This window comes from Eutrigla gurnardus (assembly GCF_963514095.1).
Source record: "Eutrigla gurnardus genome assembly, chromosome: 14".
Classification (NCBI taxonomy): Eukaryota; Metazoa; Chordata; class Actinopteri; order Perciformes; family Triglidae; genus Eutrigla; species Eutrigla gurnardus.
The window spans coordinates 24,297,197-24,363,058 of record NC_139937.1 but is presented as its reverse complement, the minus strand read 5'-3'; the positions used below and the strand labels follow the sequence as shown (position 1 = coordinate 24,363,058).

Below are 65,862 nucleotides of genomic sequence, written 5' to 3'. Positions count from 1 at the left end.
GACAGTCTGTGAGACGATCAGGGAGGTTTGAGAGAACATGAAGTGATTTGCTCCGGTACAGAGGTTGTCAGACAGCAGACCAAAAGGTAAAAGACCAAAAACTAGCCCTTAAAGGATCCGCATGACATTAAGACATTTATATAGCAGCAAACAACGATTTGCTATGAAGAGATAGTGGAGTAAAAGTACAGATATGTTTAAAATGTAGGGAGTAACAGTAAAACGTTGTCCATGAAATAAATGCTAAAGTACAGATACCTGAAAATTCTACTTAAGTTTACTTCCCACCTCTGATTAAGGACCTAATGATTCAAACAAAGACTATTCAGGTGTTCGTACTGGGAGGTTGATTTAATCTAATAATTAAAAAAGATTATTATAAAGAGTTAGAAGTCTCAGTCTGAATGTAAATCTATAGGAAGAATTAAGTGCAGCGAGAGCATTTGAGACGTTTATCAGGTGAAACCGGTAATTGATCTTTATGATATTAATAAGGAGATTTTCAGTGTATTTTGCATTGACATGTAACATTCTAATTCTTCTATTCTGACAGTGATTATGTGATCATTTTACAGTTCCTCTCTCTTCAGAGCGACACTGTGTGGATGAACATTGTCCTGTGCTGATCCAGAAGGTGAGTGATGTAACGTCTGACTTGGATTCTAAAACAATGGATTCGTCTACATTGATTGATCTTTTCTCTGTTTTAGATCATTAACTGCATCTCTTTGGGTTTTGGGCTGTTGGTCAGACAAAACATTCGAAGATATCAATGTAGATGTAAGGGAATTGTGATGGGTACCTTTAACCATTTTCTGAAATATTATAGACCAAATTATATAACTAAAGTTAATAAATGAAGGGAAGAATCGACAGATTCATCAATAATAGAACTGGTACTGTATATAATAAAGGTTCTGGTACTGTTGTCAATCACAACAGAGCAAAGACAGCCGTTGGGCTGAACGTTATTACGCCTGGGAAAATAGTTCCTTACAAGAACTGAATTTAAAGCTAGAAGGAGGATTTTAACTACGAGGTGGGTTTTAACTAAACTTGACATTTTCAGGTAAATTCTGTAAAGTTTATTGAATATGAACAAAATGTAAACAAACTGTAAACAGATGATCGATGTTGTTGATGGACAGTTACATGTAGTAACACTGGTATGATCCTTTAAGCAGGTAATAAAATAAAAGTCAGGAACCCGTTAACAGAAATACAGTAGTTATAAAAGAGAAGTTGCCAAAGAAATATGTACATCTACATCAGTAACCAGTCAAGTGGACAAACATCAGTTGTTTCACTATCTTGTGAAGTTTGGATGATGTTCTCCACATCCATGTTTCTAAAACAGACATTGATGATATTTAAAGAGTAAAATCTATAATCATCCCAGCAGAGAAATTTAACTTTTGCTTCATGAACATTTCCTTTGAATTTTCCAGGTGGAGACGGCGGCGTCTTTTATAGAGCTGCTTTTGGAAACGCTGGCTGATTTGAGTGACGGGGAGCTTGGGGATTTCAAGAAGGTCCTCTCGTCTCAAACTGACTTCCATCAGTTTGGGCTCCCATTCATGCTTTTTGAGATAACAGGACATCAGGACATGGTGTTTCTAACGGTGTTGCGCTACAACGAAGAGGCTGTGAATAAGACCAAGGAGGTTTTGGAGGAGATGAACAGGACTGATCTGGTGCAGAGGCTGTCAGACAGCAGCTCAGGACCCAAAAGTAATAACAATAAAGACAAAAACATGTCAAAATCCCCAAAATGTTGAATCAATGACTTTTACCACTTTTCCCCTCAGAGCAAGACTCAGGTGAACACCGGTCTGGATTGATCAGGAAAGTGAGTAATGTTACATCTGTCTGACTGAGTACAACACAGCTTTCATTCACCTAATGCAGGTTCATTCATGGACTACATATTTATTTAATGAACGTATTATTTTTCAGGTAGCGACAAGAGTAGCTGTTCAACAGCTGATTTTGGAAACCCTGAATGATTTGGATGATCTGATGTTTAAGAGATTCAGGAGTTTCCTGATGTCGATTGTCCATCAGAAGAACCTCCAATCCTCCCCATTTATGATGAGAGACAGTTTTAATGAAGACAGAAGGATGACCGTGTATCTGATGATAGAGACCTACAGCCAACACTCTGTGGAGTTAACCACGGAGGCTTTTAAACAAATGAACAGGACAGATCTGATACAGAGGTTACCAAAGCCCAGTTCAGGACTCACAGGTAAGACATAAGCCCCTTTACTCCGCCTTCTCGTTGCAGGATGATCACTCCTTCTTTCTTTTTGGTGTCAAAGGTACAGAGACAGAATGGAGGCGTGGTGGCGGCGTTATGCCACAAAGTCCAGTATAAATGGTGCGATTGTAAAGATTAAAACAAAAACAACATAATCATGTGTCTAATAAATACTTTACATAATTCATAATAAAAAAAGGTCAATCTTATTGAGTTCTGTGTTTTGTACTGAAATTGTTTTCTTTCTTTTGAAGCAACTGTGTCTCATTAAAAGTGATTATTAGTGATTCAATTAGATTTGAATTGTCCGAGTTATTTAATGTCTTTTCTCCTCAGAGCAACACTTTGTGGATGAACATCAACCTACACTGTTGCTGAACGTGAGTGTGACTATATTTTACATTTTAAATCATCATAAATGATAAAACGAACCAAACAGTGAGTTTCTTAAATTGCCTCTCACTGTTAATGTTGAGCTCTTAAGTAATAATGTTATGATGAAAAAGAGAAAAAAACGTTTCTTTGAGCTTCTGTTACAGAAACATAATGCGTTGAGATCAGAAAGGAGTTATTCATTAATATGAATTAAAGGATGGAGGGACTCATATTTGACTTTGATGTTAAGAAATAAAAACACTTAATACTTCAAAAGAAAATGAAATCAGTAGAAAAGATATTAGTGTTTCATTGTCTTGAGTGATCATGCAGAAAAAACTAATCTCATAACATTTACACTTGACTTCTATAACACTGACAAAATGCAAATAAATTAATCTTTAACCGTCCCAATTGGGAAATTACACGTTTACACAGGATTTGAAACGGATTCTTTTGGAAACAGTGGAGACTTTGAGTGAGGAGGAGCTGAAGAAATTCAAGTGGTTGCTGAAGCTAACACTCTTCATGAAGAGGGTCCGACACATGAACTGGAAAAAACGGTACAGCGCAAACCTACTGGTGAAACTGATGGTGGAGACCTGTGGTTTGCAGTCTTGGGAGGTGACCATCGACATTTTAAGGGACATGAACAGGACTGATCTGGTGACGGGAATGTCCAACTCAGGATTCAAAGGTCAGAGAGAAAAATAGAAATATATTTTAAAGAAAGTGGTTAAAACTTTATTTTACCGCCCATGAAAAATGTTATAAAATAAATAAAAAGGGCAGCAAAGCAATAACATGCAGCATCAGTCAATTGAATCCAGCCTCTTTGATTTTTGTGATGTCACTGGAATTAATTTGGTGTAATTCTTTTTAAATGTACAATTTACAGTAAAATACAGTACATGTAGGCCAAATAATCACATTTTGCCAATGGGGGAGGGTGCCTTTTTTCAAATCTGTCTCAGAGGCTCAACTGATTTCCAGAATGTAGACCATAGTTTTAAACTATATATTTGATTTACAGCCACAAACTGAGGCGGAGGTCAAGTGTTGAGTGAGACACACGAGCACGTTGTTGGTTTTGCTCTTTTCATTATGATTTTTTTGACCGTAAGAAGAAAAAAAAGAATAGAATTTAAATGATTAAATGATTATGTGATCATTTTACAGTTCCTCTCTCTTCAGAGCGATACTGTGTGGATGAACATTGTCCTGTGCTGATCCAGAAGGTGAGTGATGTAACGTCTGACTTGGATTCTAAAACAATGGATTCGTCTACATTGATTGATCTTTTCTCTGTTTTAGATCATTAACTGCATCTCTTTGGGTTTTGGGCTGTTGGTCAGACAAAACATTTGAAGATATCAATGTAGATGTAAGGGAATTGTGATGGGTACCTTTAACCATTTTCTGAAATATTATAGACAGAATTATATAACTAAAGTTAATAAATGAAGGGAAGAATCGACAGATTCATCAATAATAGAACTGGTACTGTATATAATGAAGGTTCTGGTACTGTTGTCAATCACAACAGAGCAAAGACAGCCGTTGGGCTGAATGTTATTACGCCTGGGAAAATAGTTCCTTACAAGAAGTGAATTTAAAGCTAGAAGGAGGATTTTAACTACGAGGTGGGTTTTAACTAAACTTGACATTTTCAGGTAAATTCTGTAAAGTTTATTGAATATGAACAAAATTTAAATAAACTGTAAACAGATGACCGATGTTGTTGATGGACAGTGACATGTAGTAACACTGGTATGATCCTTTAAGCAGGTAATAAAATAAAAGTCAGGAACCCGTTAACAGAAATACAGTAGTTATAAAAGAGAAGTTGCCAAAGAAATATGTACATCTACATCAGTAACCAGTCAAGTGGACAAACATCAGTTGTTTCACTATCTTGTGAAGTTTGGATGATGTTCTCCACATCCATGTTTCTAAAACAGACATTGATGATATTTAAAGAGTAAAATCTATAATCATCCCAGCAGAGAAATTTAACTTTTGCTTCATGAACATTTCCTTTGAATTTTCCAGGTGGAGACGGTGGCGTCTATTATAGAGCTGCTTTTGGAAACGCTGGCTGATTTGAGTGACGGGGAGCTTGGGGATTTCAAGAAGGTCCTCTCGTCTCAAACTGACTTGCATCAGTTTGAGCTCCCATCCATGCTTTTTGAGATAACAGGACATCAGGACATGGTGTTTCTAATGGTGTTGCACTACAACGAAGAGGCTGTGAATAAGACCAAGGAGGTTTTGGAGGAGATCAGCAGGACTGATCTGGTGCAGAGGCTGTCAGACAGCAGCTCAGGACCCAAAAGTAATAACAATAAAAGACAAAAACATGTAAAAATCCCCAAAATGTTGAATCAATGACTTTTACCACTTTTACCCTCAGAGCAAGACTCAGGTGAACACCGGTCTGGATTGATCAGGAAAGTGAGTAATGTTACATCTGTCTGACTGAGTACAACACAGCTTTCATTCACCTAATGCAGGTTCATTCATGGACTACATATTTATTTAATGAATGTATCATTTTTTTTAAGGTAGCGACAAGAGTAGCTGTTCAACAGCTGATTTTGGAAACCCTGAATGATTTGGATGATCTGAGGTTTGAGAGATTCAGGAGGTTCCTGATGTTGATTGTCCATCAGAAGAACCTCTCATTCTTCCCATTTATGTGGCGACACAGTTATGTGAAAGACAGAAGGATGACCGTGTATCTGATGACGGAGACCTACGGCCAACAGTCTGTGGAGTTAACCACGGAGGCTTTTAAACAAATGAACAGGACAGATCTGATACAGAGGTTACCAAAGCTCAGTTCAGGACTCACAGGTAAGACATAAGCCCCTTTACTCCGCCTTCTCGTTGCAGGATGATCACTCCTTCTTTCTTTTTGGTGTCAAAGGTACAGAGACAGAATGGAGGCGTGGTGGCGGCGTTATGCCACAAAGTCCAGTATAAATGGTGCGATTGTAAAGATTAAAACAAAAACAACATAAACATGTGTCTAATAAATACTTTTTATAGTTCATAATAACAAAAAGGTAAATCTGATTGAGTTCTGTGTTTTGTACTGAAATTGTTTTCTTTCTTTTGAAGCAACTGTGTCTCATTAAAAGTGATTCTTAGTGATTCAATTAGATTTGAATTGTCTGAGTTATTTAATGTCTTTTCTCCTCAGAGCAACACTTTGTGGATGAACATCAACCTACACTGTTGCTGAACGTGAGTGTGACTATATTTTACATTTTAAATCATCATAAATGATAAAACGAACCAAACAGTGAGTTTCTTAAATTGCCTCTCACTGTTAATGTTGAGCTCTTAAGTAATAATGTTATGATGGAAAAGAGAGAAAACCGTTTCTTTGAGCTCCTGTTACAGAAACATAATGCGTTGAGATCAGAAAGGAGTTGTTAATTAACATGAATTAAAGGATGGAGGGACTCATATTTGACTTTGATGTTAAGAAATTAAAACACTTAATACTTCAAAAGAAAATGAAATCAGTAGAAAATATATTAGTGTATCATTGTCTTGAGTGATCATGCAGAAAAAACTAATCTCATAACATTTACACTCGACGTCTATAACACTGACAAAATGCAAATAAATGAATCTTTAACCGTCCCAATTGGGAAATTACACGTTTACACAGGATTTGAAACAGATTCTTTTGGAAACAGTGAAGACTTTGAGTGAGGAGGAGCTGAAGAAATTCAAGTGGTTGCTGAAGCTAACGCTCTTCATGAAGAGGGTCCGACACATAAACTGGGAAAAACGGTACAGCACAGACCTACTGGTGAAACTGATGGTGGAGACCTGTGGTTTGCTGTCTTGGGAGGTGACCATCGACATTTTAAGGGACATGAACAGGACTGATCTGGTGACGGGAATGTCCAACTCAGGATTCAAAGGTCAGAGAGAAAAATAGAAATATATTTTAAAGAAAGTGGTTAAAACTTTATTTTACCGCCCATGAAAAATGTTATAGAATAAATAAAAAGGGCAGCAAAGCAATAACATGCAGCATCAGCCAATTGAATCCAGACTCTTTGATTTTTGTGATGTCACTGGAATTAATTTGGTGTAATTATTTTTAAATGTACAATTTATAGTAAAATACAGTACATGTAGGCCAAATAATCACATTTTGCTGTTGACTTTAATCAGCACCTCTGTTACGATAAGATAAACCTTTTTTAGTCCCACGGCGGGACATTTACAGGATTACAGCAGCAAAGAGGATAGTGCAACAACAAGAGGCAAAACAGAATGTAATAAATAACAGATATTAACAAAATACTACTATTTAAAAATGTAATCAAGGACAGACTGAGTAGTTGAGTTCACATTATTGTATAATAGAATATATGACATTTTGATTGACTGTCAATTGAGGACAGTTATTGGTATGATCAGGCTACTGGGTGCCATGTTTTTCATGCAATATTATTGTGGATTTGTACACAATGAATATTCAATTAAATAGTTTGACACAATTTTCACATTATAATCTTATCAAAGGAAGTATTTGTTGCATGGCTTCTGCATTGAGTGAGTAGAGTGTTCTGAAGCAGAATATGTTATTTTCTAATTATTTATTTATATTTTGTTCAAAAGCAACTAAGTCTTTTAAAGTCTGATTTGGAATCGGTCAGTAATTTTCTCTTTTCTTCCTCCTCAGAGAAAATGTCAGTCCAGTTGAAGCTTTTGGAAACGCTGGAAGATTTCAACTACGATGAGCTTGAGAAATTCAAGCATGTCTTGCAGGACAGTAAAATGGAGAAAGGCCTCCCAAGAATCTCCAGACAGATAATGGAGCTGGCAGGCGAAGCCGAGATAGTGGAGCTGATGATGGAGACCTATGGCCAACAGGCTTTGGAGGTGACCAGGGAGGTTTTAACGCAGATGAACAGGAGTGATCTGGTGCAGAGGTTGTTGGACGTTAGGTCAGGATCCAAAGGCAAGTTGGTTTTTGTTTATTACACTTTAATGCCTTTTTTTTCTTAAATCAAATTGCATGTGGACGGTCAAACAGTCATTTAAATTTGTGGTTTGAATAACGTCCGTTGAAGCACATGCTTTCGATTAGATCAGATCAGTCAGTGTTTCAGCCATGCAAGGGGCTCCATGGTAACGTCGGTGTTTGTCTTTCGGTGTGACGGACACACTGCACCATTATTGGATGCATCACAATTACATTTTGTCCAGAGATCTTTGATGATCCTGGACATTTCCCTCAAGTACCAGTGAACTCTTGGAGTGCCAAGAAATGTTGTTTCTACATTCATTGTACCTTGAGGATGCATCGTTATCACTTTGGTGATCCTCAGACTTTTCCTTGAATTATTATCCTCCAGGACTTTAATTGCAACACAAAAAGGCTGCCGAACTAACTACATAATGATGACGATTTGTAAACACTGTAGCTGCTCCATCAACACTTAAAATAACATAATTTAGACAAAAATACAGCAGCGACCTTGTTGATGGACCGTAGACACTCTCTGGTTCCTCCACATAGAACCTCACATTAGACCCAACAGGACTATCATAGACCTCTGCGAGACCACAGACCACTACGGTTTTGTCTCCATTTCTGATTCGGTGACGACGGAGGAGAATCTCAGTGCTGACAGGCTTTCCCCCTCATGCTAATTATTCACTTGAAATATTTCAGGTTAAAATACCACATTAATCACATGACCTTATATATCAAAATAACAATTTGAAACAAATTCAGACATGTCCTCACAAGGGCCTCCGGGACGCATGGAGCCTGAGGGTGGTGGAAGCGTTATGGTAATCCTCACATCAGTTCATCACTTTCATTTGTTCATTTATATGATGTTGCAAAAAGCCCCATCTCCACTTATTTCCAAACATCTTTGTCCTCTGCAGCAGGACTGCAGCGACTGGACTAAAGTTGAACCTGACGTGAACAGTGCAGATGCAGATGAGGCTCCGACGTACAGGTGAAAAAAGAATAAGGTCCTAAATCCTGCATCACAGCAAACTGGATCTAAATTCTAGGGATATATGCTCATCTTTTTTAATACCACTAATGCAGTATTTTTGTGCACAATCACTATGAATAATTTATTTTTCTACGGCTTGCTGTAGTCTACAGTCTGACGCGGGAAACTTTGAATGCAGCGTCTCTGGCTTGCGCTGGGTCTGCAAGGAAAAGGTCAGCTTAAAGTATCAGTTCTGCTCTTGGGAAGGACATATGCAGAGGATGGAGTCGATGCAATACATGCCTGCAGGTCCCCTAATGGACATCACAGTCATCGCCGGGAAGCTATCTGAAGTACAGCTGCCACACTGGATCTGCATAGGTAAGTGGAGAGAACGTGTGCTTTTAAATTACAGACAGCATGAGTACAACAGCTGATGCAATCCTTATGTTATGTGCTCTTATGTTGTGCAGACGACAACCCTGAAATATGGGACAAGTTTGCAGTCCTGTACATAGAGGACTCTGGAGATGTCGTGGAGAAAGCGTCCGAGGTCACATCGCACCACGTCAAACTGTCCGAACCAGTTTTCTCTCCGAGAGCGATCCTGATGAAAGTTGGCTTCCCAGTGAAGATACTGTGTGATGTTTTAATATACAAGATCAACACAGCATTCCTCACACTCCATGTTTATCTGATCCCACGTGATCCTGGTCTAAAACAGGTTATTTCATATCTTACTGTCACTAATGCCATAAATCACGTGATGAAAACACAGCACAGGCAACTCGTGTTTTTGTCCCAACAGCAACTGGACAAGAGCTACGGATACAAAATCATCAAAAAGCCGCCGCCAGATGAGTCCCTGAAAATGCAAGATCGTTTTGTCCTCACAGCAGATTTCCACGGTGCAGAAGTTAAACCTAAAGTATGTTTGATTGAAATAAGATTATTTCAGTGCGTCAAACCTAAAATCAACCTTTTTATTTAAATATCTATGAACAATGTGAGCGTTTTGTTATTATGAATATTTAAATAACATTCAAATATCTGAAATCATGACATTTTACCAATTTTTGGCAGTTATATTCATAATTTTTCTGTTCATTGATTTAGATGAGAAAACGAAAAAACGTACTAATCGCTGTTGCAAACTTCGGATGCTGAAAGTCTAACTTCCTTTTCCCATATTTTATTTTTTTTCTTCAGAACATAAAGCTCAGATATAAAAGCAGTATCCCAAGTTTCTTCGGAGTGTTCATAAGAAATCCAGACGCAGACTTTACACTCAAGCTCGAACACAGTAAGGAGCTTAAAGCAGTATGGGACGATACGATTCGAAAAGGTCAGATTTAAATAATATCACCAGAATTCATCTGCACAACCTATTAAACACTTTTCACTTTCACCGTCACTCAAATATGTATCATGAGTGAAGCCAAAATATGTCCATTTTCTTTTCCTCCCTTTTTCATTTTCAGAAGAATACCAAAACACCGGTCACATACAAGGTAAGACACGGCTCAACGGTCTGACCGAAGAGTTGGTTTGGTCCTGGAGTGGGTTGATAAAACCCAGCAGAATATTAAATATTCATAAACGGTGTTTTGGTCAGAGTGTTATCAGGATGTAACCGTGCTTCCTATATGACAGTTGCAGACATCGCTGGACTGACGTCCTCCACACCTGCTTCCGGTGACCGTGAGTTGTTTTTAACACGAGACATTATATTAATATTGGAAATATTGGAACCAACATTTGTATGTTTTTTAAGCATTGAGGACGAGGTGTTTCTATGTGTAATATTATGTTTGTATATTATGTGTCTTCATAATAATAAAAATAATATATATTATTACAATTTAATTATAACATTTATATAAATATTAATTGTAATAAGAATAATTACAGATTTAGCTTAACGTGTTGTATTGAGTTGTCGTATTGCATATTGAACAAACCCCTTAACAAAATAATCAATAGTGCAAGAGAGAGAAATGTCTCTTAAAAGACAAATAAATAAAATTCAATAAAATTTGCTCATAAAATTTTTCAGACAGACCTAACAAACCCTACAAAACCATTTTTTTTTTTTACAAATCGTCATTATGTCTTATTTCGGCATCCTTTTCATGCGCGCGCACGACACTGTTTGTTTACGTCGACGTTTTGAAGATGCGTTACTATGGCGACGTGCCAGACGTTTAACAGCTGAGAACGTAAATCCGATAGATGAAGATAAAAAGGCTAGTTGCTCTACGAGGGCGCCAACATAAGCAGCAACACGTATATGATGAACAGCAACTTCACTTGTTGAAGAGTAAATATGCAAAACGAGCTAAAGTTCACCTTTCATAATTGCTTTTAAGCCACAAGCTCAAATTCCGACGCTCTTTGAATACGTCTCTCGGAAAGCAAAGTGAACGTTAGATCGCGGCATATTTTTGACTCTCCTATAAACTATGGACTGACTGACTGACGTCCTCCACACCTGCTTCCGGTTGTTTTTAACACGAGACATTTTAATATTTGAAATTGTTGCAGGCTGGAGGGGGGTTGGACCCGGAAGCACAGATGAGCAGGCTGAGTATAGTTTACAGAGTTTATTAAACAGCGAAAGTTGAAAAAACAAGAACAAATATATAGGCCGTCGGTCCGACAGCGCGGCGTCCTCTGGACCAACCAAAAATCTCAGGCACCAAGGCGAAAAAACGAAACTCAGGAACTCAGGCACGAAGGCGAAAAAACCAAACTCAGGAATCTCAACCGAGGCAGGCAGGCGAGGGAGAACAAACTGAAAACAAGAAAAAGGAGCACGTCAAACTCACGAAGGAATAACCACTGAGATGCTGCTACGAAAAGCGGGAAGTGTCAGCTCTACCGATGAGACGGAATTATCTGGCCGAGTAGTAGTGGGTGAGCCAGAGGTTATATGTGAAGCGGTGATGAGAGATTGAGAACCGGTGTGCCTCGTCAGCCCCGCCTGCCGCGCCCTGTAGGGGAGAAAAAGAGGCGGGGAAGGAGAAACAGCAGGCACACACACAAACAACCCTCACAGTACCCCCCCCTCAAGGAACGCCACCTGGCGGTCTACCAGGCTTCCCAGGGAACAGAGAGTAAAAGTCAACAAGCAGAGTAGGGTCCAGGATGAGAGAACGCTTAACCCAGGAGCGCTCCTCCGGACCATATCCCTCCCAGTCCACCAGATACTGGTAACCACGACCCCGCCTCCGTACATCCAACAGCCGCCGGACAGTGTAGACAGGATGGTCATCGATAATCCGGGGGGGTGGAGGGGTCTCGGCCGGAGGGGACAGAGGGCTGGTGACTACTGGCTTCAGGAGAGAGACATGGAAAGAAGGGTGCACCTTCAAGGCAGGTGGAAGCCTCAGTCTCACCACCGCGGGATTAATCACCCGGTCGACCTCAAAGGGGCCGATGTATCTGGGCGCTAGTTTCCGGGATTCAGTCTGCAGCGGGAGATCCCGAGAAGATAACCAAACCCTTTGTCCGGGCTGGTAGACAGGTGCAGAAGCCCGGTGGAGGTCCGCCAGCCTCTTGTTCCGAGCCGCAGTGCGGGAAAGGGCTGCCCGAGTCTCCCGCCAGACCCGGCGGGCGCGCCGGAGATGACCCTGCACCGAGGGAACCGCCGACTCCGTCTCCTGAGAGGGAAATAATGGAGGCTGGAAACCGTTAGCGGCCATAAAAGGAGACACACCTGTGGCGGAGCAGACCAGGGAGTTGTGGGCATATTCCACCCAGGGGAGGTGGGTGGACCAGGAGGCCGGGTGGCGGGCGGTAACACAACGAAGAGCCGTCTCAAGGTCCTGGTTAGCCCGCTCCGTCTGGCCGTTGGTCTGTGGATGGTATCCCGAGGAGAGGCTGGCCGAAGCCCCCATCGCTCGGCAAAAGGCTCGCCAAACCTGCGACGAGAACTGGGGTCCACGGTCCGAGACAATATCCTGGGGAATGCCGTGCAGCCGGAACACGTGTAGGACCAGCAGGTTGGCAGTCTCCAGGGCTGAGGGGAGCTTGGGTAGAGGAACAAAGTGCACCGCTTTAGAAAATCGATCCACAACAGTCAATATGGCAGAGTTACCTTCGGACGGGGGCAGGCCAGTGACGAAGTCCACCGCGATGTGGGACCAAGGTCTGTGAGGGATGGGGAGAGGACGGAGAAGTCCAGCGGGCGGGCGGTGAGAAGCCTTACTGCGGGCACAGACGGAGCAGGCGGCGACGAACCTCTTAGTGTCAGCGGACATGGAGGGCCACCAAAAACGCTGCTGTAAAAGGGTCAGAGTGCGGTGGAAACCGGGGTGGCAAGCCACCTTGGAGGCGTGTCCCCACTGAAGCACTGGGCCCCGGACGGGCGCAGGCACAAACAACCGTCCTGGTGGACAGCACTCAGGATCCGGACGGTCCTCCCTAGCCTCCTGGACCAACCTTTCGACCTCCCACCTGGCAGCTCCAACCACACACGTCGAGGGTAAGATGGTCTCCCCACTCGGCTCCTTCTCCAGAGAGTCAAACTGACGGGACAGGGCATCCGGCTTGGTGTTCTTGGACCCAGGCCGGTAGGTGAGGGTGAAATTAAACCGGCCCAGGAACAAGGCCCACCGGGCCTGGCGAGGGTTCAACCTGCGAGCAGAGCGGAGATAAGAGAGGTTTTTATGGTCCGTCCAAACAACAAAAGGAAAAGTAGTTCCTTCCAGCAGGTGTCTCCACTCCTGAAGAGCCAGAATGACTGCCAGAAGCTCACGGTTACCAACGTCATAATTTCTCTCTGCAGAAGAAAGTCGGCGGGAGAAGTAGGCACAGGGATGCAGCTTCTGGTCCGAGGTGGGTCGTTGAGAGAGGACCGCTCCTACACCTGTGTCCGAGGCGTCGACCTCCACCACAAACTGAGCGGAGTGATCTGGGTGTATGAGCACAGGAGCAGAGGAAAACAACATCTTCAATTTACTGAAGGCAGCTTCTGCTGCAGGGGACCACAAAAAGGGAGTCTTAACAGAGGTCAACTTGGTTAGAGGGGAGGCGACAGAACTATAACCCCTGATGAACCTGCGGTAAAAGTTAGCGAATCCCAGAAACCTCTGTAACTGCTTCCGGGATGCGGGAATGGGCCAGTTGGCCACTGCCTGTACCTTGGCTGGGTCAGTTCGGATCTGGCCCTTCTCCACCACAAAGCCCAGAAACTGTACGGAGGAAACATGAAAATTGCATTTCTCAGCCTTCACGTACAGCCTGTTCTCCAAGAGCCTCTGTAACACGATCTTGACGTGCTGAACATGGTCCTCCAAAGACTGTGAAAAAATGAGAATGTCATCGATGTACACAAACACAAATTTGTTCAACATGTCACGTAATACATCATTCACAAGAGCCTGGAATACAGCAGGAGCATTAGTTAGTCCAAAAGGCATAACACAATATTCAAAATGTCCCAGTGGCGTGTTGAAGGCAGTCTTCCATTCGTCCCCCTCCCTAATGCGTACCAGGTGGTACGCGTTCCTTAGGTCCAGCTTGGTAAAGATGGTAGCTTCGTGTAGGGAGCTGAAAGCAGAGTCAATGAGTGGCAGAGGGTACTTATTGCGGACAGTAATTTCATTTAAACCCCTGTAATCAATACAGGGACGTAGAGACTTGTCCTTCTTGGCCACAAAGAAAAACCCCGCCCCCACCGGAGAGGATGAGGGGCGAATAAGACCTGCTGCCAGGGAGTCCGAGATGTAGGTCTCCATGGCTGTTCTCTCCGGTCTGGAGAGATTATATAGCTTGCTGGAAGGTAAAGGGGCACCAGGAAGTAGATCAATGCCGCAGTCATAGGGTCTGTGGGGCGGCAAGGACTTGGCGCGGTCCTTATTAAAAACCTCCTGGAGGTCGTGGTAATGACTGGGGACACCAGTAAGGTCAACAGGTTGAGGAGGAGGTGGCGCAGGTGAACCAGTGGCTGGAATAGCGGAGTGTAGGCAATGAGAGTGACAAAAAATGCTCCAGTTAGTGATAGAGGAGGTGGTCCAATCAATGTGAGGATTGTGCAAACTCAACCAGGGGAGACCTAACACTAGCGGAGCACTGGGTGAGGAGATAATAAAAAAAGAAATGGACTCATGGTGGTTACCGGAGAGGAGCAGAGACAGATTAGCTGTACGGTGAGTGACCCGGCCCAGCAGTCTCCCGTCGAGGGCAACCACGTCCTTAGCTGAAGGTAAGAGCTCAGAGGGGAGACTCAACCGGGAGACAATATCAGCGTCAATAAAGTTCTCATCAGAACCAGAATCCACTAGAACTTGCAGAGGGTAAGACATACAATGCCAGGAAACAGTACCTTTAAGCTGAAGGCGGCGAGGTGAGGAGGACGGGATAGATGTATGGCTCACCAGTGCCCCTCCTGAGACTGGTGAGCCTGCCCTTTTGGCAGGATCAGGCACTGGAGGAGAAGGTGACCGGACTGGCCACAGTAGCCACACAACCCCAGGCGCCGACGTCGAAGACGCTCGACCTGGGATAGCCTGGTCCCGCCCAGCTGCATGGGTTCCTCGGTGCTGGAGAGCGGAGGCGCCGTGGAGGAAGGGTCTCCGGTAGCCGGCGGAGCAGGAGGAGGAGATGAAGGCGACACAGGTGGCCGCGCAGACCAGGGACGGGCTGGGGGAAAAGGGAAACTGTGCCTGGCTGTCTTCTCCCTGCGCCTCTCACGGAGGCGATTGTCTAAACGGGTGGCTAGTGCTATGAGCTCGTCTAGGGAAGATGTTTCGTCCCTAGCTGCTAACTCGTCCTTAATTTCGTCACTAAGCCCCCTGCGAAAAGCCCCCTGTAACGCTGTCTCATCCCACCCGCTCTCCGTCGCAAGAATGCGGAAGTCAATCGAGTAATGAGCGACGGTACCGGAGCCCTGCTGTAAGGCGAGAAGCCGGCTACTAGCTTCCCTGCCCTTAACAGGATGATCAAAAATCTTCCTCAACTCAGCAGTAAAAGAGGAAAACGAGTCACATACGGGAGAACTGCTCTCAGACACGGCCAAAGCCCAGGCCGCAGCCTTATCAGTTAGTAGGCTCATGATAAAGGCTATCTTAGCTTGATCAGTAGCGTAAGTGAGTGGCTGTTGATTAAAAACTAAAGAGCACTGATGCAAAAACTGGCTACATGTCCCTAACACCCCTGAGTACCTGGCTGGTGTGGGTATGAATGGCTCACGGGGATGGTTGGATGGTGGAGAGGAAGCGGAGTGAGGAGCCGGGGTCGGAGCCGCAGTAGGAGCCGGAGCAGGCGCAGAGAGCAGGTGAGAGGCCATCTGGTCCAAACGAGCCTCGAATTGGGTAAATCCGGAAGATAGGCGTTTGAGGGTGTCCGTGATTTGTTTGAGGGCCTCCTCGTGTTGCCCCATTAGTGTTCCTTGACTCATCAAAGCTTGTCGGAGCGCCGAAGACTCTCCGGAGTCCATCTTGGCCAGATAATTCTGTTGCAGGCTGGAGGGGGGTTGGACCCGGAAGCACAGATGAGCAGGCTGAGTATAGTTTACAGAGTTTATTAAACAGCGAAAGTTGAAAAAACAAGAACAAATATATAGGCCGTCGGTCCGACAGCGCGGCGTCCTCTGGACCAACCAAAAATCTCAGGCACCAAGGCGAAAAAACGAAACTCAGGAACTCAGGCACGAAGGCGAAAAAACCAAACTCAGGAATCTCAACCGAGGCAGGCAGGCGAGGGAGAACAAACTGAAAACAAGAAAAAGGAGCACGTCAAACTCACGAAGGAATAACCACTGAGATGCTGCTACGAAAAGCGGGAAGTGTCAGCTCTACCGATGAGACGGAATTATCTGGCCGAGTAGTAGTGGGTGAGCCAGAGGTTATATGTGAAGCGGTGATGAGAGATTGAGAACCGGTGTGCCTCGTCAGCCCCGCCTGCCGCGCCCTGTAGGGGAGAAAAAGAGGCGGGGAAGGAGAAACAGCAGGCACACACACAAACAACCCTCACAGAAATATTGGAACCAACATTTGTGTGTTTTTTAAGCATTGAGGACATGAGGTATTTCTATGTGTAATATTATGTTTGTATATTATATGTCTTCATAATAATAAAAATAAAATATATTATTACAATTTAATTATACCATTTATATAAATAATAATAGTAATAATAATTATTAATAATTATTGATTAATTACACTCCACAGTGCACCCGAGGCAAATCCATTGTAACGGCAGTCTATCGATGTACATATTTGTGTTGATAGAATGTTTGACATAAAACCAACCTTGCATTTTTAAGGATTTATGTCTCAGCAGCGTGTCATACTTCCTAGTAGGCTATGGCAGCGGCGGACTGATATTACCTAGCACTTATAAGTTACCGGTTCTATAATAGTTTGTTTACCTGCTGTCATTGCTACAGACGCAGAGTAGCCTGCAGTGCTAGTTTCTTCAATCTCACAGAAATGGACACTTTTGGAGATTAAACTGAAACTTTTGAAGACTCTGATGAGGAGTTTTTTTCCACCCAAACCCAACCGTACCTGTACGAGCCTGAATATACAGAGGAAGAATTGTGTGAGAGGGATGCTCAAAGGGCAGAACACGAGCGAGCTGAGAACCGAACAAACGGAGACTGGTGGTGCCAGGAGGGAATCCCCAGCAATGCGTCCGAGGGTTTACGGGTCTACGGACGGAGCAGAGGTTCGGGTTCGCGGTGCGTAATTGTGGGTTCGCGTGGCCGTGGGCTGGCTGGTGTTTGTGTGAGCTCCAAGGGCTTTTCAGACAGCCTTGGGGGCATAAGTGCCGACAAATCGGCGATGTTCAGGTGTGTATTTACCGGCTGGATTCTGAGCAGCGTGTCTTAGAGTTTTGAGTCCAACAGAGCAAAGTAAAATTCCGCTGCTGCTGAAAAACTAGTCCCTCAAAAAATGGATGATTTATGTGATGCGAGGTTAGTTTTGTTTCAAATATTATTCTATCAACACAGATATGTACATCGACAGTCTAGTGTTTTAATTGATTTGCCTCGGGTGCACTCTGGAGTCGGTATGAGTGTTTTTAATGCCATGCTAGCTAGAACCATTGACTTGTGCTAGCAATAGCACAAGCGAACTCGGCAACTAGAAGAACTGAATGAAATTTCTTGAAAACGTCCCCAGACGTCTCGAACACACCGGCTCACTTGGAAAATAGGTCTTATGTCCAAAATTCCGAACTATCTACCTTTAATCTGGCATCCAAAAGGGCACTTCATAAAAAAGAGGCGAGGACAAATTAAGGAGTAAAAGCATTTTAATCGTCTATCTTTACCATGAAAGACAGCCTTTTTTGTTTGCTGTGTGTCTGAAAAAACACGCATTAACACTCTTTCATGAAGCAATTTTGAATTTGTTTCAGACGGGAGACGGTCAGCTGGAGCGGCTGCTGTGAACACCGTGGCAGGAGGTGGATGCACAGGTAAGGTGATGTCTTCACAGTGAACACCTTCAACGCTGCCTGCGACACCGATCAGATTGAGACTGTTGAATTCAAATGAATTAGTTTGACACTTATTCTGTTATTTCTTAGAGTTTGCACATTGAGGATAGAGCCAGGAGACATTTAGCTTAGCTTAGCATAAAGACTGGAAGCAAAGGGAAACAGTTAGCCTGGTTCAGTCCAGAACTCCTAAAAACCACAACATTGGGACGAGCTCGCTGTTCTCCAGTTCCTGCTGTCTCTGTGCTAAACTAAGCTAAATGTCTCCTAGATTTGTGTGTGTGTGTGTGTAGAGTACAGACATGAGGGCTGTATCTATTCAATTCAATTTTATTTATAGTGTCATATCACAACAGAAGTCATCTCAGGACACATTGAAAATGTAATAAATCATGAGCATATTCTAGTCCTGTTCAGAGTCCCAACATCACCAGGAGCGTTGCAGCGACAGTGGCGAGAAAAAACTGCCTTAAAGCAACACTTAAAGTGATGGTTCGGAGTGAAATGCACCCTAGGTAATTTCCACCATGACATCCAGCCAAACACCCCCTCAGAAGCATTTTTAGCGATGGTCAGCAGTGGTCAAGATAGGGCGATTAGCCGAATTACTTAGTACTAGCGCTATGGTACTGGGGATATATCTCGTAAATTACCCCACTAATAATGCATGGAATGTTACCAAACTTCTGCAGTAGTACACATAGGGTATGATCTGACAAAACGAGGCATTTGAAAGTTTGTAAGTACACCAGGGGCCCTATTTTAACGGTCTGAAACGGAAGTGGGAAAGCGCATTGCGCAAGTAGCTTTGTGGGCGGTTCTACGGCGCTATCGCTATTTTACAGGCGGATAAATGACACTTCCGCCGCGGCGCAAGTGTCAAAAGGGTTGGTCTGAAGCAGCCTAATTACCCGTAGGTGTGGTTTGGGCGTAACGTGCAATGAACCAATCAGAGCGTTTTCTCGCATCCCCTTTAAGAACGATCGGCGCATGTTCCATGGCGGATTGCTATTATGATGGCGGGTTTGCCAGGCGCACGCAATGATAAGTTCACCAAAGAAGATACGGATGTGCTTGTCAGAGCAGTCAAAGAACGTGAGTTGGTTTTATATGGGGATGGGAGAAACCCACCCAAAATTGCTTCAGTGAAAGCGGCTTGGGAGGAAATCGCCGTAATTGTCTCAGCAGCTGGACAAAATAGGACATCTCTCCATTGCCGTAAGCGATACAACGACGTCAGGAGAAGAGGAAAGGCCAAGCTTGCGGCCAACTTGAAAGCGCGTCAAAAGACTGGAGGAGGATCTGGCAGTTACCAGGACCTCACGCCAGCAGAGGATATCGCTGCGTCAACACTGACCGCTGAAAGTGTTGAGGGTTTTGGGGGCTTAGAGGTCGGCACCCAACCCGATGCACCAGCTGTCCAACCCCAAGGTACATAAATAAAGTTCACATAAATAGAGATGTCGTGAAAATCTTTTTAATCATTTTTGATGACATTTATTAAATGTAACACAGCCATAAAATAAATCAAAACAATGTCACGTAGCTTCTCAGGAAGAAGACCCTGGCCTCGGGACCAGCGCGCACGGGGCAGCTGAGGGAGCCGCGCGGCGCCCTCAAGCACGACGCCGTGGCAGCAGCAGCAGCATGAGGCCGCAGGACCACCCGTTCCTGCAGCACCAGCAAACCGGGTTCGACATGCTGGAGCGGGAGCTGGCCGGGATGCGGCGAAGCACCAACACCCGCCTGGACCGGGTGGCGATGTTGCTGCGGCCTCTCGGGCGCATCGCCTCAAGTTTGGACCGGATTGCGACAGCAATGGAACGTGCATGGCCCCCAAACGACCCACCTCCTCCCCCTGTTGTGCCCCTTCCTCCCCCTGTTGTGCCCCTTCCTCCCCCCATTCCATCTCGGTCCACCTGCTCCTGCAGGAGCACATCCAGCGTCGCCACTCCCGGACCCTCATTGGTTGGATCCCGCCGAGGCAGGCCGCGTAAAAGGCCTTACAGAGGGAGAAAACATTTTTTTTTTCCTTCAAATCTTTGCAACTTTTCATTTTTCGTTTTGTATTATTTTTTTTCATTTACGCCTAATATTTGGACAAGCCGTATAAAAAATGTCTCAAGGACATTCTGTCAGGCTTGGCAGAAACGGAGGACTCAGATGCAGGGCAGTAGTACAGACAGGCTTTATTTTTAAATACAGTTTCCCTGTAGACAGCGACAACAGAACAGGCTGTAAAACACTATAGGTCCAACGGACCACACTAACAAAACAACAAGAACAAAGGAAGCCCCCGTAGGAGAAAAAAGGAGAAGACTACACTGGTCTTATGAATCTAGGAGTTTATGTAAGTTACTCAAACTGAAAATCGCTCCCGGAGGAGGAAGGCACACAGGCTATGAAAATAAATCTACTCTTATACAGCTGAAAACATTTAACGAACAGAAATCTCTCCAACAGGAGGAAAAGCAAACGCTATGAATCTTATCTAACAATGAAACAGAAATTACTAACCAAAAGGTATCCAAATCAAAATCACTCTACCACAGAGGAAAACTATATGCAAAAATAAAACTTGGCAATACTTATCTAAATCGAAATATGCAAGGCAAGGTCAAGACTGTGGAATTGGCTGGACGTAATCGACGAGACGAACGAAATACTCTGGCAGCGAAGACAGGGGAAGACACAGACTATATACACATGAGGGAGGGAGCACAGGTGGAAACAATCGGGGATCAGGGAAGACGCCAGACCGGTGACACAAGAGGAAGGGCAAGTGACCTGAAACGAGAGGAGCGTTACTTTTCAAAATAAAACATGAAATTCACAAGACAGAAAAAAACCAAGACAAGACATCCCTCACCGCGGTGTGACAGTACCCCCCCCTCTACGGCCGACACCTGACGGCCCAGGCTGCCCAGGGTTATTTTTATGAAAGTCATCGATGAGGGTGGGGTCCACGATGTGGTGGGAAGGGATCCACTGTCTCTCCTCAGGTCCGTATCCCTCCCAGTCCACTAGATACTGTCTGCCCCGGCCCCGGTTGCGTACTGCCAACAGCTGCTTTACCTTGTACACCGGACCCCCTTCAATTACTTCGGGTGGTGGAGGGGCCGTGGTGGTCGGGACCATTTGACTTTCCTTGACAGGTTTGATCTGGCTGACATGGAATGTGGGATGCACACGAAGGGACCGGGGCAGACGAAGACGCACAGCTGCAGGTCCGATGATCTGGGCGACCGGGAATGGTCCCACGAACCGAGGAGCTAGCTTCCTGGAGGGAACCTTAAGGTGGAGGTCCTTGGCCGAGAGCCACACTTTCTGGCCCACCTGGTAAGCTGGAGCAGGACGCCTCTTGCGGTCTGCCGCCTTCTTCACCCGATCCCCCTGGCGGATTAGCACCTGGCGGGCGGCTGCCCAGACACGGTGGCAGCGTCGAATCATGGCGTGGGCAGAGGGGACCGAAACCTCCCGTTCGTTCTCTGGAAAAACTGGGGGTTGATAACCGTAAGCACATTTGAATGGTGAGAATCCTGTAGCAGATGTGGGTAAAGAATTATGGGCATACTCAACCCAGACCAGGTTCTTGCTCCATGTCGAGGGATTCTGGGAGAGTAGGCACCGGAGGCCGGTTTCCAATTGTTGGTTGAGGCGCTCGGTCTGGCCGTTGGCCTCCGGGTGGTATCCTGAGGTCAGGCTGGCCTTGGCGCCGATGAGCCTACAGAACTCCCTCCAGAACCGTGACACGAACTGGGGCCCCCGGTCGGAAACAATGTCTTTGGGGAATCCATGGACCCTGAAAACCTGATTCATCATGACCTCCGCCAACTCTTTGGCGGAGGGTAGCTTGGGCAAGGCAATAAATTTGACCATTTTAGAGAAACGGTCTACCACGGTGAGGACAGTGGTGTTACCTTGGGATACCGGGAGCCCCGTGACGAAGTCCATGGAGATGTCCGACCACGGTCTGGAGGGGATGGGGAGTGGTTGCAGGAGACCCATTCGAGGCCGGGAGGATGTCTTGTTGCGGGCGCAGACCGAGCATGCCTCCACGTACTCCCGAACCTCCGGCTCCATGGACGGCCACCAGAACCGTCGGGAGATGACGAACATTGTTCTCTGAACTCCCGGGTGGCATGAAAGCAGTGAGGTATGGGCCCAATGAATCACCTGTGGGCGCAGCCCGGCCGGCACAAACAACCGATTATCTGGGCACCCACGAGGTGATGGAACCCCACCATTAGCCTGCTTCACCTCTTCTTCTATCTGCCAGGAGACCGCTCCTACCACACAGGTTAGTGGAAGGATGGTTTCAGGTTCCTTGGCAACAGGCTCGGGGTCGAATAGCCGGGATAGCGCGTCTGGCTTGACGTTCCGGGACCCCGGCCTGTAGGAAAGAGAGAAAGAGAAGCGGTTAAAAAAGAGCGCCCACCTGGCCTGGCGAGAGTTTAGCCTCTTAGCTTTTCTGATGTACTCAAGATTTCGGTGATCAGTCCAGACTATGAACGGTTGTTCGGCCCCCTCTAGCCAATGCCTCCACTCTTCGAGGGCCAGTTTGACCGCCAGTAGTTCTCGGTTGCCCACATCATAGTTCCTTTCAGCTCTGGACAGCCGCCGCGACAGGAAGGCGCATGGGTGTATCTTGCCATCCTTTTCCGATCGTTGGGAGAGGATGGCGCCCACCCCTTCGTTCGATGCGTCTACTTCGACCACAAACTGCCGCTGAGGGTCCGGCATGGTGAGGATGGGGGCTGACGTGAAGCGGAGCTTGAGATCCTGGAATGCTTTCTCTGCTGCGGGCGACCAGTGGAACTGCACCTGAGTGGAGGTAAGAGCATGAAGAGGAGCCGCTATTGCGCTAAAGCCTCTGATAAACCGCCTGTAAAAGTTAGCAAACCCCAAAAATTGCTGAACCTTCTTGCGGCTATCAGGCGTGGGCCATTTGGCTACAGCGCTAACTTTAGCCGGGTCCATCTGAACTCTTCCAGGGGCTACGATGAAGCCCAGAAAGGAGACGGTGTCGGCATGAAATACACTCTTCTCGGCCTTCACATACAAGTGATTGTCTAGGAGTCTTTTAAGAACTTTGGTCACATGGTCTTGGTGAGTGTCAATGTCAGGTGAGTAAATCAAAATATCGTCTAAATATACATAGACAAAATGATCCAAGAAGTCCCTCAACACATCATTAATCATGGCCTGAAACACGGCGGGGGCATTGGTGAGACCGAATGGCATGACCAGATACTCGTAATGGCCACTCGAAGTGTTGAACCCGGTCTTCCACTCATCGCCCTCTCTTATTCGGACCAAGTGGTAGGCGTTGCGTAGGTCGAGTTTTGTGAACACTTTGGCCTGTTGGATTTGGTCAAAGACCGATGACATGAGAGGGAGTGGATAGCGATTTTTTATTGTAATGTCATTAAGTGGGCTATAGTCTATGCAAGGTCTCAGGGACCCATCTTTCTTATCCACAAAGAAGAAGCCCGCCCCAGCTGGCGATGATGAAGGGCGGATGAGACCAGCTTTTAGTGACGTGGTGAGGTACTCTCTCATGGCCTCTTTTTCTGGTCCAGAGACAGAGTACAGGCGGCCCTTAGGTATGGTGGATCCAGGAATCAGGTCGATGGCGCAGTCGTATGGGCGGTGTGGGGGGAGAGACAGAGCTTTGGATTTACTAAAAACTTCCCGAAGCTGATGGTAGCAGGGGGGTACCAGGTTCAGGTCCGGGGATTCTGGTTCTGTATTAGGGTTGACAGAGAACAGGTTAATCTCAGCTTCTTTGCCCATACAATGTCTTAAACAGTCCTCTCCCCATCTGATGATGTCTCCGGACCTCCAGTCTACCTGGGGGTTATGGCGAAACAGCCAAGGTTGGCCCAGAATGAGTGTATGAGAGGTGGACTTAAATAAGAAAAAACGAATTTCCTCTTCATGATCCTTAATGTGCAGGTGGACGGGTTCGCTGATGTGAGTGATAGTAAAGAGTTCTTTACCGTTGAGAGATCGGGCCCTGACTGGATTAACCAGGGGTTCGGATTTAATCCCCAATCTCTCCGCTAACCCCCAGTCCATCAAACTCTCATCTGCCCCAGAGTCAATAAGTGCCTTAAGGTTCGTGTCTGTGTGGTGCATTACCTTTACTTTGGTCAAGGCGCGTGAAACAGAGCTTGCAGTCGCGGATACATTCACCGTCGGGGTTCGTTTAGTTGGACAGGTGGTTACAAGGTGCCCCGTTTCCCCACAGTAAAAACACCTTCCCTCCGACAGCCGTCTCCGCCTCTCCTCCTCCGACAGCCGCGCTCTGCCCAGCTGCATGGGTTCGCTCTCTCCCTCAGTCGCGGACTGATGACGTGGGGTTGGCGAGGTGTGGTGAGTGAACGGGTGGCTTGGGATGGTAGTGAACGGTGCTCCTCCCACCGTGTCCGTACTACCTTCCCGGTGTCGTCTGAGCTGACGAAGTCGATTATCCGTCCGAATGGCGAGTGCGACGAGGTCGTCCAATCCTGCGGGCAAATCGAGGGGAACAAGCAGATCCTGGATCGGGGCTGCCAGCCCCTTAAAAAACACATCATACAACGCTGTGGAGTTCCACCCACTCTCAGCTGATAGTGTGCGAAAACGAATAGCATAATCACACACGGAGTCCTTGCCTTGTCTTAATCCACTTAGCTCTTGAGCCTTTTCCCGGTCGTCTGCCACCGGATCGAATGTTTTCTTTAGCGCCGTCTCGAAGTCTCCAAGAGTGTTACAGATGGCTGACTTCCTGCTCCATTCAGCGGACGCCCAGGCTTTGGCTCTCCCGGTTAGGTGCGAGATCATGAAGGCGATCTTTACTCGGTCAGAGGGGAATGCGTGGGGGGTTAATTCAAAGTGAATGGAACAGTCTATAATGAATGTCTTACATAGTCCTGGTTCCCCGGAGTATTGAGCTGGTGGAGCCAATCTGCTACCCGCCCCAAAGTAAGGGGTGGGCGGAGTAGGTGGAGTCGGTGGTACGGGAGCCGGTGGTACGGGAGCCGGTGCGATGGGTCGAGGGGGCTGCGCGAGCAGTCCCTGTAGTTGAGCCGAGATCTGACCCATCTGCGCCGCCATGGCACTCTGGAACTCCTCCTGGCGTGAGATGCGGGATTCTTGGTCACGCAGGACTCCCGACAGCTGTTCTGCCTCTGCTGGGTCCATTTCTGGCCAGAGTATTCTGTCAGGCTTGGCAGAAACGGAGGACTCAGATGCAGGGCAGTAGTACAGACAGGCTTTATTTTTAAATACAGTTTCCCTGTAGACAGCGACAACAGAACAGGCTGTAAAACACTATAGGTCCAACGGACCACACTAACAAAACAACAAGAACAAAGGAAGCCCCCGTAGGAGAAAAAAGGAGAAGACTACACTGGTCTTATGAATCTAGGAGTTTATGTAAGTTACTCAAACTGAAAATCGCTCCCGGAGGAGGAAGGCACACAGGCTATGAAAATAAATCTACTCTTATACAGCTGAAAACATTTAACGAACAGAAATCTCTCCAACAGGAGGAAAAGCAAACGCTATGAATCTTATCTAACAATGAAACAGAAATTACTAACCAAAAGGTATCCAAATCAAAATCACTCTACCACAGAGGAAAACTATATGCAAAAATAAAACTTGGCAATACTTATCTAAATCGAAATATGCAAGGCAAGGTCAAGACTGTGGAATTGGCTGGACGTAATCGACGAGACGAACGAAATACTCTGGCAGCGAAGACAGGGGAAGACACAGACTATATACACATGAGGGAGGGAGCACAGGTGGAAACAATCAGGGATCAGGGAAGACGCCAGACCGGTGACACAAGAGGAAGGGCAAGTGACCTGAAACGAGAGGAGCGTTACTTTTCAAAATAAAACATGAAATTCACAAGACAGAAAAAAACCAAGACAAGACATCCCTCACCGCGGTGTGACACATACTATACTTTCCGATGTTTTGGGCTCACTTTCTCTGACTCACAAGGTTATGAATGCATGGTAATATTTGTACAATGCTAAACAATAGAGCGGAGATGTCATTAGTTTGCTTACCTCACTATATACGATGCAGCTCCTCTGACAGATGAGCTCTCCTCTCCCGTGCTGCTGCAGGGGCATTTGGACGTAATGGCATCGGCACATGCAGTTCAGCATCACGTCTCATTAAGTCCTCTAATCTATCCTCATTAATGTCAATAATTATGCCTATTTATTTTATCTTTATGGACACCACAATGATTTTCCTTGTGTGGTAATATTTTATTGTCCTTGTAATTATGTATGGTTTGCAAAAATGGGAACTGCTGTCCGTGTAGATGAGAGAAGCAAAGTGTATGCGCGAGGTGCACAAGCAATCCGTATGCATCGCATGCGCATGTATGCATGCGCCCTTAAAATAGCATCTGAACAACGCGCCACTGACTTTAAACCAGGTATTTCCTGGCCAGTAGCGCAATGGTTTTTAGAAACGTCAAAATACCGTTTGCGCCAGAACACGCCTCCTCCTTCCGCCGAACCGCCCCTTGGGGCGCAAGATCATTCCCTAATTTAGCGGCGAGTGGCGCTGGTGGCAAAAGAACGCTCTGCGCCAGTTGTAAACTAGCAACAACACATGCGCCAGTGACTAAAGTCACTTGCGCCGGATGCAAGATAGGGCCCCAGGAGTTTATTTAAAAGAACACTTGCCTGATAGCTTCTATCCTCGGCTGCTATGCTACCGCATCATAGACGCCACTTCCGTGTTTACCAAGCCGATGCCGTGACACGAGTTTCACGCAAGAGTATGAAAACGTTTCGCTGAGTTTTTATAAATGCTTGTATAATAGCGAAACTTTTTCGCGTGAAACTCGTGTCACGGCATCGGCTGGGTAAACACGGAAGTGGCGTCTACGCTGCTGTAGCATAGCAGCCGAGGATAGAAGCTATCAGGCAAGTGTTCTTTTAAATAAACTCCTGGTGTACTTACAAACTTTCAAATGCCTCGTTTTGTGACTACAGACCCTATGTGTACTGCTGCAGAAGGTTGGTAACATTCCATGCATTATTAGTGGGGTCATTTACAAGATATACTCTATGTACCATAGCGCTAGTACTAAGCCATTCGGCTGATAGCTGTTATCTTGACCAATGCTGACCATCGCTAAAAATGCTTCCGAGGAGGTGTTTGGCTAGATGTCATGGTGGAAATGACCTAGGGTGCATTTCAACCATCACTTTAAGAACTTTTCCTCTTCGGTCCCCCTACAGGTTGGAAGGGAATTGTCCATTACTGCCATTGTAAATAATTTAGCCTACCCCAGCCTACCGTCGCACGCACGTTATTTGTTTGTATGCAGAACCGGCTCTGGAAACGATGAACGATTTGAACGATGTCCAGTGACAAGGTAGAGTAGCTAACGCCTTAGCTAAGATTAGCTTACATGATCCATAGTGATAGTTACATATATATATATATATTAGCACAATAGCTAACGCCTTAGATAACATGAGCCAATAAAATAATCGACAATGTATTGTACACAGATGCACACTGTTGAAAAAAAAAATTATTACCGGTATTATTTACAAGTCCAACAGCAACAAAGCCAAGTCACCATCCGTCTTGCAATTTGAAGCCTCCTTCAGCTCTCGAGTGTGAGCCGGTCCGATATTCACTCTTGTATGAGCTCTTTATTTGTCATGCTCCTGTTTTCTTTTCTTCGCCTCATCGGACATTATACTCCTCCTTGTCTTTGCAGGCTCTGCCATGACACCAATTTAAAAACTGCCTAGCTGTGTGTGTATCTACATCAATGACAGCTGGTGCCGAAACCTTGCAGTGAGGGACAGAATATGCACCCCTGATTTAGAGCTTTTGTGTGTCACCTTGCGGCCACACTATCTCCCCCGGGAATTTACCAATTTGTTTGTGTGCATTGTCTATGTCCCACCCAGCGGTAATGCGGGCAGGGCAGCAAATCTAATTGCAGATTGTGTTCACCGTCATCTAGAAAGCAAGCCTGATGCCCCAATGATGATACTTGGGGATTTCAATCATTGCAGCTTAAATAAAACGCTGCCAGGATTTGACCAATATGTGAAGTGCAGCACCAGGAATAATAATATACTGGACAAATGTTATGGGAATATTAAAGATGCATATACTGCTAGAGCCAGACCTCCACTTAAAAACTCAGACCATAACGTAATCTGCTTCCCACATATCGGTCTGTTTTTAAATCTACCAAACCGGTCACTCAGACGGTGAAGGTATGGACTAATGATAAATTGGAGGAGCTGAAGGGATGCTTCCTTTGTACGGATTGGGATATCTTTCTCAAGGATATGGGCATAGACAGTGCTACAGAAGCAACTACTGACTACATACATTTTTGCATTGAGTCTGTCATACCCACAAAGACAATTAAACGGTATCCCAACAATAAATCTTATTTTACCCCTGACATTATGGACTGTATTAAAAGGAAAAAAGGCGCTTTCAAGTTGGGGGATAAAGCGGCGGTCCGAGCGGCCCAAAAGAACCTAAATCTGAAGATAACATCAGCGCGCCATCAACATAAAGAACGGGCAGATCAATTCACAGTAAAATTTTCTGATGACACTGTCATACTTAGCCTGCTTACCAAACATACTAATTTGAGTGTTCATCAACTTGCGGTTGACAAGTTTGTCAACTGGTGTGATGCCCACTCGCTGCTTATTAATACAACTAAAACTGTTGAGATGTTGTTGGATCCGAGATCAATGGGAGACCAGAGCCCTGTGGCCGTCCATGGCCAGGACGTTGTGCAGGTCAAAACATTTAAGAGATATAGGCTTCCCTTGTGCAGGCACAATCGATACAAACATTCCTTTGTGCCTGTATCAACCAAGCTTCTCAACAGCAGGAAATGATTGCGATGTTTCTTTATGTGTATACGAACATAGGCTATGTGTATATGGAAATGAATGTATTGTGAGTCAAACTATGGATATATGTGAGTGAATGGATTAATGTATGCTTGAGGTTATGTGATGCTGATATGAATGTATATTTATGATTACAGTTAGAGTAGCGGTGTGGATGCATGTGAATGACGTTCACGTCGGCTTGCTGCATGTGCAGGATTGTCCAGTGTGGTCTGTTTACTCCACCAGTCTTTTAACTTGATGTTCTTTTTGTACTGTATGTGTTTTTTATGTATGCAACATGTTCTCTACATGTCTCCCTGTGATAGACTGGTTACCTGTCTGTCTCTACATGTCTCCCTGTGATAGACTGGTTACCTGTCTGTCTCTACATGTCTCCCTGTGATAGATTGGTTACCTGTCTGTCTCTACATGTCTCCCTGTGATAGATTGGTTACCTGTCTGTCTCTACATGTCTCCCTGTGATAGATTGGTTACCTGTCTGTCTCTACATGTCTCCCTGTGATAGACTGGTTACCTGTCTGTCTCTACATGTCTCCCTATGATAGATTGGTTACCTGTCTGTCTCTACATGTCTCCCTGTGATAGACTGGTTACCTGTCTGTCTCTACATGTCTCCCTGTGATAGACTGGTTACCTGTCTGTCTCTACTTGTCAGCCCTGTGATAGACTGTTTACCTGTCTGTCTCTACATGTCAGCCCTGTTATAGACTGGTTACCTGTCTGTCTCTACATGTCTCCCTGTGATAGACTGGTTACCTGTCTGTCTCTACATGTCAGCCCTGTTATAGACTGGTTACCTGTCTGTCTCTACATGTCTCCCTGTGATAGACTGGTTACCTGTCTGTCTCTACATGTCTCCCTGTGATAGACTGGTTACCTGTCTGTCTCTACATGTCTCCCTGTGATAGACTGGTTACCTGTCTGTCTCTACATGTCTCCCTGTGATAGACTGGTTACCTGTCTGTCTCTACATGTCTCCCTGTGATAGATTGGTTACCTGTCCGTCTCTACATGTCTCCCTGTGATAGACTGGTTACCTGTCTGTCTCTACATGTCTCCCTGTGATAGACTGGTTACCTGTCTGTCTCTACATGTCTCCCTGTGATAGACTGGTTACCTGTCTGTCTCTACATGTCTCCCTGTGATAGACTGGTTACCTGTCTGTCTCTACATGTCTCCCTGTGATAGATTGGTTACCTGTCTGTCTCTACATGTCTCCCTGTGATAGACTGGTTACCTGTCTGTCTCTACATGTCTCCCTGTGATAGACTGGTTACCTGTCTGTCTCTACATGTCTCCCTGTGATAGACTGGTTACCTGTCTGTCTCTACATGTCTCCCTGTGATAGACTGGTTACCTGTCTGTCTCTACATGTCTCCCTGTGATAGACTGGTTACCTGTCTGTCTCTATATATCAGCCCTGTGATAGACTTGTTACCTGTCTGTCTCTACATGTCTCCCTGTGATAGACTGGTTACCTGTCTGTCTCTACATGTCTCCCTGTGATAGACTGGTTACCTGTCTGTCTCTACATGTCTCCCTGTGATAGACTGGTTACCTGTCTGTCTCTACATGTCTCCCTGTGATAGACTGGTTACCTGTTACCACCCCCGACCCTGGAAACAGGATAAGCGGTGGACGATGGATGGATAGATTTCTTAAATGTTATAGAAAGTGATGTCACCAGGTAGGCTGTTGACCTGAATCCAATTATTTTTCTTTCCCTCTAGCTTCAGGCGATCACTTCGTGGATAAACACCAGTGTGATCTGATCGACAGAGTGAACAACATTGAACCAATCTTGGATCATCTCCTGAGAGAAGTTGTAATCCAGCAAGAATTTTATGACAGAATGTCTGCCATTCCAACCACTCGGGAGAAGATGAGAAAACTCTTCGGAGGTCCCCTGAATGCAGCCGGACGCGACGCAAAAGACATCTTCTTCAAAATCCTCGAGGAGAAAGAGCCGTTTCTTGTTGCCAGCCTCAAGAAGAAGAACTCATAAATACTGTGTTGAATTCTCCTGTTTTCTGCATCGCAAAGCAAATGTCAGGCCAGACCCCCTACAAAGGTTCAGTTTGTCACCTTTTCCACCCTCATGAGTTTGCAGGTATGGGTATAGTAGTGTATCTGCTGCTGAGGTAGGAGTATCATAGAATATATCAGTATTATTGCACTGTCACTGTCTCAACGTGTCATATAAAGCTTTTGCTAATGGAAATATCTACAAGCAAGAAATTAGCTCAAATTGTTAACACAACCTTGAATGTCGATATCAGCACAGGAACTACAGGAAGCCTTCACATGCACATCCTGGGGCAATAAAAGCCTACACACAGGTCCAGCAACAGGTATCGTTTACTGGTAGGAACCATGAGGAATTCCTAGTTTTACACCGTCAGGCTGATTAAAGCTACTAAAACATTGCATCTATGTTTGTTGTTGTGAGTTTGTCTCTTTTTGTTGGGTGAACCAGGGTCTAATGCAGGACTTTAACGCCAAAATGGACTATCCCATCCATAGTCATGGCAGGCCTCTATTCTGTTACCAACTGGTATGGAGTGTTTCTTCTTCTTTGAGGTTTATTGCTGGTTAGCAACAGTAAATTCACCCATTAGTGCCACCAACTGGTATGGAGTGTTTCTTCTTCTTCGTCTCTGTAGCTGTGTGTACCATTACCGCCCTCTGGCGGCCGTCCAGCATAGCAACACTGATACCGCCCGGTCTGCACATCACAGCCAAGTAAACGGAGAAGAAGGCTCGAAGGGGAAGACACACTTCAAACACTTTTTCACTTTTCCAGAGAGCAACAGAGTGCTGTCAACTTAGCGATCAATGATTTGCCGCAATCATAAAAAGTGGACGGACTCTGACAGCTGAAGTTACGAGCTGTTTAAAAAGGTTTGTAAAACGACATTTAAGCTTCTTCTTTTTGTTCTTTTCTTACTTTCACTTTCGTAGTTCGAACTTCCTGTCGGATTTTAACGTTAAAACGGTGTGAGAACGCTTTCCTGATGACATCACCGTTGTTACTAATGATGCATTAACTAAACTGAGATGTTTTCACCAAACCGTTTGACAGTTTGACAGTTCGGTAAAGTTGGAGATATATTCAGAGAGTCGAACTTCCGGGATCAATAAATCAGAAGTGAAACGTTTTTCAAACACAAATGATGGCTCTGACCGTAATATCATAGACTATGAGCTACAAGCACCAAAACCCCGATTTATTATACAAAAATAAACCGTCTGATAAACCGAGCTGAACGAAGAACATTGATCTCTATGCGCAGCCGGGCGAGTGTGCAGGGACCGTCTGCAAATTGCAAGACAAGAGCAAGACTGCAAACAAAAATCAATAACTCCACTGTTATACAGTACAGAGACTCCAAAATCACTACACACATCAAGGGGCTCCTTATGGTCATACTACAACAGCTATTTTGAAAATATGTGCCTTTTTATCATTTTGGTGGTTTTTAATGGTATTAATCATTAATATCTTCCTATATTAATCAATAACTCCACTGTTACACAAGACAAGATATTCATGATTAATACCAATGAAAGAATGACCATAACGAGACCCTTGATGTATGTAGTGATTTTGGAGTCTCTGTACTTGTTGCCACAGAGCCAAGGTCCAGCCAATAATCTTAATCTAATATGATCTAATAATCTTAAATACTGTGTCAGGCTGAATTAGTACAACATTGTAGTTTTAAAAACAACCACCCACTGCTTTGTACCTTTACGGAGCATCACAAGCTCGTTATGTGCCATGCACTCCTGTAAGTTTACATTTTGGCTGTGCCTCTATAATCAGACACTTTTTTTAATGATTTAATTTTGTTTCGGCGTTGTCATGTAACTGAGCCTTAATGTGTTTACCTGTTGAAATGATTGCTTTTCTTGGTGTTCTGATTGTTATAGTAAGACAGCATTCTGTGAATGATGTAAGTGTTCATGAGACAACAGAGGTTTGCATGAAGCCTGCGAATAAGAAGTGTTAATATTCCCTCATTTTATTTTACAGCTACTTGATCCTCAGTGGCAGCGACTGGTAGAAAAACAATGGCCAAAGGTAGGAGCGCCGGTATTCTCTCACACAGCTGTTACTCAAAAAAGCAAGAACATGCAACATGTTGTACAAATGTAGTGACAAATACATATATTTGATATATAATATGATGATATTATGATGTAATATATATAATGGAGTGTAAGAGAAAGAGTTAAATAGCTAAAAACAAAGCAAACTGAGAATAGACACGCAGTGTTTACTTCACTCACTAGTGCATGATTGTGTCTGAAAGTAGTCCATAGTACATAACGCAGTATTCACTCATGATATTTCACAACAGTCGACCACACATCACAGAGCCCTGCTGGTTTTTAGGATTTCTTTAGCCTTTTTGAAGAATTAAAGCTATATATTTGATTTACAGCCACAAACTTAGGATAACATCAGTCTTATCCTTGAAGGTCTTTTTCACTTAAAACAAAAAAAATCTGTTTTAAAGCCAGGAAGATGTATTCGAATACATTAAGTGCAGCAAGAGCATTTGAGAAGTCTTAACCTATGTAATTCTATTTGTGTGTGTGTGTGTGTGTGTGTGTGTGTGTGTAGACATAAGCTATTTTAATTTTCCATGAATTTGTTTCAGCTACGGGACCCTCGACAGCAGTTCCTGGTGTTGATACCGAGGGGGAAGATGAACGTGGAGGTAATATGACGTCTTCACACCAAATGCCTTTCAGTCTGTCTGTGATCAGTCGCTGATCAGATTGTCTGGAAACCCAGTATCTGAATAGTATTTGTACTTCGTTACTTCCCACCTCTGATTAAGGACTTCATGATTTATGAATTTTAAACTGAGTTACAGACGTCTCTGTCCGAATGTAAACCTAGAGGACAAATTAAGTGCAGCAAGGGCATTTGAGAGCTCTGTGTGTGTGTGTGTGTGTGTGTGTGTGTGTGTGTGTGTGTGTGTGTGTGTGTGTGTGTGTGTGTGTGTGTGTGTGTGTGTGTGTTGTGTTTAAAAAAGTATTAGGCATAAACACTAGACTGATCCATCATTGTGCAATTTTAATTTTCCAAAAATGTGTTTTTAGGTGCGGGACCCTCGACTGGAGTTCATGCTGGTGGTTTCATGAGGAATAGAAGACGGAGGAGAGGTAATATGACGTCTTTTCACCAAATGCCTTTCAGTTTGTCTGTGATCAGTCGCTGATCAGATTGTCTGGAAACCCAGAATCTGAATATTTGTACTTCGTTACTTCCCACCTCTGATTAAGGACCTCATGATTTATGAATTTTAAACTGAGTTACAGACGTCTCTGTCCGAATGTAAACCTAGAGGACAAATTAAGTGCAGCAAGGGCATTTGAGAGATCTGTGTGTGTGTGTGTGTGTGTGTGTGTGTGTGTGTGTGTGTGTGTGTGTGTGTGTGTGTGTGTGCGTGTGTGTGTGTGTGTGTGTGTGTGTGTGTGTGTGTGTGTGTTTAAAAAAGTAGTAGGCATAAACACTAGACTGATCCATCATTGTGCAATTTTAATTTTCCAAAAATGTGTTTTTAGTTTTGGGATCCTCGACTGGAGTTCATGCTGGTGTTGTCAGCTGGCTCAGTGGACTGACGGGAGGTAATATGACGTCTTTTCACCAAATGCCTTTCAGTTTGTCTGTGATCAGTCGCTGATCAGATTGTCTGGAAACCCAGGATCTTAATTTGAAAAAACTCCTAATTTAACCGTTCGCCTGGCTCAGTCCAAAGTTTAAAAACCTTCCAACCTAAGTAAGACGCTAAATCTTGTTGAATTGTAACAATAAAAACAAACTTTGGAGGGACGAGTTGTTCTCCTGTGCCTCCAGTCTTTATGCTAAGCTAAGCTAAATGTCTCCTGGCTTTGTGTTTCGTACGGGGAAGTTGATTTAATCAAATATTTAAAACCTGAGTTACAGACGTTTCTGTCTGAATATAAATCTACAGGACAAATGAAGTGCAGCGAAAGCATTTGAGAGCTCTGTATGTAAGTCTTCTGTGTGTGTGTGTGTTTGTGTTGAAAATACTAGCAGACATAAACACTACGATCGTTTGAAATTGTGCAATTTTAATTTTCCTGAATTTGTTTCAGCTCGACCCAAGACTCCTCGCGTTGATGCCAAAGGTTCAGTGACGGAAGGTAATATGACGTCTTCTAAGCAAATACCTTTCAGGGTGCCGCTCTTCCCCTCTTCAGATCCACCCGTCCCTCTGCCTCAGTCCAAATATGGTCACGTCCGTTCACTGGTTGCAAAACCTCCAAGATGGCGACAGCCAAAATGACGTCACCACGACAACGTCCGCAGGAAATCACACAAGCCAGGAAGTGAAGTGATCTGAACCGAGGGGAGAGAGGAGTGACAAAATAAAACAGGAAAGACTAAACATGAATGAGTGATTTGAAGCTCCGAACCGAATGTCAGGGCGGAACTATGCAAACATATCTCGTTGATATTGTACAGTGTTACGTAAGAAAAGGGAAAGTACGTCGGCTAAAATAGACTCACGTTGTTCCTGCACAGTAAAAGTCCCATAAGGACGGATCAGATAAGCCTGATTGGTCTATTCGTCTCTGGGGGCGTGTACCAACGTTTGATTGACACTTGTCTGGCCTTGCACGTTTGGCCCATGAAAGTTCCCTTTGAATTGACCAGGTGGAGACGATGGCGTCTGTTATAGAGCTTGGAAACGCTGGCTGATTTGAGTCAGAAAATCAAGAGCTTCCAGAAGATTCTCAGTGAAACCGACCTCCACAAACGTTCCACAGACATTCCATAGATGGAGACAACAGAAATACAGGACACGGGCTTTTTATGGTGTTAACCTGCAGCCGACAGTCTGTGAGACGATCAGGGAGGTTTGAGAGAATATGAAGTGATTTGCTCCGGTACAGAGGTTGTCAGACAGCAGACCAAAAGGTAAAAGACCAAAAACTAGCCCTTAAAGGATCCGCATGACATTAAGACATTTATATAGCAGCAAACGACGATTTGCTATGAAGAGATAGTGGAGTAAAAGTACAGATATGTTTAAAATGTAGGGAGTAACAGTAAAACGTTGTCCATGAAATAATTACTAAAGTACAGATACCTGAAAATTCTACTTAAGTTTACTTCCCACCTCTGATTAAGGACCTAATGATTCAAACAAAGACTATTCAGGTGTTCGTACTGGGAGGTTGATTTAATCTAATGATTAAAAAAGATTATTATAAAGAGTTAGAAGTCTCAGTCTGAATGTAAATCTATAGGAAGAATTAAGTGCAGCGAGAGCATTTGAGACGTTTATCAGGTGAAACCGGTAATTGATCTTTATGATATTAATAAGGAGATTTTCAGTTTATTTTGCATTGACATGTAACATTCTAATTCTTCTATTCTGACAGTGATTATGTGATCATTTTACATTTCCTCTCTCTTCAGAGCGATACTGTGTGGATGAACATTGTCCTGTGCTGATCCAGAAGGTGAGTGATGTAACGTCTGACTTGGATTCTAAAACAATGGATTCGTCTACATTGATTGATCTTTTCTCTGTTTTAGATCATTAACTGCATCTCTTTGGGTTTTGGGCTGTTGGTCAGACAAAACATTTGAAGATATCAATGTAGATGTAAGGGAATTGTGATGGGTACCTTTAACCATTTTCTGAAATATTATAGACCAAATTATATAACTAAAGTTAATAAATGAAGGGAAGAATCGACAGATTCATCAATAATAGAACTGGTACTGTATATAATAAAGGTTCTGGTACTGTTGTCAATCACAACAGAGCAAAGACAACCGTTGGGCTGAATGTTATTACGCCTGGGAAAATAGTTCCTTACAAGAACTGAATTTCAAGGTAGAAAGAGGATTTTAATTACGAGGTGGGTTTTAACTAAACTTGACATTTTCAGGTAAATTCTGTTAAGTTTATTGAATATGAACAAAATGTAAACAAACTGTAAACAGATGACCGATGTTGTTGATGGACAGTGACATGTAGTAACACTGGTATGATCCTTTAAGCAGGTAATAAAATAAAAGTCAGGAACCCGTTAACAGAAATACAGTAGTTATAAAAGAGAAGTTGCCAAAGAAATATGTACATCTACATCAGTAACCAGTCAAGTGGACAAACATCAGTTGTTTCACTATCTTGTGAAGTTTGGATGATGTTCTCCACATCCATGTTTCTAAAACAGACATTGATGATATTTAAAGAGTAAAATCTATAATCATCCCAGCAGAGAAATTTAACTTTTGCTTCATGAACATTTCCTTTGAATTTTCCAGGTGGAGACGGTGGCGTCTTTTATAGAGCTGCTTTTTGAAACGCTGGCTGATTTGAGTGACGGGGAGCTTGGGGATTTCAAGAAGGTCCTCTTGTCTCGCACTGACTTCCGTCAGTTTGAGCTCCCATCCATGCTGTTTAAGATAACAGGACATCAGGACATGGTGTTTTTAATGGTGTTGCACTACAACGAAGAGGCTGTGAATAAGACCAAGGAGGTTTTGGAGAAGATCAACAGGACTGATCTGGTGCAGAGGCTGTCAGACAGCAGCTCAGGACCCAAAAGTAATAACAATAAAGAAAAAACATGTCAAAATCCCCAAAATGTTGAATCAATGACTTTTGCCACTTTTCCCCTCAGAGCAAGACTCAGGTGAACACCGGTCTGGAGTGATCAGGAAAGTGAGTAATGTTACATCTGTCTGACTGAGTACAACACAGCTTTCATTCACCTAATGCAGGTTCATTCATGGACTACATATTTATTTAATGAACGTATTATTTTTCAGGTAGCGACAAGAGTAGCTGTTCAACAGCTGATTTTGGAAACCCTGAATGATTTGGATGATCTGAGGTTTGAGAGATTCAGGAGTTTCCTGAGGTCGATTGTCCGTCAGAAGAAACTCTCATCCTTCCCATTTATGGGGCGACACAGTTATAAGAAAGGCAGAAGGATGACCGTGTATCTGATGATGGAGACCTACGGCCAACAGTCTGTGGAGTTAACCACGGAGGCTCTTAAACAAATGAACAGGACAGATCTGATACAGAGGTTACCAAAGCCCAGTTCAGGACTCACAGGTAAGACATAAGCCCCTTTACTCCGCCTTCTCGTTGCAGGATGATCACTCCTTCTTTCTTTTTGGTGTCAAAGGTACAGAGACAGAATGGAGGCGTGGTGGCGGCGTTATGCCACAAAGTCCAGTATAAATGGTGCGATTGTAAAGATTAAAACAAAAACACAACATAATCATGTGTCTAATAATTAATTTATATAATTCATAATAATAAAAAGGTAAATCTGATTGAGTTCTGTGTTTTGTACTGAAATTCTTTTATTTTCTTTTGAAGCAACTGTGTCTCATTAAAAGTGATTATTAGTGATTCAATTAGATTTGAATTGTCTGAGTTATTTAATGTCTTTTCTCCTCAGAGCAACACTTTGTGGATGAACATCAACCTACACTGTTGCTGAACGTGAGTATGACTATATTTTACATTTTAAATCATCATAAATGATAAAACAAACCAAACAGTGAGTTTCTTAAATTGCCTCTCACTGTTAATGTTGAGCTCTTAAGTAATAATGTTATGATGGAAAAGAGAGAAAACCATTTCTTTGAGCTCCTGTTACAGAAACATGATGCGTTGAGATCAGAAAGGAGTTATTAATTAATATGAATTAAAGGATGGAGGGACTCATATTTGGCTTTGATGTTAAGAAATAAAAACACTTAATACTTTTAAAAGAAAATGAAATCAGTAGAAAAGATATTAGTGTTTCATTGTCTTGAGTGATCATGCAGAAAAAACTAATCTTATAACATTTACACTCGACGTCTATAACACTGACAAAATGCAGATAAATTCATCTTTAACCGTCCCAATTGGGAAATTACACATTTACACAGGATTTGAAACGGATTCTTTTGGAAACAGTGAAGACTTTGAGTGAGGAGGAGCTGAAGAAATTCAAGTGGTTGCTGAAGCTCACACTCTTCATGAAGAGGGTCCGACACATGAACTGGGAAACATCGCACAGTAGTGCAGACCTACTGGTGGAACTGATGGTGGAGACCTGTGGTTTGCAGTCTTGGGAGGTGACCATCGACATTTTAAGGGACATGAACAGGACTGATCTGGTGACGGGAATGTCCAACTCAGGATTCAAAGGTCAGAGAGAAAAATAGAAATATATTTTAAAGAAAGTGGTTAAAACTTTATTCAACCGCCCATGAAAAATGTTATAAAATAAATAAAAAGGGCAGCAAAGCAATAACATGCAGCATCAGCCAATTGAATCCAGCCTCTTTGATTTTTGTGATGTCACTGGAATTAATTTGGTGTAATTCTTTTTTAAATATAAGTACAATGTACAGTTAAATACAGTACATGTAGGCCAAATAATCACTTTGCTGTTGACTTTAATCAGCACCTCTGTTACGATAAGATAAACCTTTATTAGTCCCACGGCGGGGACATTTACAGGATTACAGCAGCAAAGAGGATAGTGCAACAACAAGAGGCAAAACAGAATGTAATAAATAACAGATATTAACAAAATACTACTATTTAAAAATGTAATCAAGTACAGACTGAGTAGTTGAGTTCACATTATTGTATAATAGAATACATGACATTTTGATATTGTTATTGCACATGAATGACCGTCAATTGAGGAATGGTTGAATAATTGACAGTTATTGGTATGACCAGGCTACTGGGTGCCGTGTTTATCATGCAATATTATTGTGGATTGATACACAATGAATATTAAATTAAATAGTTTGACACAATTTTCACATGATAATTTTATCAAAGGAAGTATTTGTTGCATGGCTTCTGCATTGAGTGAGTAGAGTGTTCTGAAGCAGAATATGTTATTTTCTAATTATTTATTTATATTTTGTTCAAAAGCAACTAAGTCTTTTAAAGTCTGATTTGGAATCGGTCAGTTATTTTCTCTTTTCTTCCTCCTCAGAGAAAATGTCAGTCCAGTTGAAGCTTTTGGAAACGCTGGAAGATTTCAACTACGATGAGCTCGAGAAATTCAAGCATGTCTTGCAGGACAGTAAAATGGAGAAAGGCCTCCCAAGAATCTCCAGACAGAGAATGGTGCTGGCAGGCAAAGCTGGAATAGTGGAGCTGATGATGGAGACCTACAGCCAACAGGCTTTGGAGGTGACCAGGGAGGTTTTAACGCAGATGAACAGGAGTGATCTGGTGCAGAGGTTGTTGGACGTTAGGTCAGGATCCAAAGGCAAGTTTGTTTTTGTTTATTTCACTTTAATGCCTTTTTTTTCTTAAATCAAATTGCATGTGGACGGTCAAACAGCCATTTAAATTTGTGGTTTGAATAACGTCCGTTGAAGCACATGCTTCAATTAGATCAGATCAGTCAGTGTTTCAGCCATGCAAGGGGCTCCATGGTAATGTTGGTGTTTGTCCTTCGGTGTGACGGACACACTGGACCATTATTGGATGCATCACAATTACATTTTGTCCAGAGATCTTTGATGATCCTGGACTTTTCCCTCAAGTACCAGTGAACTCTTGCATGGAGTGCCAAGAAATGTTGTTTCTACATTCATTGTGCTTTGAGGATGCATCGTAATCCCTTTGGTGATCCTCAGACTTTTCCTTGAATTATTATTCTCCAGGACTTTAATTGCAACACAAAAAGGCTGCTGAACTAACTACATAATGATGATTGTAAACACTGTAGCTGCTCCATCAACACTTAGAATAACATAATTTAGACATAAATACAGCAGCGACCTTGTTGATGGACCGTAGACAGTCTCTGGTTCCTCCACATAGAACCTCACATTAGACCCAACCAGACTATCGTAGACCTCTGTGAAACCACTACGATCTCAGTGAGAATCTCAGTGCTGACAGGCTTTCCCCCTCATGCTAATTATTCACTTGAAATATTTCAAGTTAAATACCACATTAATCACATGACCTTATATATCAAAATAACAATTTGAAACAAATTCAGACATGTCTTCACAAGTGCCTCCGGGACGCATGGAGCCTGAGGGTGGTGGAAGCGTTATGGTAATCCTCACATCAGTTCATCACTTTCATTTGTTCATTTATGTTATGTTGCAAAAAGCCCCATCTCCACTTATTTCCAAACATCTGGTCCTCTGCAGCAGGACTGCAGCGACTGGACTAAAGTTGAACCTGACGTGAACAGTGCAGATGCAGATGAGGCTCCGACGTACAGGTGAAAAAAGAATAAGGTCCTAAATCCTGCATCACAGCAAACTGGAACTATATTCTAGGGATATATGCTCATCTTTTTTATTTCATTTGTTATTTTTCCATGGCTTGCTGTAGCCTACAGTCTGACGCGGGAAACTTTGAATGCAGCGTCTCTGGCTTGCGCTGGGTCTGCAAGGAAAAGGTCAGCTTAAAGTATCAGTTCTGCTCTTGGGAAGGACATATGAAGAGGATGGAGTCGATGCAATACATGCCTGCAGGTCCCCTAATGGACATCACAGTCATCGCCGGGAAGCTATTTGAAGTACAGCTGCCACACTGGATCTGCATAGGTAAGTGGACAGAACGTGCCCCTTGGCACCTTACTGTTAAATCAGATGCCCACATTACGAGCCAAAAACCTCCCATTACAGCTTAGTTTCGATGTGCATATACTTTTAAAACGACAGTACTGAGCTAGCTTAGTCAGCTAAGCAAAGTAGATAACTTGGATGTTAACGGAAACTAACTCCAGAAGAAACTAAAAAGTATTCCTTCAGACTTCGTTGGCTCTGATGAAATAAGAGGTCCGGGCGGACTTTCTTTTCATCTGCGGCTTTTTGGTGGATGCAGTCATTTCCGACGTAACTACTGTATGTCCGTTTGCTCTTTTTCGGCAGCTAAAGAATCCATCCGTATGCTGTACATAAGCTCTTGAGAAAGTTTGTCGCTACATGAATGTCTTCCAAGGAGAGAGTTCTCCTTTCTTCTTCTGTAGCATTTGCAGTCAAAGTTACAGATTTCCTCCATTTCGCTGTCTTTATCCCGTTGAAATGTAACCGTAGATATAGCGTCTGATATCTTCCGCTCCAGCGCCGCTGCGGCCGACGTGGACGCTGTATCAGTAGCCATGTGTTTCGCTTCTAACATAACAGCGCGTGAATGGCCAACGGTAATCAGTATGGAAATGAACTGCATCGCCGTCATGTTTTTCGATTTTTTCAGAAACTACAAATACAAAATGTATACTTTTACGACAACCAATACTGTTATCTGAAACATGGAGTGGCTTCTTCATGATCTCAACTTGCATATTCTGCAAAAAAAAACGAAAATCACTCATTTTGAAAAAAAAAAACTTATTTTGTCATTTACGCGAATTCGCTGGTTTTGCCATGGCGGGTCACATTTGAGCAACTTTTAGACAGCTGAAACTCAGGACCACAGATGGGTTTGGGGCAATGCATATCGAATACAGTGTTGTTGAACCTCTGACAGCTGTGTGGAATTGATGAAAAACAGTATAATATGGGATCTTTAAATTCCAGACAGCATGAGTACAACAGCTGATGCAATCCTTATGTTATGTGCTCTTATGTTGTGCAGACGACAACCCTGAAATATGGGACAAGTTTGCAGTCCTGCACATAGAGGACTGTGGAGATGTCGTGGAGAAAGCATCCGAGGTCACATCGCACCACGTCAAACTGTCCGAACCAGTTTTCTCTATCAGAGCATTCCTGGTGAAACTTGGCATCCCATTCAAGATACGGTGTGATGTTTTAATATACAAGATCAACACAGCATTCCTCACACTCCTATCTGATCCCACGTGATCCTGGTCTAAAACAGGTTATTTCATATCTTATTGTCACTAATTCCACAAATCACATGATGAAAACGCAGCACAGGCAACTCATGTTTTTGTCCCAACAGCAACTGGACAAGAGCTACGGATACAAAATCATCAAAAAGCCGCCGCCACAGGAGTACCTGAAAATGGAAGATCGTTTCATCCTCACAGCAGATTTCCACGGTGCAGAAGTTCGTCCTGAAGTATGTTTGACTGAAATAAGATTATTTCAGTGCTTCAAACCTAAAATCAACCTTTTTATTTAAAGCAACACTTAAGAACTTTTCCTCTTCGGTCCCCCTACAGGTTGGAAGGGAATTGTCCATTACTGCTGTCGTAAATAATTTAGCCTGGACGATGTCCAGTGACAAGGTAGAGTAGCTAACGCCTTAGCTAAGATTAGCTAACATGAGCCATAGCGATAGTTACATATATATATATTAGCACAATAGCTAACACCTTAGCTAACATGAGCCAATAAAATAATCGACAATGTATTGTACACAGATGCACACTGATGGAAAAAAAATGATTACCGGTATTATTTACAAGTCCAGCAGCAACAAAACCAAGTCACCATCCGTCTTGCATTTTGTAGCCTCCTTCAGCTCTCGAGTGTGAGCCGGTCCGATGTTCACTCTCATACAAGCTCTTTATTTGTCATGCTCCCGTTTTCTTTCCTTCGCCTCATCAGACATTATACTCCTCCTTTTCTTTGCAGGCTCTGCCATGATACCAATTTTAGCTGCAATGTCTCTTCTACGCACCTGCCGGGTGTTCTCCCACTGATCTCCACGCAGAGCCTCCACCTACCGGCTTTTGAAACGCTTGCCGTAAAGCAGGTCAAATTGTAGTCTCATTACAATTGTAGAACTACAAAACCACTACCCTACGAGGCAAAGTTACATAGTGCGGTTACAGCTGATAGAGGGCTGCAGAGCGAATGCTTTTTTGAGGTGATGAATCACTGAAACTATTTTGGAAACATTATTTTAAGGCACTTAATACTCTTTAGTGTTGCTTTAAATATCTATGAACAATGTGAGCGTTATGTTATTATGAATATTTAAATAATACATTTAAATATCTGAAATCATGACATTTTACCAATATTTGGCAGTTATCATTTTTGCCCCCTTCTGTTCATGTCTTTGATTTAGATGAGAAAAAAAACGTACTAATCGCTGTTGCAAACTCCGGATGCTGAGAGTCTAACTTCCTTTTCCCATAATTTATTTTTTTTCCTCAGTACATACAGCTCATATATGAAAGCATGCCAAATTACTCCGAAGTGTTCATAAGAAATCCAGACGCAGACTTTGCACTCAAGCTCAAACACAGTAAAGAGCTTCAAACAGTATGGAACCATATGATTCGAAAAGGTCAGATTTAAATAATATCACCAGAATTCATCTGAATAGCCTATTAAACACTTTTAACTTCCACTGTCACTCAAATATGTATCATGAGTGAAGCCAAAATATGTCTCTTTTCTTTTCCTCCTTTTTCTTTTTCAGAAGAATACCAAAACACCGGTCACATACAAGGTAAGACATGGCTCAACGGTCTGACCGAAGAGTCGGTTTGGTCTAGGAGTGGGTTGATAAAACCCAGCAGCATATTAAATATTCATAAACGGTGTTTTAGTCAGAGTGTTATCAGGATGTAACCGTGCTTCCTATATGACAGTTGCAGACATCGCTGGACTGACGTCCTCCACACCTGCTTCCGGTGACCGTGAGTTGTTTTTAACACGAGACATTATATTAATATTGGAAATATTGGAACCAACATTTGTATGTTTTTTAAGCATTGAGGACGAGGTGTTTCTATGTGTAATATTATGTTTGTATATTATGTGTCTTCATAATAATAAAAATAATATATATTATTACAATTTAATTATAACATTTATATAAATATTAATTGTAATAAGAATAATTACAGATTTAGCTTAACGTGTTGTATTGAGTTGTCGTATTGCATATTGAACAAACCCCTTAACAAAATAATCAATAGTGCAAGAGAGAGAAATGTCTCTTAAAAGACAAATAAATAAAATTCAATAAAATTTGCTCATAAAATCTTTCAGACAGACCTAACAAACCCTACAAAACCATTTTTTTTTTTTACAAATCGTCATTATGTCTTATTTCGGCATCCTTTTTATACGTGCGCACGACACTGTTTACGTCGACGTTTTGAAGACGCGTTACTATGGCAACGTGCCAGACGTTTAACAGCTGAGAACGTAGATCCGATAGATGAAGATAAAAAGGCTAGTTGCTCTACGAGGGCGCCAACATAAGCAGCAACACGTATATGATGAACAGCAACTTCACTTGTTGAAGAGTAAATATGCAAAACGAGCTAAAGTTCACCTTTCATAATTATTTTTAAGCCACAAGCTCAAATTCCGACGCTCTTTGAATACGTCACACGGAAAGCAAAGTGAACGTTAGATCGCGGCATATTTTTGACTCTCCTATAAGCTATCACTCTGGGGGGTCTGCTATGGCAAGTGCGACACCTAGTGGTAAAGGTCGGTATAACCGGTTCTCGCTTTGGCCCAGACCGGTTTGAAAACGTTTAAACCGGCTGAGCATGTATCTGGGATTTCCACGTTCAAAGCAGCAATAGTGGTTATTATGGAGCTCACGCAAATATATACACATAAATGACGGGCAAACATTCCTATGAAATATTATTATCTTAATCTGGCATCCAAGAGGACACTTCATAAAAAAGAGTTGAGGACAAATTCAGGAGGAAATGCATTTTAATCGTCTATCTTTACCTTGAAAGACAGCCTTTTGTTTGCTGTGTGTCTGAAAAAACACGCATTAACACTCTTTCATGAAGCAATTTTGAATTTGTTTCAGACGGGAGAGGGTCAGCTGAAGCGGCTGCTGTGAACACCGTGGCAGGAGGTGGATGCACAGGTAAGGTGATGTCTTCATCGTGAACGCTGCCTGCCATCGGACACCGATCAGATTGAGACTGTTGAATTCAAATGAATTAGTTTGACACTTATTGTGTTATTTCTCAGAGTTTGCACATTGAGGATAGAGCCAGGAGACATTTAGCTTAGCTTAGCATACAGACTGGAAGCAAAGGGTAAGCCTGGTTCAGTCCAGAACTCCTAAAAACCACAACATTGGGACGAGCTCGCTGTTCTCCAGTTCCTCCTGTCTCTGTGCTAAACTAAGCTAAATGTCTCCTAGATTTGTGTGTGTGTGTGTGTGTGTGTGTGTGTGTGTGTGTGTGTGTGTAGAGTACAGACACGAGGGCTGTATCTATTCAATTAAATTGTATTTATAGTGTCATATCACAACAGCAGTCATCTCAGGACACATTGAAAATGTAATAAATCATGAGCATATTCTAGTCCTGTTCAGAGTCCCAACATCCCCAGGAGCGTTGCAGCGACAGAGGCGAGAAAAAACTGCCTTAAAGCAACACTTAAGAACCATTCCTCTTCGGTCCCCCTACAGGTTGGAAGGGAATTGTCCATTACTGCCGTTGTAAATAATTTAGCCTACCCCAGCCTACCGTCGCACGCACGTTATTTGTTTGTATGCAGAACCGGCTCTGGAAACGATGAACGATTTGAACGATGTCCAGTGACAAGGTAGAGTAGCTAACGTCTTAGCTAAGATTAGCTAACATGAGCCATAGCGATAGTTACATATATATTAGCACAATAGCTAACGCCTTAGCTAAGATTAGCTAACATGAGCCATAGCGATAGTTACATATATATTAGCACAATAGCTAACGCCTTAGCTAACATGAGCCAATAAAATAATCAATGTATTGTACACAGATGCACACTGTTGGGAAAAAAATGATTACCGGTATTATTTACAAGTCCAGCAGCAACAAAACCAAGTCACCATCCGTCTTGCATTTTGTAGCCTCCTTCAGCTCTCGAGTGTGAGCCGGTCCGATATTCACTCTCATACAAGCTCTTTATTTGTCATACTCCCGTTTTCTTTCCTTCGCCTCATCGGACATTATACTCCTCCTTTTCTTTGCAGGTTCTGCCATGATACCAATTTGAAAACTACCTAGCTGCAAAGTATCTTCTACACACCTGCCGGGTGTTCTCCCACTGATCTCCACGCAAAGCCTCCACCTACCGGCTTTTGTAACGCTTGCCGTAAAGCAGGTCAAATTTGTAGTCTCATTAGAACTACAAAAACACTACCCGACAAGGCAAAGTTACATAGTGCGGTTACAGCCAATAGAGGGCTGCAGAGCGAATGCTGAAGTCCCGTTGACCCGGTTTTGAGCTGATGAACCACTGAAACTATTTTGGAAACATTATTTTAAGGCACTAAATACTCTTTAGTGTTGCTTTAAAAGGCTTTTAGGCAGAAATCTGGTGCAGCCCAGGCCCTCGGGTTTCAACTGCATTTGGTGTTGGTAGTACTATAGTAGAAGTATAGTATATAGTATCTATCTTCTCATCTTACTCTTGGCATGAAAGTGCGTCTCCCAAAAATGTCGTATCGTAGAAACTTTAGATGCAAGAGCTTTACAGAATTTGGAGAACACGTAACTTCGTAGCTGTAAACTGAACCCTTATTCTTTCAGATGTAGTTTAATGCCAGAGTTAGAAATCCACTATTTGATCATCAAAATGAACCTTTTCCTCTGAAGAAAATGTACAAAGTTGTAATCAGGCATTCCTCCTTCTTTCCTCAGGGGCTCAGTTCGTGGATAAACATAGACTCCAGCTGATCAAAAGAGTGAAAAACATTGAACCCATTTTTGATGAGCTCCTCGACAAAGGCATCATCCAACAAGAGAGTTACGATGAAATCTTGGCGAGCCGCACTGATCAGGAGAAGATGAGGAAGCTCTACTCCGGTCCCCTGACTGCTGCCGGACCTGACGGCAAAGACGTCTTCTACGCAATCCTCGAGGAAAGGGAGACATATCTCATTGCTGACCTCAAGAAGAAGAAGTGAAATTCATCATCAGACCAAAAATACATTCTACCTGAACACAAACAGTTTTTATATAATCAAAGTGGGGGAGATATTCATTTTAATGCTACGCGAAATGTTTAAACAGAGCCGTTTCCTCTTAAATCCAATGAAATGTATACTTATGTGGTCCAGCCCCGATCAATCAATGAATTATCAGACAATCATGTAAGAAACGAACAAGTTATCATCAGACATGTTTTTATCCAACAAATGACAAATGGAATGAAAGTCTAGTTTAAGTAAATGAAAACATAACATAAGCTTCATTTATACCAAATGTGCTTTTTTTAAATCACTTTTATCACAAAATGGTTTATATTTTTAAATGTATATACATTTATAATAAAATCTTCATGAGTGAAGTCAAAAGATGTCTATTTTCTTTTCCTCCTTTTTCATTTTCACAAGAAAAGACAGGTCACATACAAGGTAAGACCTGTCTGTCTCTACATGTCTCCCTGTGATAGACTGGTTACCTGTCTGTCTCTACATGTCTCCCTGTGATAGACTGGTTACCTGTCTGTCTCTTCATGTCTCCCTGTGATAGACTGGTTACCTGTCTGTCTCTACATGTCTCCCTGTGATAGACTGGTTACCTGTCTGTCTCTACATGTCTCCCTGTGATAGACTGGTTACCTGTCTGTCTCTACATGTCTCCCTGTGATAGACTGGTTACCTGTCTGTCTCTACATGTCAGCCCTGTGATAGACTGGTTACCTGTCTGTCTCAACATGTCAGCCCTGTGATAGACTGGTTACCTGTCTGTCTCAACATGTCAGCCCTGTGATAGACTGGTTACCTGTCTGTCTCTACATGTCAGCCCTGTGATAGACTGGTTACCTGTCTGTCTCTACATGTCTCCCTGTGATAGACTGGTTACCTGTCTGTCTCTACATGTCAGCCCTGTGATAGACTGGTTACCTGTTACCACCCCCGACCCTGAATACAGGATAAGCGGTGGACAATGGATGGGTAGATTTCTTAAATGTTCTAGAAAGTGATGTCACCAGGTAGGCTGTTGACCTGAATCCAATTCTTTTTCTTTCCCTCTAGCCTCAGGCGATCACTTCGTGGATAAACACCAGTGTGATCTGATCGACAGAGTGAACAACATTGAACCAATCTTGGATCATCTCCTGAGAGAAGTTGTAATCCAGCAAGAATTTTATGACAGAATGTCTGCCATTCCAACCACCCGGGAGAAGATGAGAAAACTCTTCGGAGGTCCCCTGAATGCAGCCGGACGCGACGGAAAAGACATCTTCTTCAAAATCCTTGAGGAGAAAGAGCCGTTTCTTGTTGCCAGTCTCAAGAAGAAGAACTCATAAATACTGTGTTGAATTCACCTGTTTTCTGCATCGCAAAGCAAATGTCAGGCCAGACCCCCTACAACGGTTTAGTTTGTCACCTTTGTCACCCTCATGAGTTTGCAGGTATGGGTATAGTAGTGTATCTGCTGCTGAGGTAGGAGTATCATAGAATATATCAGTATTATTGCACTGTCACTGTCTCAACGTGTCATATAAAGCTTTTGCTAATGTAAATATCTACAAGCAAGAAATTAGCTCAAATTGTTAACACAACCTTGAATGTCGATATCAGCACAGGAACCACAGGGAGCCTTCACATGCACATCCTGGGGCAATAAAAGCCTACACACAGGTCCAGCAACAGGTATTGTTTACTGGTAGGAACCATGAGGAATTCCTAGTTTTACTCCGTCAGGCTGATTAAAGCTACTAAAACATTGCATCTATGTTTGTTGTTGTGAGTTTGTCTCTTTTTGTTGGGTGAACCAGGGTCTAATGCAGGACTATAACGCCAAAATGGACTATCCCATCCATAGTCATGGCAGGCCTATATTCTGTTGTTGCTTTACATTATGAACTAATATAAACGTAGATTCATCTGACAGCTATCTTCCTCTCACCTTTGGGTCCTGAGCTGATCTCCAGACGGCCTCGGCACCGGATCAGATCCTGATTCCACGTCCATGAGAGCTTCCCTAGTCGCCCTCTATTACCTTTTGTACGCCTCTATTCTGATCTGGTTTCATGTTTTTGTTTTGTTGCCTTGGGTTCATCTGCTGCCCGATCACCAACTCGTCCCAGATCCACACTCATCTGCAGTTCTGCACAGCAATAATCAGTTGATTCCCTCACCTGAGCCTTCCCGCCCATTTACTGGACTTTCATTAAGCTACGTCACTGTAATGCGACGGCTGATGAACGGCTTCCGGTCCAGCAGCTCCTCTTTCCGGTCGCTGTTACAATCAACTCTGTTGCCTGTAAACCAACTGACCAACACAATAATGTGGATTTAACCGTTCAGTTATATTTTTGCTATGTTAACCTTTTAATGTGTTATTGTTCTGCCCCGCGGGGCTTTGGGTTTTGTTTCCGGTGGGACACTTTTCAGTGACGGACCAGTCAAACACTCCTGTTCAATTTGGCTCCACTACGAACCTCAGTTAAACCCTTGTCTGTGTGTAATGACGTGTTTGAAGTTGTAAAATATAATATTATTATTTTATTAACCTTGGGTGATGTTATTTGTCAGATTAAACCCCGTTTATGTCGTTTTTGTGGCGGAGTTGAACGTGAGGTGTAATGATTAAACGTTCCACCAGGGGGCGTATGACGTCATGTTAAGCTCAGTTAACTGTTCACGCAACGCGAATGTTGAAAGCACAACAAACTATACTTTAGTTCATTTTCAGTTTTTTTGTTATTTCAATGTTACAAATTCAATATTATGTAAGAAATAAAAAATATGTAATTATTAGTTGGCTTACACTCACTTTTTGGAGATTTAATATTTGTTCATGTTGATGATTGTTGTTCATAATCAAGAATTCGTTTGCTGCAGTTATTTTTTTAAACATTTGTAACATGCTTGAAATAAATAAATACAAATGAAATAAAAAATATCACTGTCCAATGTCTGTCTCAATCCAATAACTATTTGTCTGCATGGAAGCAATTGTTAAACATGCAAAGGTTTTGAAAGGAAGCAAAGAAGCACCTTTCCTTTGCATTCAGAGAATTCAAACTGCTCTTATCATGGCTTGTTTACATCTGAACATTTCTCCCTTTAGGAACCTTCCTAAAAGCAAAAAAGTCTCGTTTTTCACGCCTCTCCTCGCGTTCATAACATCTCAGAGAGAAACTGCAGAACATCCAAATGTTGTCAAAGGAAAGTCGTTCAATAAATTGAGGCCGTTGGACATGAAACATTCAGAGCTCCTAAATTCTTACATGCAAAGAAGCCTGAAAGCTGAAAATACCACGAAGAACCACTCATAGCAAGCAGAAGATTTTATTATAAATGTATAAATTTAAAAATATAAAACATTTTGTGATAAAAGTGATTTAAAAAAAAACACATTTGGTATAAATGAAGCTTATGTTATGTTTTCATTTACATAAACTATACTTTCATTCCAATTTGTCATTTGTTGGATAAAAACATGTCTGATGATAACTTGTTCGTTTCTTACATGATTGTCTGATAATTCATTGATTGATCGGGGCTGGACCACATAAGTATACATTTCATTGGATTTAAGAGGAAACGGCTCCGTTTAAACATTTAGCGTAGCATTAAAATGAATATCTCCCCCAGTTTGATTATATAAAAGCTGTTTGTGTTCAGGTAGAATGTAGATTTGGTCTGATGATGAATTTCACTTCTTCTTCTTGAGGTCAGCAATGAGATATGTCTCCCTTTCCTCGAGGATTGCGTAGAAGACGTCTTTGCCGTCAGGTCCGGCAGCAGTCAGGGGACCGGAGTAGAGCTTCCTCATCTTCTCCTGATCAGTGCGGCTAGCCAAGATTTCATCGTAACTCTCTTGTTGGATGATGCCTCTGTCGAGGAGCTCATCAAAAATGGGTTCAATGTTTTTCACTCTTTCGATCAGCTGGAGTCTATGTTTATCCACAAACTGAGCCCCTGAGGAAAGAAGGAGGAATGCCTGATTACAACTTTGTGCATTTTCTTCAGAGGAAAAGGTTCATTTTGATGATCAAATAGTGGATTTCTAACTCTGGCATTAAACTACATCTGAAAGAATAAGGGTTCAGTTTACAGCTACGAAGTTACGTGTTCTCCAAATTCTGTAAAGCTCTTGCATCTAAAGTTTCTACGATACGACATTTTTGGGAGACGCACTTTCATGCCAAGAGTAAGATGAGAAGATAGATACTATATACTATACTTCTACTATACTACTACCACCACCAAATGCAGTTGGAACCCGAGGGCCTGGGCTGCACCAGATTTCTGCCTAAAAGCGTATTAAGGCAGTTTTTTCTCGCCACTGTCGCTGCAACGCTCCTGGGGATGTTGGGACTCTGAACAGGACTAGAATATGCTCATGATTTATTACATTTTCAATGTGTCCTGAGATGACTTCTGTTGTGATATGACACTAGAAATAAAATTGAATTGAAAAGATACAGCCCTCATGTCTGTACTCTACACACACACACACACACACACACACACACACACACACAAATCTAGGAGACATTTAGCTTAGTTTAGCACAGAGACAGGAGGAACCGGAGAACAGCGAGCTCGTTACAAGGTTGTGGTTTTTAGGAGTTCTGGACTGAACCAGGCTAACTGTTTCCCTTTGCTTCCAGTCTTTATGCTAAGCTAAGCTAAATATCTCCTGGCTCTATCCTCAATGTGCAAACATTACAGCGATCTTCTCGTCCAACTCTGAGAAATAACACAATAAGTGTCAAACTAATTCATTTGAATTCAACAGTCTCAATCTGATCGGTGTCCGATGGCAGGCAGCGTTCACGATGAAGACATCACCTTACCTGTGCATCCACCTCCTGCCACGGTGTTCACAGCAGCCGCTCCAGCTGACCGTCTCCCATCTGAAACAAATTCAAAATTGCTTCATGAAAGAGTGTTAATGCGTGTTTTTTCAGACACACAGCAAACAAAAGGCCGTCTTTCAAGGTAAAGATAGACGATTAAAATCCATTTCCTCCTTAATTTGTCCTCAACTCTTTTTTGTGCCCTCTTGGATGCCAGATTAAGATAATATTAAGATAATAATATTTCATAGGAATCTTTGCCCGTCAATTATGTGTATTTATTTGCGTGAGCTCCATAATAACCACTATTGCTGCTTTGAACGTGGAAATCCCAGATACATGCTTGGCCAAGTCCAAAGCAAATAACTTGTGCTGGATTCTCCTTTATTTTATTTATTTGTCTTTTAAGAGACATTTCTCTCTCTTGCACTATTGATTATCTTGTTACGGGGTTTGTTCAATATGCAATACGACAACTCAATACAACACGTTAAGCTAAATCTGTCATTATTATTATTATTTATATAAATGTTATAATTAAATTATAATAATATATATTATTTATATTATTATTAAGACATATAATATACAAACATAATATTACACATAGAAACACCTCGTCCTCAATGCTTAAAAAACACACAAATGTTGGTTCCAATATTTCCAATATTAATATAATGTCTCGTGTTAAAAACAACTCACGGTCACCGGAAGCAGGTGTGGAGGACGTCAGTCCAGCGATGTCTGCAACTGTCATATAGGAAGCACGGTTACATCCTGATAACACTCTGACTAAAACACCGTTTATGAATATTTAATATGCTGCTGGGTTTTATGAACCCTCTACTAGACCAAACCGACTCTTCGGTCAGACCGTTGAGCCACAGCTCGAAAGTGAAAGTAAGAATGAACCGCGCTAAATTAAATATATATTTACCCAGTTGGTCCGCCTCACTGTTGCAGTCGATCTCTCTCAGTATTTCCTCGGCCACTCGGGCAGCTCCGGCCTCGGTGAAAGTTTGGACCAAGACATTTGCGATAACCAGGAAGCTTTTCCCCTCCACTTTGTTGCGTCGGACCCGCGGCTCTTCCCTGCGGTCCAGCAGCTGGTCGCAGAAAGCTTCGAAGCCCTCCTTGGTCAGCTGCTCCAGCGCGTCCTTTATAGCCCTGCTGATGGTTTTGGGGGGCATTTTTTAACCGATAGATCCCGAACCGCCGAACCGCCGAACCAGACCCGCCGAGAGAAACGCGCTGAGTTTCAGGCGGGAATGATGCGTTCAATGCTATCGGGAAAAACATTTACTGTATTGTAGATAACAGGGAATCAATCGATCATCTATCTATCTATCTATCCATCCATCCATCCATCCATCCATCTAAAAGTCACTGTTTCTATAAACATACTATAATATAATGAACACAGCTGAAAATCCAAAGGTTGCTCGGGCCCTCCGAGATATCTTATCTCACGTGTATTGGGAGGAGTTTAGCGAAGTGTTGTGGAGTGTTAGTATTTCCGATTTGACGCAAAGGCCTGCTTATGATCTAGACCAGGGGATCCCAGATGCCAGGATTGCCAGGCCAAGGACCCCCATTCAGCTTATTTGTATTAATAATGAATAATCAATATTACTGTTGGGAAACAGTAACATTTATAACAGAAGACTGATTATTAATTATTTATAAACATCTTTAATTTTAGAATGTTTCTCTTTTGTTCGGCCTATTTATTAATTCTGTTTTTTAACATTCTGTCGGTGCTGTCTCAACATACAACAGTAATATTAACGGTAAACATATTTTCTTCTATTCATCCAACAGACGCGACAGTAGCAGCCTGTACAGCGTGTTACACAATGTAATAACAGACAGAAAGAGGTCAGACATTCATGAGAAGGTGTACGAAGGCACTGATCAATAACATATAAAAAAACATATATTAAAGTGGGAGTCCGTAACATTTCAGTGATTGACCAGGTACATTTCATTACTGCTGACTCACAATGGAGGATCAACAGGCAGAGAAAGAAGACCATTCAACTTCCGGTCCAAGAAAAAGAAACAAACAAACTAATGGAAGTAAAGAAGGAAAAGAATCATCAAGAAGCAAAGTGGCTCGCCTGCAGTTCCATCTACCGCCACAGAGGCCGCTAGAAGCAACGGATCTCAATCCCTCCCCTTTAAAACGTTAAATCTGCCTCAAAGTTTGCCTTTGGCTGCTAAATTATGCCCCTTTTGTGATGTGATGTTTTTATGTAACACTCTGAGATTCATTGAATGAAAAGTGCACTATAAATAAAATCTATTATTATTAATTATTATTAAAGTTTCCCCCTATTTGGAAAGCAGTGAATTGTATATAACACACAGTGAGCCACAGGAGGAAAGGCTGTTTATTATGACAACAAAGTACTAAACATGTCGTGTGTGCAGTCAGCCCCATCGTAGACATCGTTCATCCAGCATGGTGGAACGATGTTCACGTGTCCATTCACGGGAACGTTCCCCGAGGACAAACATCGGCCGTTCATGTCTTCACGTCAGGATTCTGCTGCTCTGCGAAAAAAACACGTTGAAAAACTGATCACTCATGATATGATGGATTGCTATGACTTCTATATTATTATTATCACTAATCTATATGATGGTTTCTGTTGTCACCACTTTTTAAATGTATTCTATTTTATTAATATTAATATAAATTATTATCATTACTGCTATTATGTCTGATTATTTTTTATTATTACTACAATTTGTGACCATCATTATACTCTCTACCATCACGTTTGTTTCTGTTTATCATTTATCATATTATTTTGATCATTCTTTATCATCATCTTCACTTTTTTTTCTTTTTTCCCTCTTCACTGTTTCTGTTTATTAACACTATTATTATTATTAAGATGATCATTATCTTTAATTATTCTTATCACTGTTATTATTATTATTGTTATTATTATTATTATTATTTGTTTTTATCTTTTTTCTCTCATTTTTTATTTTTTCAGTTGTAGCTTTGTTTTTTATATTTTGCCTTATTATTCTTGATATTAATTCCTGATGTCCACACACACACACACACACCACCACCATACACATATAAAAATGTCTCCCTGCTCGTGTATTTGTCCCGTATTGTTCACTTGAAATAATAATAAAAACACACACAAAAAGATATGATGGATGACACACCGCGTCCTTCACCGTTGATGGATCATTCTGAAGTTGTTTATTGTTGATATCTCAATTCAGATGGAAACACTCCTCTTATTATGTATTATTTGTTATAAACGGTCAGCATCCAGCCTGAAACGTGTTCAGAGATGTAGAATCAATCAAGTGTACCTGTTCCCCACCACGATCAGGATCTTGGGGCTGTAAACTTTTGGAGGGGGAAAAATATTTGAACAGTTACTCTACACTTTGTGCATTTCTTTACACATTCATAACTTAATGCTGTGACGACCCAGCTCTCTCCTTGTCGTCCCGTTGTGTGTTTTTTTCTTGCAGGCTCATTTCAGGTAGATGGGTGGAGCTGCTGATCTGACGAGATTCACCTGGGCAGCCTAGGCCCAAGTTATTTAGCTGGCTCCTCCTTCACATTGTCTCTCTCTCTCTGACGACTTGCTGCCTGTTTGGTTTGTGTGTTCTTTTGTGTTATCATCACCACCCTCAATTACAAACAACACTGCAGACATTACTGACTCTACAGATTACAGACTTCTTTGTTATGTTGTTTTGGGTTGCATTTATAAATAAAGTTCAGTTAAAGTTGCGTTAAAGGTGTGTTGTCTCCCACTTTGTCGTGCTCTATGAGCCAGGGCTATGACAAAATGGGGGCTCGTCGATCTATTTTTGAGTGGAATTATTAGACTTACTGTTTAGTATGTTTCAGTCAGTTTGTGCCAGTTTGTTGTTTCCTTAGGGATTGTTGTTCAGGGTGGTAGATTTTCAAGTTGCTGCTCTGTTTTGTTACTGGTAAAATGGATGGGAGATTCACACGTATGATTGGTTTGAGGTTTTGGTGGTTGGTTAAGGGAGCTTTTGGTCGTTTTGATTGTGTTGATCCACGAAGGTTTATATTTTCCAGATGTTTCTCGGTGTGAACTGGCAAGAGGAGAGCCATTGTTATAGGATCTCCGTGGCTGTGGGAAAGGGGCCAAATTGCTGGTCGTTTTCTTCACTCCACTGGTTTAGTGTGCATAAGTACCCCCCACATGTGACTCCCAGAAGACTAGGGTTGAGTTGGTTAGGTAAGATTTTGTTTTGTTTTGTTAGGTAAGGTTAGGGGGGGGAACTCTTCTTATGATTTTTGGTTTCTCTAAATGCCTGTCTGCATAAGGTAAATTGGGGAAATATATTGTGGATTTTGTGCTGTTTGATTAATTCCTACCTAAAAATCAGGATTTTGATAATGGCTTCGGTGGATGAGTTTTTTCACTCCCCTTCAGATCATCTTCTCAGTCAATACACTAAAGATCAGCTGTTAAAAATAGCTGAGCATTATGACATTGAGATTGGTGATAAACGGTTGAAAGAAAATATTAGAGCCATTTTGAAAGCAAACTTGGTGGAGGCTGGAGTCCTTAAAAGGGAGGAGTTTCAGCCCAAGGTTACCAATGCAACTTTCAGTTTTGAACAACAGAAAGAGTTGTTAGCAATGCAATTGGAACATGAGAAACTTAAACAGCAAAAGGAACTTGAAATACAATTGGAACTTGAAAAAATGAAATTCAAAACAGAACAGTCTAAATTAGAGTTGGAACATTACAAGCTAAATCTGATTAAGGAGGGCAAGCTTAATGATGGTTTAGGCAGGGACAGTGTGGGGTCTAGTGAAAATTTTTCCTAGATGTGACATAAGTACAAAGTTAAGGTTGGTACCAACATTTTTGTGAGAAAGATCCGGATACCTTCTTTTCCTTGTTCGAGCGGGTTGCAGAATCTTGTGAGTGGCATGACGCTGAACGTACCTTGTTGCTTCAATGTGTGTTTACTGGAAAAGCACAGGAAGCATATTCTGCATTAAGTCCGGCAGATAGTAAAGTGTATGTTAAAGTGAAAGCTGCTGTGCTAAAAGCCTATGAGCTGGTACCCGAAGCCTATCGGCAACGTTTCAGGAGTTTGAGAAAGAGGGAGCACCAGACTTATGTTGAATGTGTAAGGGATATGGTCCTCCAGTTTAATCGTTGGTGATCAGCATCAGAAGTTGGTACTTTTCAACAGCTTTGTGATTTGGTAGCACTTGAACAATTTCAAAACTGTGTGCCAGAGAGTGTTGTTACTTACTTAAATGAACGAAAAGTTAAAACATCCCAGGAAGCCGCAGTGCTGGCCGATGAGTACATCCTGACTCATAAAAGTACAGTTGGTAACGGCAGGGTTGATGCGCAGAATACTTCGGCACGCACAGACAAATCGTTTTTGCTACATGGGGAGTCTAGTTCCTCTAGATTTGATCGTAGCTGGATGAAGCGTGATCCCAGTAAGATTTGCAATTACTGTCAGCAGAAAGGGCACTGGAAAAATGACTGTCCTGTGCTCAAAGGGAGATCAAAGTTCACAGGTAGTTCGCAGGTAAAACCAGCTGCTTTGGCTGCCTCTGTTCCTTCAGCTCAGATGGCGCTCCAAATAAACAGTCCCTCTGAGGACCTCTGTCCTGTGGATGAGTCCAAAGGGGATGATGACTTTGCAGCGTTCATTTCTGATGGTTATGTCTCCTTGTTTGGGGAGAAAGTGGCAGTTAACATTTTGAGAGACACTGGGGCAAAGCATAGTTTTGTCTGTGAGTCTGTCCTTCCTTTCTCCGCAGATTCAGATACTGGAAATTTTATTTTGATGCGAGGAATGGGCATGACTATTATTCCAGTGCCAGTTCATAAAATGGAGGTGGCTTGTGGGTTGGTTACTGGGGAGGTGGCAATTGGGGTCCGTCCTGCTTTGCCTGTGGAAGGCATTGACATGATTCTTGGAAATGATATGGCAGGAAATAGAGTTTGGGCTGAGGTTCCACCACCTTATGTTATCACTCAGGTTCCTGTACTGCCACCTTTACAGACAGAGGTGGTAGAATCAGCTGAGGTTTTGCCTGAGGTAGAGTTGTTTCCAGTGTGTGCAATAACTCGAGCCATGGGACGGGGAAAAGATGAGGCTGTAAAGCAGGAAGTAGCTGAATCTACGGCAATGGTTATTCCTGTGCCTCTTGGGTCCATCTCTCGGGGAGAGTTAATTGAGGGACAGAAGTTTGATCCCTCAATAAAGGCATTATTTGAGCTGGCATCTCCTGTGGGGGACATGGAAACTGCAGCTCAGGGTTATTTTGTGAGAAACGATGTCCTGGTGCGTATATGGTGTCCACAGACAGACAATTGTGTGGGAAAACCAGTCTGGCAAATTGTGGTGCCTGCCAAATTTAGAGAGATGGTGATGAAAGCCTCTCATGATGATGTAGCGGGACACATGGGGGTGCAAAAAACATACCATCGGATCTTGCGTCATTTTGTTTGGCCTCGGGTGAAAAGGGATGTCTCCGTTTTCATCAAAACGTGCCACACTTGCCAGTTGACGGGTAAGCCGAATCAGACTATAAGCCCAGCACCACTGTATCCTGTACCAGCATTAGATCAGCCATTTGAGTATTTGATTATGGATTGTGTAGGTCCGCTGCCTCCTTCCAAATCTGGTAACAAATATTTGTTGACGGTGATGTGCCAGGCTACTAGGTATCCCGCTTATCCTTTGCGATCTATAACAACAAAGTCTGTAGTGAAGGCATTGTCACATTTTGTTTCTGTGTTTGGCATCCCCAAAGTTATTCAAACTGACCAAGGTTCCAACTTTCGCTCTAAACTGTTTTCACAGGCTTTGCAGCAACTCCAGATTAAACATAACCAGTCATCAGCTTATCATCCTCAAAGCCAGGGTGCCTTAGAGCGCTTTCATCAAACTCTGAAGTCACTCTTTGCCATCAGTACTTGGTCATTTGGATGAGGGTGAGCGCAATGAACTACTTTCATTGATAGACAAGTACCCCGAACTGTTTTCTGATACGCCATCGCAAACACATCTGATTGAACACGATATAGATGTGGGTGATGCTCAACCAATTAAACAGCGCTTTTATCGTGTTTCACCAGACAAGAAGATGCAATTGGATAGAGAGGTTCAGTATATGCTAGATAATAATCTGGCAGAGCCTTCCAATTCTAGCTGGGCATCTCCGTGTTTACTTGTGGAAAAAACCTGATTCGACTTTTCGACCATGCACTGACTTCAGGAAAGTAAACGGTGTCACAAAACCTGATTCTTTTCCTTTACCACGAATGGAGGATTGCGTTGACCAAGTAGGTGCAGCCACATTTGTGAGCAAGTTTGATCTGCTAAAAGGATACTGGCAGGTCCCACTGTCTCCACGGGCCCAGGAGATAAGTGCTTTTATAACTTCTACCGGCTTGTATTCCTATAAAGTCATGCCCTTTGGTTTACGTAATGCCCCGGCCACGTTCCAACGGCTGATTAATAGTGTGGTGAATGGGCTGGTAGGTTGTGCTGTGTACCTTGATGACGTCGTTGTGTTCAGTGATACTTGGGAGGACCATCTGCAGAGGATCACGGCATTGTTTGACAGATTGGTATGGGCACAGTTAACAGTGAATTTGGCCAAGTGTGATTTTGCGAGAGCCACAGTTACCTATTTAGGCAAAGTGGTGGAGCAAGGGGAGGTTCGCCCTGTTGAGGCTAAAGTGGAAGCCATTAAGAATTTTCCACCTCCTGTAACCAAGAAAGACTTGATGCGGTTTCTGGGCATGGTGGGATATTACCGAAGTTTCTGTAAGAATTTCTCATCAGTTGTGGCACCACTTACAGATCTTCTGAAGTCTAAGGTGAAGTGTGTCTGGTCAGATAAGGCTCAGGTTGCTTTTGAAAATGTTAAAGCTCTCCTCTGTTCCTCTCCTGTGTTGATAGCACCACAGTTTGATAAGCCTTTTACATTGCAGGTTGATGCCAGTCAGGTGGGGGCTGGGGCAGTCCTGTTACAAGCTGATGTTGGGGGGGTAGAGAGACCAGTTGGGTTCTTCTCAAAAAAGTTCAATTCATATCAGTTGAACTACTCGGTGATTGAGAAAGAGGCCCTGGCATTAATTTGGGGATTACAGCATTTTGATGTGTATACGAGTTCAGGAACCCCTCTGGTAGTGTACACAGACCATAATCCCCTTATCTTCTTGCGCTCTTTGCAAAATCCTAACCAGAGGTTGATGAGATGGGCATTATTTTTGCAGCCTTATCATTTGGATATTCGCTATATAAAAGGTAGGGAAAATGTAATGGCTGATGCCCTTTCTCGCGCCTTCTAGTTTGTGTTAAGAGTAACTGTTAATGCCATCATATTTCTGCCTTTTGTCTGTGTTCCTTTTGGGCTGTCCGGCTCTCTTAAAAATGCTCCTGTAGGTACCCAGGTTGCGGAGGGGGTGAGATGGTCCTGAGGGATCGGTAGAAGGTATGAATTGTTTTGTTACTCCCAACCAACTGCAGAAGGTCGTGTCAATTTTGTCAATACTGTAAAGCGAAAAATGTGGTTATTGTCCATTCTGTTTTGTTATTATATTTTGTAAATAATTAGGATATATTGTGGCAGAGTACCTAGTGGGTCTCTGCTCTTAAGTGGGGGGGTGTGACCATCATTTCAGAAGTGAGGGGGACAAATTGTTCTGAGGTCTATTGAGTGATTTATCATCCTCTCGCATTCAATTGCACCTCTACTTAGTGGCTAAAGAACCACATAACTACAAACAGCAGAGCACCAGGGGACTGACTTTAGTTCTTTAGAATTATATACTATCAAAATCTAAAGTCAAAATCTAAAGCTGAGTTGACACAGAATGACTCTCTAACATCTACAGGGTAAGTAGCCAGAAAATAAATGTGCGCAGCAAAATTTATAAATAGAATTAATAATAGTAGTGGTGACATAGCTGTGGAAATTAATCGCAAAGTCACTTTTATGCTATCTATATTCTTTCTCAGCTAGTTATATTCTCTTCTCACCTGTGACCCTGCATGATCATCCTTGCTGGCCTCTGGTCCACTTTCTCCTCCCTGACGCTGCTCTTTCTATTATATAACGATTAAAAAATATGTGCAAAACAATAGTGAGCACAAGTTCTGTGCAGAAATTAAGGAGGAGTGGGTATATTTCTAGGTGGTAGAGTAGCCAAAAATTGTAGTCAAGTAAGAGTGTTGTTACTTTAGAATAATATTGCTCAAGTAAAAGTAAAACATATTTTGCAGCAAAACAACTCTCAAGAGTACAATGTAGTTACTCAAGTAAATGTAAAGGAGTAAATGTAACTAGTTACTACCACCGCACCTAGCAAGCGATTCAACATAACTAAGAGTTAACAATTGTTAACTAGCTTAACTTGATAGGCCTATATTGACATGTATTAATTAGACATCATTGAGCTAAACATTATCTACATGCAACAGAAATACTCAACTTACATGGTTTGAACAGTAAACAGTAAGGTTTTTTGCCTCTTGGCTGCTGGTTTGCTGAACATGGTGAACAAGATCTGAATCAATGTCTGTGTGATTGAAATCACAACACGACAGCGGTGTTTGCCGCCTGGCTCTGCCTGCTCAAGGTGCGTTTGAAGGCGGCTAGGAAAAGCGCGTTTCCACGTGTTAAAATGAATTGAAGGGTTGTAATGGCTGTAAAAAGTGCGGGGGACAGAGGGCACAGATACGGGAAGTGCGGGGGACATGTACCCCGCGTCCGCTACGCCCATGGGTGTGACGACCCAGCTCTCTCCTGGTCGTCCCGTTGTGTTTTTTTCTTGCAGGCTCATTTCAGGTAGATGGGTGGAGCTGCTGATCTGACGAGATTCACCTGGGCAGCCTAGGCCCAGGTTATTTAGCTGGCTCCTCCTTCACGTTGTCTCTCTCTCTCTGACGACTTGCTGCCTTTTTGGTTTGTGTGTTCTTTTGTGTTATCATCACCACCCTCAATTACAAACAACACTGCAGACATTACTGACTACAGATTACAGACTTCTTTGTTATGTTGTTTTGGGTTGCATTTATAAATAAAGTTCAGTTAAAGTTGCGTTAAAGGTGTGTTGTCTCCCACTTTGTCGTGCTCTATGAGCCAGGGCTATGACACCAGTCAGAAGTTACACTGCAGTGTGTTGGAAATTCTCAACATTGACCGCAACCAGCTCCTCGTCAATTCCCTCAACACCTGAGGGGTATTCCATCAAACTCGCTAAACGCAAAGCCGGGCTAATTTCGATAAGCCTCGCTACCTTTAGCGAGAGTTGCGTTCCATCAACGTGACTTGAGGGACTCTCCGCTAAGTAACCATGGGAATTTATCCGACCAAACTAGCCTGCTCCGGGGCAGGCTAAACATCAGGCTTACTTTAGCGGGGGTTTCAGAGAAGTCCGTCTGTCGGAAACAACTGTACCAGCAGAAGGTTCCGCCAAGCCTAGTCCTCGTGATTTCGTCACGTGAAAGACCAAAAATTACCAGAATTACATATATGAAGCACAAACAGACTATATTTTCATCAAGTGCCAAAGAATACATGCTTGCAATTAAAAAAATATGAATAAATCGTTTATTTTGTTTAACACCTACTGGCCATTTGATTATCTAAAGTCCCCAGTTGGGTGAGTGGTGACGTACCTGCCCTTAAATGTGGGCATTGCAGGTTCACATCCCGGCGAGGATGTCTCATGTGTGTGTGTTTTTTTTTTTCCCCTGTATAATTATAATTGTCTTTAGATCAGATAATTAGACCAACATTTTACCTTAACTATGATAAATATGTCATACAATTTCCCCAGAACCCAAATATAACTTGCAAAAACATGATAGGCATAAAGCTGTTATTATTAATAGCATGTTATAGATCCCAATGACAAAGGCATTGCTGCATGCAATTTTCAGGCACATAAATTCCTTTCAGGTGAGTTCATTAATAAGTTCATTGAATGTATTCATTAAATTGTTGAGATAAATGAGTTGGTCAATGTAGATGCATTTATTAGGCCTATCTAGAGAAAGAGAGAGAGAGTTCCGACCAAAGAAAGAAAAATAAACGACTAAAGTCGGGAATTGAACCTTGGCCGGCCGCATGTAAAGCCGGCGCGTTACCTCTACACTATCCTCACGTTAGAGAAATCGTAGTCAGTGTTATATTAGAACATGTTACTCTTAACGGTACTTCCGTATCAAATCGCTCGGCAATTCTTGCCCAAGCAGCCTCGTGATTTTTATTGATCACTACAGTATTCCCTTTTTTGGTTATGATGGGTTTATACTCCTCATAGAGTTCCATCAATCATTTTTGCTCTGGTCTTTTCTTCCATTTTCTCGATGATTCGACATTCCTGGTTCTGGTCTGGCTTCATATCCCGTGAACGTACGTAACACACGACAACGTTAGCCTCGCTTGAATAAGCCTCAACAAGGCGCGGCTGAAATGCGTTAATGGAATGGGTTTAGCCGCAAGTGGAAGTTGGCGTTAGTTCTAACCAGGCTTAACCAGGTAAGCGCCGCTTTAATTAGCGAGTTTGATGGAATACCCCTCTGGTGCATACAGGTCCGTGTATTTACTGTTGGAAAATTACAATCTCCACATTAAAACGTCTTACAAACATAAATTTCTCCCCAATGAATTATGAGTCTCTATCATTTGTTACATACCTGTAGCAAGAAGTCTTGGCTGGATTTATTTCAGGTGGATCCATATCTTCAGCATCAAATATTACAATCTGAAAAACAAATAAACATGTCTGAAACAACAACACTGGAAGTAAGAAATGTCAAGCTGCTACAGTCTGCCCAAATACCTGTCCAGGCTGAGTTGTTGCTCAACGTCCTGGTGCATCTCTGAAACATGATTAAAATGACAAAATTATTACATTATTTATTATTGTCCTTCAGGTAAGATTACTAGTGGTTGATTACCACTAGAAAGGACCTCTCATGAAATCTCTTTGACTCACTCTTTGACAAAGGCTGGGTGCCAAATATGTACTGACCTTTCATCTTCAAGTGTGTTTTTGGGAGTACTTTGGTTTTGTGGTTCAAAAACCTGACAGGAAAACAAATTTATCAACAATTTATAATAGCTTCCATAACTCTTCCCTTATCATATACAGTATGTATTAATGGTGATAGGTTGTCAGTATAGGTTGTCAGTTTTGACATAGACAAATACATTCATTCACGTGTATATATTGATAATTAGAAAAAAAAATTCTTACCACAGTGTCAGCTCGATCGAATTCAGCTGTGCTCCTTGAAGTGATGACAATTTCAGAATCAGAGTCTGAGGTATCATCCACGGCTGTAAAAACAAAAAGAATTCCACAGATCATGTTGCTAATGTTGATATATCCTTCAGTGCAGCGTCTAAAATATATAAAAATATTGAATCATGAGATCTACTAACCTCCTTTAAAATGTTTTTCAAGGCAAATGAAAAAGGTGATCCTGCAATATGGCCTCCCGAGTTCTTTTTTATATTCTGCCAATTTGAATGGCTTTTCTGACCCAGGCACATGGATCACCTCTGGGCAGTCTGGATACAAAAGGACATACGTTCCTTCTGGCATGTCCTTGTTAAATGTTCTCATCTTCTGGACTGCTTGTTTCAGGACATCAGGTGCTTCTATCTCTGGGTCTACAAATAATGGGAGTGTTTTCCCTCTTAGAGGTTTTAGATCAGTCCCATTTGGCACCATCAATCCAATGTTTATCTAAAAAATGAAAAAGGTAAGGTTAATTTCATGTACTACACATAGTAATATAAAAGATTATACATACACCAGTGTTTCCCATTAATTATGGAGAACATGGAGGAACGTCCCATTGATTATGGAGAATGCGATGTCCCTCCATGTTCTAATTTATGCCACCACAGTTTCATAGTTAGCCGAACATAACTGTAAACAACACTCCAGATCGTTACACTGTTGTGCCGAGTTGCTTCAGCAAAGCATCTCGTCTTGCACGAGTGTGACAATGTTGTAAAATCTACGCACAGATTCCCGTGTCAAATATGTAAGTTCTCTTATATAGATCCATTTTTGAGTTATCCCGAGTCAGGCAGTCGAGTATTGATAAGCTAATACA

The 65,862-nt window shown here is 42.6% G+C and overlaps 2 protein-coding genes and 2 long non-coding RNA genes across 4 annotated transcripts in view; 1 reads left to right on the top strand and 3 right to left on the bottom strand.

The window, feature by feature from the left end:
• Positions 1–7,685: 7,685 nt before the first annotated feature.
• LOC311025012 (NACHT, LRR and PYD domains-containing protein 1b allele 5-like) lies at positions 7,686–50,790 on the top strand. Its single transcript, XM_084027676.1, has 10 exons — positions 7,686–8,464; positions 8,564–8,637; positions 8,786–9,000; positions 9,093–9,343; positions 42,968–43,087; positions 44,134–44,266; positions 44,402–44,431; positions 44,574–44,621; positions 45,767–45,826; positions 48,935–50,790. The coding sequence occupies exons 1-10, from the start codon at positions 8,408–8,410 to the stop codon at positions 49,207–49,209; spliced, it is 1,263 nt and encodes a 420-aa protein (XP_083883802.1). The 5' UTR covers positions 7,686–8,407; the 3' UTR covers positions 49,210–50,790.
• A 390-nt stretch (positions 50,791–51,180) lies between these two features.
• On the bottom strand, positions 51,181–54,157 carry LOC311024448 (apoptosis-associated speck-like protein containing a CARD). Its single transcript, XM_084026862.1, has 4 exons — positions 53,654–54,157; positions 53,419–53,466; positions 52,714–52,773; positions 51,181–51,832 (listed from the first exon to the last, which is right to left on the bottom strand). Exons 1-4 carry the CDS (start codon positions 53,904–53,906, stop codon positions 51,567–51,569), a joined length of 627 nt encoding a protein of 208 aa, XP_083882988.1. The 5' UTR covers positions 53,907–54,157; the 3' UTR covers positions 51,181–51,566.
• Positions 54,158–55,091: 934 nt separating this feature from the next.
• On the bottom strand, positions 55,092–56,122 carry LOC311024278. The gene is made up of 2 exons (XR_014598290.1): positions 56,062–56,122; positions 55,092–55,272 (listed from the first exon to the last, which is right to left on the bottom strand). It is a non-coding gene; the product is annotated as an uncharacterized lncRNA (long non-coding RNA).
• An 8,603-nt stretch (positions 56,123–64,725) lies between these two features.
• LOC311024807 overlaps positions 64,726–65,862 on the bottom strand; it is a 1,277-nt gene continuing 140 nt past the window's right edge. The window contains exons 2-4 of the long non-coding RNA XR_014598339.1: positions 65,180–65,486; positions 64,992–65,074; positions 64,726–64,819 (exon numbers count right to left, since the gene is read on the bottom strand). This is a non-coding gene — a long non-coding RNA (uncharacterized lncRNA). The remainder of the gene's footprint in view (positions 64,820–64,991; positions 65,075–65,179; positions 65,487–65,862) is intronic.

Excerpts from the sequence above, each read along its gene's own strand:
- LOC311025012 (XM_084027676.1), top strand. The coding sequence starts at position 8,408 with ATGTCCTCACAAGGGCCTCCGGGACGCATGGAGCCTGAGGGTGGTGGA. Across the intron at positions 9,344-42,967 it reads GTGATCCTGGTCTAAAACAG|CAACTGGACAAGAGCTACGG; the intron begins GTTATTTCATAT and ends TTGTCCCAACAG. Across the intron at positions 45,827-48,934 it reads GGCAGGAGGTGGATGCACAG|CCTCAGGCGATCACTTCGTG; the intron begins GTAAGGTGATGT and ends CTTTCCCTCTAG.
- LOC311024448 (XM_084026862.1), bottom strand. The coding sequence starts at position 53,906 with ATGCCCCCCAAAACCATCAGCAGGGCTATAAAGGACGCGCTGGAGCAG. Across the intron at positions 53,467-53,653 it reads CAGTGAGGCGGACCAACTGG|TTGCAGACATCGCTGGACTG; the intron begins GTAAATATATAT and ends CCTATATGACAG. Across the intron at positions 51,833-52,713 it reads GGCAGGAGGTGGATGCACAG|GGGCTCAGTTTGTGGATAAA; the intron begins GTAAGGTGATGT and ends TTCTTTCCTCAG.